Consider the following 68815-nt stretch of genomic DNA (forward strand, 5'->3'; position numbering starts at 1 on the left):
ATATTATAAGGATTGTGCACAACACAATAGACAATACAATAATGATAGAGGCCGGCAGTGCTAAGGCCTTTTAAAGTAACAGAAACCCCAACGGGCCAAAAAACCCTGTCCCCAAATGAATAGACGTAAGCCCAAACTTGGAAATAGTCCAACGGAACTTCACAAGGTGGGTGTTCCCGAGGAGTGTAGCTTCAACGCAGCCGCTTTCTTAAAAAAGATGCCTCTCTAGATTTTGGTGACATTTAAATTCTTTCTTCAGTTTAATGGCTCAGTTATTTAGGAACCCCGTTCTACATTCTCTGATCACAGCATTAAGCTTCTCATTTCAGTGTGAACATCGAGCCTGAATGTGGTTTCTGTTACTTTAAAAGGCCCTAGCACGCCAGCCTCTATCACTATTGTGTTGATGATTATGATGATGATACTGGATTTATATCCCACCCTCCACTCCGAATCTCAGAGAGTGGCTCACAATCTCCTTTATCTTCTTTCCACACAACAGACACCCTGTGAGGTGGGTGGGGCTGAGAGAGTTCTCACAGCAGCTGCCCTTTCAAGGACAACCTCTGCCAGAGCTATGGCTGACCCAAGGCCATTCCAGCAGCTGCAGGAGTAGAGAATCAAACCCAGTTCTCCCAGATAAGAGTCCGCACACTTAACCACTACACCAAGGCCCTTTCAAGGACATCTCCTGCCAGAGCTATGGCTGAGCCAAAGCCATTCCAGCAGCTGCAAGTGGAGGAGTGGGGAATCAAACCCGGTTCTCCCAGATGAGAGTCCGCACACTTAACCACTACACCAAACTGGTCTTGTTCATTATGTGTTGTACATAATCCTTATAATATATTTTTTGCAAACTGAAAGATGGTGTATTACTTGGTGGCTTTGATCAGTCTACTAATTACACGAAGCGCCCTTCAAGCAGCACATTTCCTCCAGGGGAACTGATCCCAGTGATAATGGCAGTTCTCCAGGCCCCACCAGGAGGTTGGCAGCACCCTTAACTGCACCTCCCACTCCCTGTGGCTCTGAGTCTCTTCTGCCTTTGGCTGGCACTTGGCCTTGGAGGGGAGGAGACCCCCTACTTGGCCTGCTCCCACACGCCAGCCCTGTCCCTACCTGGCAACAGGGACTCCCCAGAAGGTCAGCAGAGGGAGGAGAGCCTGCCTCACTCTCCCCCACCCTGGCCTGACGGTGGCTTGCGATGCGGGCTTCGGTTTTCCAGTGGGGTGTAGAAGCCTCCTGCAACCTCCCTCTGGCTCCCCCCCCCCCACAGCCCCCTGAATCTGTCTGCCCCCTGCTGCTGAAAATGGCCCCTCTGGGTCAGAGCCCTCACTGAAAAACAGCAGATAACCAAATGTGCTGTGTTCTCTGGGCTTCGGAAGGAAAAGGAAGTGTTCTTTCACACAACCCATCATTAGCCTGTAGAACTCACTGCCACAGGACGCTGTGAGAGACACTAGGCTTGGATGCCTTGGGAAGGGGGCTTGCTGCGGAGGAGTGTGTGGCTGTAGGAGAAGGCTGTGGACTACCCATCCTGCAGCGGGGTGTGTGTGTGTGTGTGCTTTCCAGAGGAACCTGGCTGTCCTGAGTGAGAAACAGGATGCTGGATGGGACAGAAGTTCGGTGGGTCCAGAAGGGCCTGTTTTACATTCCATGTCCCTTTCTGTTTAAAGGGTGCTGTGACTCTCTTATGCCCCCCCCCCAAAAAAAACCCCTGTTGCTCTCTAAGGTGCTCTTGGCCCTGTTCATCCGGTCCTTTTTGCCCCACTTTTCACATGTCAGCTTCACAACAACCTTACGAGGTGGGTGGGGCTGAGAGGGCTCTTCCAGAAGCTGCCCCTTCAAGGACAACTCCCGCGAGAGCTCTGGCTGATCCAAGCAGGCCATTCCAGCAGGTGCAAGGGGAGGAGCGGGGAATCCAACCCGGTTCTCCCAGACAAGAGCCTGCCCAAAGGGGCTCAAGGGAGGGAGGCGCTGGGAGGTGTGGGTCTGGGGGGGGGGGCTTGGCGCAGAGCTGCTCCTTCTTGGCGGGACCTTCCTTGGGGCAGAGGGGGGCCCGGGAGGGGAGGAGTGGGGGGGGAGGGTCTCATTTAGCCGCCAGCTCCAGGGCCATAAATTTGCCGGGTTTGCTCTCCTGCTTGACCCGCTTTCAGCTGCTCCGGCTGGGAGGCAGTTAAAGGATTGCTCCAATTAACCCAGGTGGGGGGGGTCGGGGGAGAAAAGCGCTCCCGGGGCTGATTTATTCGCGCACTAAAATGAAAAGACCCGGGGGGGGGGCAGAAGATTTGCTGGCGGTGTGACAAAGGAAGAGGGGGGGTGGAGTGGAGGGGGGGGCAGCCGGTCCTGCGTCCCGTGCCCCAAAGGCGAGCCGGGCAAGTTGCTGCTCAGCTCAACCCCCCCCCGCCCCTCCCCAGCCGCCGGTGTTCCCAGGTAGGCTGCCTCTGACCCTGGAGGCTCCACTGAGTGGGCACCAGACCCCCCTCCAGAGTCTGCTGGAGCTGTCCCGGGAGGGGCCATCTAGTCCGGCCTTTCGAAGCCCCCCTTCTCTCCCCCTCCAGGGCAGGCCGTCGACCGGGGAGGGGGGCGGGGGTCTCTGGGAAAGGGGGCGGCAGGCTAGGAGGGACCCGTCCGGGGGGGCAGGGCGGGGGGGGGCGGCGCTGTTGAATCCGCCTTCCCGTCCGGTACAGCGGGGGGAGGGCTGGTCAAGTGGAATGGGCCGGGGGTCGTGGGGCGCCCCCTTGCTCCTCCGAGGCCCAGAGGGGGCGCGCAGCTGGGGCGGGAGCAACGACTGGTGCTGATGGTGTGCAATAGAGGAGGGGGTGGACTAGATGACCCTGGAGATCCCTTCCAACTCGATGCTTCTAGGATTCTGTGATCCTTGCTGCCCGTGCCCCAGCGGCGCTCTGGAAGCCTACTGGCAGGGGGACCGTGTGCGGCGGGCGGGGGGAGACCCGTCGGTCCGCCCGGCTCTTCTTCGACGTCTCCCCCCCCCCCCCAACCCGCGGCGCCGGGACTCTGGAAGGAACGGCCGGGGGGAGGGAGGCGCTGGGGCCGCGGCTGTGCAGCGCTGAGGGCGCAACTTGGCGCGCAGAGGCCAGCAGGTGGCAGCAGAAGCCCGGCCGGGAGAGGCTGGCGGGTCCTGCCGTCCTGGAATCCCAAGAGCCGCAGCCTGGAGGGTGGGGGGGGGAGCAGGGAGGGCCCCCGGAGCATCTCGGTGGGAGGGGGCCCCTTTGGGGCGTGGGCGGGCGGGAAGAGTCTCCCCAGCAGGCCAGCGGCAGAGACCCTCAGGTGGTGGCCCCGCATGCGCGCTCCCTCGCTCCCTGGGGCAGGACCCAGCCTCAGCGGAGCCTTCGAAAGGCCGCACTCCTCTGTCCGGGCATCGCCTTTGGCTTGGTGGGCCCCACCGACAGGGGCCGGGGCCTGCCCCCCCCCCCCGCCTCTCAAAGGTCGGATGGAGCCTCCCCCTCCGGCAGCACTCAGGCAACCTGGGCGGGCTTCGAGACCAGGAGGGCGGTTCTGGCCCCCGCCTCTGGCCTGCCGGGGCGCTTCTCTGGTTTGCTCCCAGCCCAGCCCCCCCCCCCCCCGCCTCCACCTCTCTGCCAGTGCGGGGCTTCCGCTCTCCCTCCACCGAACCCCCGTTCCCTCTCACGCCCCCCCCCCCCCTGAGAGCTGGTCGGGTCGACAGAGGCAACAGCCCAGAGTTGCGCGAGTGGATCAGGCCCCTCCTTTGAGAGGGCAGAGAGGGCGGGGCACGGGGAGGGGGGGGCTCTCGGCAGGGCAGGCGCGGAGTTGAGGTGGAGGGGGGGGCAGCGTTCGCAGCAGAGAGAGCCAGTTTGGTGCAGCGGTTGAGTGCCTCGACTCTCATCTGGGAGACCCGGGTTGGATTCCCCACTCCTCCACTTGCACCTGCTGGAATGGCCTTGGGGCAGCCAGAGCTCTCGCAGGAGTTGTCCTTGAAAGGGCAGCTGCTGGGAGAGCTCTCTCAGCCCCACCCACCTCACAGGGTGTCTGTTGTGGGGGAGGAAGGGAAAGGAGATTGGGAGCCGCTCTGAGATCCAGAGTATAGGGAGAGAGATACCAAATCCAATATCATTAACAACAAACAACAACAAGAAGAACATCTTCATCATCATCTTCTTCTTCCCGCCCCGGAACGTGCCTTCACCCCCTTCACTCCCCCCAAGGACCCGACCAGCCTTTCTGGATGCCCCTTTGGGGGGACGGGACCTCTAGGCCCGAGGGCGGCGGCGCCCTCTCTTTGAGGGACCGAGTGAGGGGTGCGAGCGGAGCCGGGGCTCCAGGGCGGTTCCGACGGGCTCCTCCGTCTCTCCCCCCCACCCCAGTCAGCCAGCCAGCCAGGCCAGGGGCCGATCGGGGCTCCGGCGGGAGGAGCGCTTAGCTCGGGATCCGCCGCCCCTCCTGGGGCTGGCTGAGCCCTTCCTACTCGCAGGGCGGCTGAGGTCCAAGCGTGGGGGGGGGGGAGATGGGGGCCAGGGGGGGGCTCCGGGCGCCCCAGAGAGGCAGAAGGCCCCCACCCCGCCGACGCACCCGCGCGGTCCCTTCCTCTCCTCAGCTGCGCCCCTTCTTCTCCTGCGCCTCTCTGGGCTGCCCGGCCCAGTGAAAGGAGGGAGGCTTGGGGGGGTTTCCCAGCTCTGGGGTCGGCGGGTGGGGTCTCCCGGGCAGGCTCCCCGGGGGTGGGACGGGAGGGAGGAGCAAGGGGGGGCAGGATCCCGGAGTCCGGGCACCTCTTCACCCGGAGGAGCCCTCTTTTCTCCCTCCTCCCGCCTCTGTCCCCCAGTGTGGCCTGCGGGGAGAGTGGCGCAGAGGCTGGGGGGGGGGCGGCCGGAGGGGCGGGGGGCCTCGTCTCCAGCCCTCTCGGCGCGGCCAATGAGGAGCGCCCGCCCGGCCTTGACACCTGCCTATATACAGCGGGCGCCCGTCGGGGCTGCTGCGGCGCCGAGAAGGAGGAGGAGGAGGAGAAGGCGGGACAGCAGCAGCAGCAGCCCGACGGCAGGGCCCCAAAGCGCCCGCCAGCCCGCCCGCCGGCCCCAGCACCATGACTTCCAGCAAGATCGAGCTTCCCGGCGGGGTGAAGGCCGACCCGGCCGCCCTGATGGCTTCCCTGCAGCTGCTGCCCTCGCCCGCCCTCAGCCTGGAGCTGAAGCACACCAAGGTGGGTAGGGGGGGGTGAGCCCTCCAGCCCCTCCCCGCGCTCCGCTGCGCGCCATGCCAATCGCCGGGGCCTGGGGGCGGCCTTCGCCTCCGCCTGCAGTGCCCGGGAAGCGGGCGTCGGCCGGGGGGGAAAGAGGGTCCCACTTGGGCAGCCTTCGTTTTCAGTCGGTTGGCAACCTGGCAGCCTTTGCCTGGGCCACTCCCGCGGGCGCTGCGCTCCAGGCCCGGGCTGAGCAGGTGGGGAGCTTTGGGCCGGTTTCCGCTCAGCGCCACGTCCTTCCCCTTTGCAGTTAAGCCTGTCCCAGAGCTCCGGCTTCAGGGGCGTCGGTCCGGGGCGTCGGTACTAGAAGGGGCCGCTTGCGGACTTCCAAGCCGGTCTGCGAAGGTTCCAGGGCCGGCGTCTTGGGGTGCTGGAGCGCCTCCGGTCCTTGCCGTGCGCTGCCAAAACCGCGCCCAGGGAGACAAGCCGACGGGAGATGTTAGGAGATCCGAAGGGGGTTGCCCTGGTCGGTGGGCCCGCTGGAGGCCCCGAACCCCCGGGAGGGGAGGGGAGGGGAGGGGGCTGCTGCATTGCCCGGCCAGGCCAGAAGCGCGCCCAGGACAGCCTCCCAACCGTCTCCTATAATTGCACGTTTTAAGGGTTATTTAGGGGTTATTAGACGTGAGGGTTATTAAGGGGTAAGATGCGAGGATCATTCAAAGAAGAAGAAGAGGTGCGATTTTAGGAGACCCTTGGATTGCGCAGGTGGGTGGGCGCTCTGGAGGGCCTCTGGTCCAGGGGGGGGGGGACTACCTTTCCAGCCCATACCAAAAGCGCTCCAAGGGTCTCCTAAAAAAAATCTCACGTTTTAACGGTGAAGTAACCCTTGTATGACCACCGGCGGTACCAAAAGCGCGCCCAGGACACCAATCCAGCGGTCTCCTGAAATGAAAGGTTTAGGGGTTGCTTCCCCCTTTGGATTGCGGGGTCGGGGGGCGCGCCGGAGGGCCTCTGGGTCCCGGAGCGGGGGCCGCCTTTCCCAAAGGCTCTTCCTGAAGCAAGCCCCGGGATACAACGGGCTGCGCAAGAGATCGTGTTCCGCCCGGGACCGGAGGGGCTCCAGCCGCGCTCCACGCACGTCGGCCCTGGAGCAGAGGGCCCCTTGCGGACTTGCGGCGGCGGCGGCAGTGGGCCCGATCCAGCCAGCGTTTGGCGACTGGATCTCCCTTTGCCTCCTCTCCGGCTTGCAAGCGCCTGATGGGGACGGGTGGCGGTGAGTTGGGGGCGCCACGTCCTCTCTGTGCTGGAGAATCTTCCCCTGCGGCGCCCCCCCCCCCCCCAGCGGAAGGCGGCGAAGTCTCGCTGGACGGGGGTGGGAGGAGGTCTCAGGGGGATCCCCAGTGTGTGTGTGTGTGGCGCGGGGGGGGGGGGTGCTTTTCAGCGCCCAGGAAGTTTTTCCGACGGGGAAAAGGGTCTTAGTTGGCGCCGCCGAGACTGCGCCTGGATCCCCTGGCAGAATTTCGGAGGATCTGCGCAGTCCCGCCAAGGAGCCCCACGGAATAGCAGGTTACTTGGACCTCCGGAGGTTCTGTGGGCTTAGTCCCGGGAAAGTGTTGCGGGGAGGGGCGAGCCGGGTCCCTTCGTTGTCCCGCGCTCAGCGGTGCCTTCGAGGCCAGCCGCTGCTGTGGCGCCTCAGGCCGCTTTCCTGGGCTCCTCGGAACCGGCCTTTTGCAGCGCGACGGGCTCGGGGACCTCAGGACAGGAGACTCCGCGGCGCACAGCCGGGGCGCTTGTGGGGAAGGGTCGATCCCTTTCTCGCGCCCCCGCCGCCTTCCTCTCCCTCTGCGGCTGGAAATGGGCGGGCGGCTAAGGGAAGCCGGGGAGGGGGCGGGGGGCGGCCAGTGGCCCCGCGTTTCTCCAGGATCTGCCCAGGCTCGGGGCCGGATTCGCTCCTCCGCGGGCGCCTCGGGAGGGCCAGCCCTTGCGGGGAGAAGCGCAACGGGCGCCCCTTCGGAGCGCGCCGAAAGAAGAGCCTTCGGTGGGGGCGAAGCCGGTGAGTCCCTTGCGCAGCTGCCGGCCTCTTCCCGGCGGGGCCCCCGGCTGTCCCGGCGGGTCACTGCCCGCAGCTCGGCCTGGCTTCGGGCTTTGGCAGGGGGGAGCCTGCCCTCCCGCTCCCCCTCCCCTCCCCGCCCGCGCCTGCCCTCTCCATCCACCCCCCAGGGCCGTCCCGTGGGCACAGGGGTCCGTCCGGCGGCAGGCGCAGTTGGCGGGCGGAGGCTTCGGAGGAGCGGCTCCTGCCCTTTCCAGTGGCGGGGAGTTCCGCGCTTTCCTTCTGGAGCTGCTGCCGGTGAGCGGGGGAGTCGCCGGGGCCCAGTCCGGTGCACTAGGGAGTGTGGGATTGCGAGCAAGGCGGGGGGCGTGGAAAGGAAAGGCGGCGCGGGGCTCAGAGGGATCAGCCTGCAGCAGACCGGAGGGGGGGGGGGGACGGGGGGAGGCCTTCTGGCTCCCTTGGGAGCAGCCGCCGGGAACTCGCCTCCTCTCCTGCAGACCGGGCGCCGCTGGGTTAGCCTGTCCGTAGGCAGGGCCAAGAGGCCGAGTCCAGACGGGGCATCTGAAGGGTTCGGGGAGCAGCGCCTCCCCCCCCCCCTTCCGCCAGGCGCGCCTGGACTCGGGCTCTTTCCTCCTCCTCCCAAGGTCACGACGCTACCTGGGCAGTGGCCAGGTGAGGGCGGGGCGGATTCTGCTTGGACGCCCCCCTCAAGAGCAGGCAGGCAGGGAGGGGCTTCGGGCTGAGGCGCTGCTCTTCCTTCCCTGCGATGGAGCTTCAGCTGCGAGCGGGGGGGGGGCGGGGGGGCCGCTGAAAGGCCAGTCGGCGAGTCCCTTCGGAGGAGCGGGAGCCGCTTGCGGGGCCCCAGCGGTGCAAGCAAGGCTGAGCCTGGGCTTGGGGCGTCCCGGCGTCTCCTTCCAGAACAGGCGGGGCGGGGGGAGCTCTTTTGGCTGTTCTCCCCAATCGGGAGAGCCGGGCAGGGCCTGGCGGGATGCCTGGGGGGGGGGTCCTCCCCGGGGCCCATGAACGGTGAACTCCCCGCCCCCGCCTGCCCAGGGTCTTCCGCCTCACTCGGGGTCTTTGGCGCGGCGTCTCGGTGCCTCCGTGCTCTGCTGGGGAAGGGAAGGGAAGGGGGGGCGGGCCGGCGGGCCGGGCTGGGCTTTCCTCTCCCTCCTGTGAGGCTGAATCCCGGCCAGGTGCTGGAGCTTCGGCCCCTCGAACAGACCTCTGGCCCGGGAGGGGGGGCCAAACCAGCCCCCCTTGGAAGAGCAGAACCCCCAAAGCGGCCCCGGGAGAGGAACCCAGGCTGGCCCCCAGGAGTGCCCAACTGGTGCCTGGAGGGGGGCTCAGAGTCGGGCCCTGGGGGGGGGGGCGGGGGGCGGGCGGGGCGGGGTCCCTCTGTTGCCTGCGCTGCTGTTTGAGCGCTCCAGGACTGCCTTTGCTGCTGGTTTCAGGATGTTGTGGAACAAAAGGCGTTGAAAACCCCCCTTCTATGGAGAGATGCGCCGTGCGTAATTGGAAAGGGAGCGCGCCGGCCTTGGGGAGCCGGCGTGGAGTCGAGCGGAGAGGCAGACTAGGATCGGAGAGACCCGCATTCGTTCCCCCCCGCCCCCTCCCCCCTCTGCCCTGGCAGCTCGCTGGGTGACCTTGGGCCAGTCCCTTCTCAAGTTCGCGGGGGAAGAAAGGAACCTCCAACAGGCGGCAGCCGCTCTCCAGGGCTTCGGACGGCGAAAGGTCTTTCTGATCCCCTGTTGCTGCCGCGGCCGCCGGGGCGTTCTTACCTGGCGGTGTCGGGGACTGAACCTGGGGCCTTCCGCAAGCCAAGCAGAGGTTCTGTCCCCGGACTCAGCCAGCCCCCCTTCTGTCCTGGGGACAAGGGACGGAGGGGCTCCGGGGCATCTTTCCAGCTCCTCTCGCTCACCACCACTCCCTCTCCCCCCCAGACTCCCGGGGACCAGTTCGGGGGCTCTTTCAGGCTGCCTTCCGGCAGGTCTTGAACATATGAAGCTGCCTTCTACTGAATCAGACCCCCCTCGGTCCATCAAAGTCAGTATTTTCTTAACTCAGACTGGCAGCGGCTCTCCAGGGTCTCAAGCTGAGGTTTTTCACGCCTACTTGCCTGGACCCTTTTGAGTTGGAGATGCCTGGGATTGAACCTGGCACCTTCTGCTTCCCAAGCAGATGCTCTACCACTGAGCCACGGTCCCTCCCCTTAATGTCTTGCCCCGACATTGGAAGCCGCAGAGCTGCGCTTGAGCCCTGGTCCCAGCTGCTCTGGTGAGGACCTGCCCCCCCCCCTCTTTGGAAGGTGGCGCCAGGCCTTCCTTTCCATTTCCCAGCGCACCTGCGCCCCCCCACCTCGTCAGGTGTTCCTCTCCAGTCAGTAGGAAAAGCATCTTAAAGACATCCTTTTGTTAAAAGCCAAGAACCCCGTGGCGCAGAGTGTTAAAGCTGCAGTCCTGCAGTCCTAAGCTCTGCTCACGACCTGAGTTCGATCCCAGCGGAAGCTGGGTTCAGGTAGCCGGCTGGAGGTGACTCAGCCTTCCATCCTTCCGAGGTCGGTCAAAGGAGTCCCCAGCTTGCTGGGGGGGAAGTGTAGATGACTGGGGAAGGCAAGGGCAAACCACCCGCTAAAAGGAGAACGGGCCATGACTCCTTTTTCCTTTTGTGCTGATTCTATCAACCGTTTCTTAAGGCCAGTTTCCAATCGGCTTCCTCTTCTCCTTCAACCCCCCCCCCGTTGCATTTCCCCCAGGCCCCCCGGAGAGGGGCGAAGTCCTGCAAAATCGACCCCCTGTCAAGAGGCTGACATTTTTTAAACATGTCCGTAGTGAAGGTTTGAACATGCGGGAGGAGGGGCTTGGGGTCGCTGGCCCTTGAAGAAGAAGCCCCTCCCGGTCCTCCTTCCAGCTTGCAAAGAAACATGCAAATACTTCACAGACCCTCAAGTGATGACGGGGGGTGGGGGTGGCTTTCCCCCTGTCCAGTGAGCACCGGGACATTCTTTGTCATTGATTTCTGTGACCCCTCCCCCAGACACCTCTGCTTTCTCCAGTGGAGACTTCAAGCAGCTTCCATCAGTTCTCCTCCCCTCTGTTTTTTCCTCTTAACACCCCTGCAAGGTAGGCCAGGCTGAGAGGGTGTGCACTGGCCCCAGGTCACCCAGCAAACTTTCAGGAGAGAGTGGGGATTCGAACCTGGGCTTTACTCTGACCCTCTAACCCAGGGGTGTCAAACTTGCACTTTGGGGGCTGAATCAGGCCCCCAGAGGGCTCCTATCAGGCCCCCGAGCAACTGGCTGTCATCTGCTTCCTTCTCCCTCTCTCTTGCTTCCTTCTGCATCACAGCTTGCTTTGCCAGGCTTACTCAATGGCACAGGAGCCACAGAGCAAAACCTCTGTTTTCTCCATTGGCTGAGGCTCCTCCCTTGGGGAAGAAGGGGGGAGGGAGAGCTTGCTTTGCCAGGCTTTCTCAATTGCACAGGAGAGCTGATGAGCCTCTCTTCCTTCTATTGGCTGAGGGTCCTCCATCCCCTGGGGAAGGAAGGAAGGAAAGAGTCAGAGCTTCCTTTGCCCAGGTCCTTGGATTGCATGGGAGAGATACAAAGAAAGCACCTTTAAGACCAACAAGTGCTAATGTTTTAAGAATGTTCTATTTTAAGCTTTTTATTTAAATAATTTTTTTTGTCTGTATCCTTTATAAAGGTTATATCTCTGCTACCTGGCATTCCATTTTATAACACCCGTGGCCCAGCCCGACAAGGTCTCCTTTCGGTCAGATTCAGCCCTCATAACAAATGAGTTTGACACCCTGCACAGCCAGGAGATACCCAGGGCCCCCCTGGCATTGGCCCCCTTCCCAAGCAGGCTTCTCTCCTTCAGTGGCAAGGGTGGTTGGGGGGAGCTCTTTCTCCCTCCCTTCCGCAGCCATCCCAGATGTGCAAGAGGAGCTCCAGAGGGGACAGAGCAAAAGCCTCCCCCCCTCCCTGGATTCCAGATGCCACCCGGGAGAAGCGCCATGGCGCGTGGGACTCGTGTTTTACGACCTGAGGCTCTCCTGGGGTGCCTCCCCAGCAGCCTTTTCTGGGGGAAGGGACCCTTGGCCTCCCCCCCCCCCCTTTCCTGTCCTCCCTGCAGAATTTATAGCTGGGAGTTGGAGGCTGCCCTGGAAGGAATCCTTTCTGCCCGCAGGTCTCCGGCTCCCTCTCTGTTTTTTCTTGATGCTGAAACAATCCAGAAGCCTCCCCCACTTCCCTGGGCAGCTCCGCAGATGCTCCCTTGGCTTTCCGGGCTGCTTGTTGTCAGGAGGGCTGAAATCCGAATGGCGGAAGGGGCTACAGCGGCACTAGGCCTGCTGTGGAAAGATGGAGAACAGCAAAGACCCAGAAACTGATCAGTGGCTGATTTGTCCAGTTGGGCCGGCTCTGGGTGCGGGGCTGGTCGGGCCTCCTCTCTTGGAAAGGGCAGCCTCCAGCTAGGAAAGGTGGAGGAAAGGGTGACCCCAAAGGCTCAAGGATTGGGAGCACTTCTCCGCCCAAGAAAGGCCAAGGAAGGCTGTCTTTTCTGAGGACTGCGGGAGGACCCTCTAACAGGGGTGTCAAACTCATGAGGGCCAGATGTGACATAAATGAGACTTTGTCCGGCTGGACCATGTCGGCCCGGGCCATGTGTGTACATATTTAAGATCAGGTAGCAGAGATATAACCTTTATAAAGGACACAGACAAACACAAATATAAATATTTTTTAAAACTTAAAACATGCTTAAAATGTTAGCACTTACTGGTTTTAAAGGTTCTTTCTTTGTATTTCTCCCACGGGATCCAGGAAACTGGGCAAAGGAAGCTCTGGCTCTTTCCTTCCTTCCCCGGGGGACTGGAGAGAGCCTCAGCCAATAGAAGGAAGAGAGGCTTGGCTCAGTAGCTCTGCTGTACAATTGAGAGAGCCTGGCAAAGCAAGCTCTCCCTCCCTTCTTCCTCCCCAAGGGAGAAACCTCAGCCTCCCCGGGCACTACCATTTGACTGCCCCCTTTCCTGCTGCCTTTGAAGCCGCTGGGGGCTGCAAAGAAGAAACATGTCCTGCAAATGTTTGATCAAAAGGTCGATGATACCAGTGATGGGGCTGAGAGGCGCTTGACAATGTTTTTGTTTTGTTTGGAAGGAAAGACTGTTTTGGTCTTCGGACACACCAAAAGTGAAACAGCGTGAGGGACAGATCTTTGGGAAAACAGAATGAGGGTGAATCCCTAATCTGTATCTGTTGCCTAAAGCTGTTGGGAATTGACCGGAATGCCCTAGAACAGCGGTTCCCCAACCTTTTGGGCACCAGGGACCAGCTTTTCCACGGATTGGGGGTGGGTGGGGGGAGATAGTTTTGGGATGATACAATTGTGCACTTTATTTCTGCTAGTTTGGTGTGGTGGTTGAGTGTGCGGACTCTTATCTGGGAGAAGTGTTTGATTCCCCACTCCTCCACTTGCGGCTGCTGGAATGGCCTTGGGTTAGCCATAGCTCTGGCAGAGGTTGTCCTTGAAAGGGCAGCTGCTGTGAGAACCCTCTCCAGCCCCACCCACCTCACAGGGTGTCCGTGGTGGGGGAGAAAGGGAAAGGAGATTGTGAGCTGCTCTGAGACTCTGCAATTCGGAGTGGAGGGCAGGATATAAACCAATGTCTTCTCCTTATTAGTATTATTATTACTACATTGTAATATATAATGAAATAATTATACAACTCACGGCCCGGTTGCTAACAGACCGTGGACCAGTACCAGTCCATGGACCGGGGGGTTGGGGGCCACTGCCCTAGAAGGAGGCAGAATAGCGCAATGCTGCTGGAACTTGATCCGAATCCTGCTCTTTTTCCCTTTCAAGAAGCAGAAGGGAAGTGCGGTTTGGAGCGGCTTCTCCCCACAAGATGTGTGGAGAAAGCCTGCATCAGCCAAGATGGCAGGCATAGAAGGGGGGCTTCCTTGGCAAAGAGACCACCCCTCCCCCTCGGCAGAGGGCCCTTCTGCTCCTGGCTGCGATCCTGGGGTGGTAGGGACCGGATTCATCTGGCGCACGCCCCCGAGGAAAGTGGAGTCGCCCTCCTGACTTGCATGAATCCTGAATGAACTCCCCCCCCCCAGAGTCACTCCTGCCCGGAGGAGAGGGCCCCGTGCCAGCAAAAGTGGGGACCCCTGCCCTTGTGGGGGGCTTGACGGGCAATGCTGGCAGGAGGGCTCCCTCTTGCTCTTCTGGGGTCTTCCTGCGACCCTTTCCTGGCCGCCTGGTCCAGTTGCAGGCGTGGCTCTGGTAGTCTCAGCCCATCAGCCATGGTTTGGAGCCTTTCCAGGCTGCCTGGGGGTGCGTGGCTACTTTTGGGGAAGGCGTCTCCTCGCTACTCTCTGCCCTGGCGGCTGTTCTTGGGCTCTGCTCTCGCTGTGCAGCTGGGGGCCCTGGGGATGCTCCTTGCAGCGGAGACCAGCCCCGGCTCCAGCTCCGGCTCCGGCCAGGGAAAGGGGGCTGCCTCCTGCAGCCGCTTTCCAGGGCAGGCAGCTGTGCAGGATGGGAGGAGGAGCAGAGAGGGCTGTGGACCCCCAGAGCCCTCCCAGTGCTGGACATGCTCTCTACATTCTTTCTGGGGGAGGGGGAGGCCCGGCAGAGGCCCTCTGGGGCCCATCCTGAACTGGCAGCTGGGCTCGGTCCTCTCTGGGCCAGCCAGTGCTCTCGGCGTGCCTTGGAGCAATGCAGGCAGCTCTCCCAGGTTTGGGGCTGAAGCAAAGGGATTTGGGGTTTGAAGGATGCCCTCAGCAAGGCCAGGGATGAAGGATGCCCTCAGCAAGGCCATGGCTGGTCTGTGTCCCAGGGTGGCTGTGCCCAGCTCTTTGGCTCAGTCCTGGACCTGCCTGAGGGCGACTGGGACACGGTTGCATTACTGGCATGCCAAAAGGATCAGCACCAACCTTGGGAGGCCAGAGGGGCTGTGGAAATGGCAGGAAACGGGGCCCTTGGGTAGGAAAAGAGATGCTGGAGGAGCTCATTAGCACAACTCATTTGCATATGCCACACCCCCTGACATCACTGGGAGGGGGACTCAATTATAGCAGCTCAGCCCCTACCTTAATATGCTTCTGGAATTATCATTGTCATCATCAAACCTGACTCCCATCACACTTTCTCCTCTGTGGCCCCAGTGGCGTGAGGAAGGTTTCCATCTGTCTGCTTTGGATGTTTTGGCTCTTTCCCCATTTTTTGTGAGGGGAAATATTAGCAAGTTTGTTCGGCAAAATTCTCACAGGGGGTTTGAACAATGAAGCCCAGGGGCAAGTACTGAGGGTGGCGGGGGGTGGGGGGAGGTTAAGAAAGAAAGAGCACAAAAACATCGAGAGGTTCTGGAGCTCTGCTCCTGTGAGCTCCTGTGCCAAATGAGGCCTGGCAGGAAACATGCTTGGAGTTCAGGCGCTGCTCATGGGAGTCGGAGAGGCTGGATCAGGCCTCGTGTTTGGGGGCGGCAGCTGAGTTCACTGGAACGGACCTCCCTTTTCACTGCCTTGCGTCTTGGGCCTTCGCAGCTCACCCTTTCCGTTTCGATATTTTATTTAAACACATCCTGGTCCTGCTGTTCCAAGAAATTATTCTGTTATTGCAAAACCCCGGAAGCATAGACTTGTTCAAACAAATGTGTTTGTTTATTGAATTTATCCAGCTCCCTCACCCTACCCCTTTCTGGGTCTCAAAGTGGCCTGCATCATTCTCCCCCTCCGTCTCCCTCCAGCCCCTGTGGGGATTGGGAGTCCCAGGTTCGAATCTCCGCTCTGCCCTGGGAGCTCAGTGGGTGATTTTGGCCAGGCTCCCTCCTCAGTCTGACCGACCTCCCAGGGTGGCTTGGAAGGGGGCATTTGATGGGAGAGGCCCCTGGGAGTCCAGAGGGAGCAGAGCATCCTTTCAACGGTGGGAATCTTATTGCGGTTAGGGTTGCCAAGTCCAATTCAAGAAATATCTGTGGACTTTGGGGGTGGAGCCAGAAGACTTTGGGGGTGGAGCCAGGAGACATTAGGGGTGGAGCCAAGATCAAGGCTGTGACAGGCATAATTGAACTCCAAAGGGAGTTCTGGCCATCACATTTAAAGGGACGGCACACCTTTTCAATTCCTTCCTTCCATAGGAAATAATGAAGGATAGGGGCACCTTCTTTTGAGGCTCATAGAATTGGACCCCCTGGTCCAATCCTTTTGAAACTTGGGGGGGGGGGGTATTCTGGGGAGAGGCGCTAGATGCTGTACTGAAAATGTGGTGCCTCTACCCCCAAAAACAGCCCCCCCAGAGCCCCAGATACCCGCGGATCAATTCTCCATGATTTTCTATGGGAATAAATTTCCATAGGGAATAACAGAGTTCCCAGCAGACATTTCCCTCCCCTCCCCCCGCTTTCTGATGACCCTGCAGCGGGGGGAGGGCCTCCAAACCGGGGGATCCCCTGCCCCCACCTGGGGATTGGCAACCCTAATTGCGGTTCATCCTGTGGGGCAAGAGTCCAGGGTGGGGGCATTCCCTCCCCACAGCCTGGCCTGGCCAGGAAATCTGTCCCGGGCCCTGGGGGGCTCCAGCTGCATTGGCTCCCCCTGGACAGAAGCGGTTCTCTCACACAAGGATGATATGCAGGGCTCCCGAATGGCTTGAGGGGGTGGGAGACCCCTCAGGGGTTGCAGCTGGAAGTCCATCTCTGCCTCCACAAAGCCACACCCTGAAGGAGTGGGGTGGGGCACAGCTGCCCTGACACGAATGGGAGCTGCCTCTAGCAAAGGGACTTGGGCAGGAGACCTTTGGGGGGGGGGGTGGCCAGGCCTCTTCTCCACTCCCCCTGCTGGCACAGAGCAGGATCAAAAAGCGCCAAAGGATGTAGCACTGGCCACTGGAGCAAAGAGCTTTAAAAGGGGATTAGAGGGGTTCATGGAGGAGAGGCCTGTCAGTGGCTCCTCGCCATGGGGACTACAAGTAGCCTTCATGTTCAGAGGCACTAAACCTCTGAATCCCAGAGCCAGGAGGCACCATGGGGAAAGGCCTTGACCTCCCTGCCCTGTGGCTGGCCCTCCAGAGGAACTGATTGCCCACTGTGTGAGACAGGAGGCTGGATTGGATGGACCATCCCTGGTCTGATCCAGCGGGGCTCTTCTGAGGTTCTTCTCAGGGGAAGACCTCAGCCTCTCTGCCCTGTTGTTGGCCCTCCGGAGGAACTGGTTGGCCACTGTGTGAGACAGGAGGCTGGACTGGATGGACCCTTTCTGGTCTGATCCAGCAGGGCTCTTCTGAGGTTCTTCTCAGGGGAAGGCCTTGGTCTCTGCCCTCTTGTTGGCCCTCCAGAGGAGCTGGTTGGCCCCTGTGTGAGACAGGAGGCTGGACTAGATGGACTCTTCTTGTGTCTGTTTGCCCCACAAAAACTCATTAGCAGAGGGAAGAGAATGTCGATTGTGGGGAAGGAGAAAGCCTCTGATGTGGCGGGAATTGCTCATGCTTGTCCAAGGAAGGAGTTGCCTTGATGGAATCGGCAAACCTGGTACAGTTTTTTTAATTTTAATTTTTTGCATATTTGTCGTTTCTTCAGTTTACGTACTATTTACCCAAAGATATCTATACAGTTTTATTTTTAAGTCTGGTGTGCTTGGCAAAGAGTGGAAACTGTGCTTCTGATTGGCACCGGCTGCTCTGAGACACTCCTTGGAGGGCTCCGTCTGGTCTGGATCCAACTTCAGGTTGGCCTCGCTTTGTGTTGCGGTTCACTTGTTCAACTTGACCAGTCTGGTGTGGTGGCCTCTGGTCTGGAGAATCGGGTTTTGTTCCCTCTCCTCCTCCCAGCTCTCAGCTCTCTCTCCTCCCCACCTGCCTCACAGGGTGGGGAGAGGAAGGGAAGGCGATTGTCAGCCACTCCAAGCGAAGAGAGGGGTAGAGATCCAGTCTCCTCCTCTTCCTCTCCTCTTCCTCCTCCTCTTCTTCCTCTCCTCTGAGCCTCCGCAAGGCCTCCTTCGCACAACGGAGCACAACGGAGAAGTGGCGTTCCCACCGCAGCCTGGGGGGAGGCCTTCAAGCTCTGTCGAGGGCTGTATCTGACCCCCTGGCTGCAGGGAAGTCGGGGCCGTGGCCAGGTGTGGGGGCGCTGTTGCCAGCTTTCTGGGATTTCTGGCTGGCTGCTGGCGGAATTCCTGGGGCTGAGGCAGCAGGGCACCTGGGAGTAGAGGAGCACGGGCCCATTCCCCACGGGGCTGCCTCACAGAAGGACAGAGAGACCCTCCGTCCTCCAGTCCTGCACAACGTTTTTCGCCACCTTTGGTCAGTTTGCTTTCTGCCTGTCACCACCAATGTCAGCGGTGCTGAGAGCAGCTCTTGCGAGGAGGTAACCTGATGCGGATGGATCCCCAGCCAGGCGCCCTCTTTCTGAGCCCCCCGGGCCTGCCGCTCTCCCGCGGGGTGCTGGGGAGGGTGAGCGACTTGGGTGCAGCAGCTTCTGGGTCCCTCTTGGCTTGTGAACCGGGGAAGGAAGGCGGAAGACCCTTTTGGCAGGGGGTGGGTGGGTCGGCAGGGCTTAATTGAAGCCACATGTGTGGCGTGCACTTCAGAAGTGCCCCAAGGGCTGAGAAGAAGAGCCCCTCTTGTTTGTGCAGCAAGGCCAGGAGTCCTGGAGGCCGCTTCCACCTTCCCCCTCGGCTGTTTTTACTTGCTTGTAAAGCCTCAGGACACAAAGGCCTGCTCTGGCCCTCTGCCCGGCTGCCTTTGAAAGGCCCTCGAAGGCTGGCAGGAGGCGGCTCAGTGCAGCAAAGTCGCCCGGCCTAGAGGAGGCCCAGCCCTCGGCAGGTCAGAGCGTCGGCCGTTTGTCTCTGCCCAAACAGATCTGGAGTTCCTCACATCAGAACTGGGTCTTGCTGAGCTGAGATCAAACAGGCCGGAGTCAAGGATCGGGCCAGTGATTTATCATGCCAGGGCCGGCCAGCCATCCGAGGAGGGGCTCTTCACACAGCTGTCACCCTGCCCATTTCTCATCTCCGGCCCAGGAAAGGACTTCCAAGCCAAATGGGGAGGGGAGGGGGTTTCTCCCCTCCCCTGCAGGAATAAATATTGATAAAGCCGGGCCGCTGGAAAGCCTCTTTTGCTCCCCTCCCCAAGAAAAGGACAGAAATTGTGTAGGGAAAGGCAAAGAGGCTGCTTTTCCTAAAACCAGAAGGGGAGATAGAATCCTAGAGTTGGAAGACACCTCCAGGATCATCTAGTCCAACCCCCTGCACAATGCAGGAAACTCACAAATACCTCCCCCTAAATTCACAGGCCTGCCCCACGGCACAGAGTGGTGAAGCTGCAGGACTGCAGTCCTAAGCTCTGCTCACAACCTGAGTTCGATCCTGGCAGAAGCTGGGTTCAGGTAGCCAGCTCGAGGTTGACTCAGCCTTCCATCCTTCCGAGGTTGGTAAAATGAGTACCCAGCTTGCTGGGGGGGAAGTGTAGATGACTGGGGAAGGCCATGGCAAACCACCCCGTAAAAAGTCTGCCGTGAAAACGGTGTGAAAGCAACGTCACTCCAGAGTCGGAAACGACTGGTGCTTGCACAGGGGACTGCCTTCACCTTTTTAATTCACAGGATCTTTATTGCTGTCAGATGGCCATCCAGCCTCTGTTGAAAAACCTCCAAGGAAGGAGAGCCCACCACCTCCCGAGGAGGAAGCCTGTTCCACTGAGGAACCGCTCTAACGGTCAGGAAGTTCTTCCTAATATTGAGCCGGAAACTCTTTTGATTTAATTCCAACCCGTTGGTTCTGGTTCTACCTTCTGAGGCCACAGTTCAGATAGGTCCAGTTTAATGCAAGGACATTGCAAATGGTCACGATCCACTTAGAAATCCTGCTCCGCTGAGATCTGTGGGGGCTGGGCAAGATTCATCCCTGTGCTCAACTGAGGAGCTTTTCTTCAAATGCAAGAGAGGACGTCTCAGCCAGCCGTCCTTTTGAAAGGAATGCCACCTAGGGGTGGGGGCAGACGAATGGGCCCAGCGGACAAGGAAGGGCAATTCCCTCTGAACTGGCTGCTTCTCTTCCCTGGGGGTGCTCTGCCCCTCTGGGTCTCATGAAGCTGCCTTGTACCCAGTCAGAACCCCCTCAAGGTCAGCATTGCCCACTCAGGGTCTCAGGCTGAGAGAGACCTTTCCCCTCCCCTCCCCTCCTGCCGGGCCCTTCCTAGCTGGAGGTGTTGGGGATTGAACAGAAGCTCTTCTGCATGCCCAGCAGATGCTCTGCCACTCAGCCAGGTCTCCCTGGAGGGGTCTGCTTCACTGCCCTGCTCAGTGGCTTCCCAGCTCCTCCCTGTAGCCTCCCCTCCCTCTTCTGCGGCTCTTGCGCCGTGGTGGGGAGGGAGCACACCTGCCTACTGTACTTTGTGGGCTGTCCACTGTTGGAAGCAGGGCGCTGGGCCACGTAGCCCTTGCTCTGAGCCAGCAGAGCTCTTCCAATCAGCAATTAGACAAGCTCATGACAGACACTGGATCAGCAGCTATCCACCCTGACAACTGGGAGCAGAAGCAGTGCCGAATGGTCACTTGTGTGGCTACAGAAGAAAGGGGCATCGTCCTTCTGCCCTACCTCAGGGGGGGGGGCTTTGAGGGAGCCCCCCCTGCCAGTCAAGCCCCCCCCCCTTGTGCATGGTTCATGAGCAATGTTCCCTTGAAGCTGTGGAGTCTGGTGAGCAGAAATTCTACTTTGTAAGTTACTGGCATTAAAGTTGTGAGCTGTTGTATAAATTAGTTTGCTTTGGGGCCTCCTTCCTGAGCCAAAACAAAAATGTGTGTGAGCCGGAGGCTAAAAAACCGTGAGTTACCTCACACTAACTCCTCAGCCAAACCTCCTGATTGCACATTCTTGCCTTGGCCATCTTAAGTGGGGACTTCCTGCCCCCTTTGGCCTTGACCCGCCCCCCCCGAGGGCCACTCCCCTTCTGTCTGGCCTCTCCCCATGGCAATGCAGTTTGCCCCTCTTGGGGGTCTGGTTTTGCAGAGCACGTGGTGCCTTCTGGCACAACAATGGCTCCGTGGGCACCCACGGGCATCTGTGCTGCGTGCATGCCGAAGGTGCCAGGTTCAGTCCTGGGTCTGCCCATGGGGCAGGGGCACAGGGAAGCGTTCTGTCAGAGGCTTGAGGGGGGGGGTGTCAGGCCAACGGGTCGGGGGGGTAGTGGTCTGCCTGGCATTGGCAGAGCCTGGCATGTGTGATTGGGGAAACCTGGGTTAGAAAAAGAAGAAGACTGTCGATTTATACCCCACCATTCTCTCTGAATCAGAGTTTCAGAGCAGCTTACAATTTGGTGTAGTAGTTAAGTGCCCAGACTCTTATCTGGGAGAACCGGGTTTGATTCCCCACTCCTCCACTTGCAGCTGCAGGAATGGCCTTGGGTCAGCCAGAGCTCTCCCAGAGGTTGTCCTTGAAAGGGCAGCTTCTGTCAGAGCTCTCTCAGCCCTACCTACCTCACAGAGTGTCTGTTGTGGGGGAGGAAGATAATGGAGATTGTAAGCTGCTCTGAGGCTCTGATCCAGAGTGGAGGGTGGGGTATAAATCTGCAGTTGTCTTCTTCTTCTTCTTCTTCTTCTTCTTCTTCTTCTTCTTCTTCTTCTTCTTCTTCTTCTTCTTCTTCTTCTTCTTCTTCTTCTTCTTCTTCTTCTCCTTCACCCCCCCCCCCCACAACAGGACCCCTGTGAGGTAGGTGGGGCTGAGAGAGCTCTGACAGAAGTTGCCCTTTCAAGGAGAGCTCTGGTTGACCCAAGATGGCCATTCCAGCAGCTGCAAGTGGAAGAGTGGGGAATCAAACCCGGTTCTCCCAGATAAGAGTCCTCACACTTAATGACTACACCAAACTGGCTTTTTCAGACAGGGCAAGATCCACCCTCCCCCCGCCCCCCCCCCCATGGGCTCCTGGTCTGTGACTTTGGGCCAGTCCCTCTCCTTGGCCCTCCCTGCCTGCCGGGGGTGCTGGGAGGGTAACCCCGAATGCCCCCCTTCCTCCGTGGCAGAGGCCATCCCCAGAGCCCTGCTCCTTCCACCCGGTGGTGGGGAGGCGAAGGAAGCATCCTCTTGGAAGGACTCCACCACCAGCTGTTGAGCCTGGCAGGCCGCCTCCTTCCCTGGCCAGGAGTGTTTGGGTTTGTGTTGGAGTGGGACCACAAAGTAGAGAAAAGGCTGCGCCTTGGAGGGGTCTAGCCTCTCCTTCCCTCCCCCCCCCCCGCCCTTCTCCTCCGCTCCAGAGCTCTTGACAAGCGTCCAAGGCAGAGGAAATGAAGTTCCTGAGATGCGAGAGGAGAGGACATTTCCGGAGGGAGGCACAGGTGCCCTGTCTCGGCTGCGCTGTTATGAAATATTTACCCGGGGCAACGGCACTCTGGGATGCTTCGCGTGCCTGCAGAATTGTCCCCCAAAGTGCCATTCTGGACGAGGCTCTGAGATGGGCGCTGGGGACCAAACAGCTGGGATTCTTTCTGCCGCTCTGGCATCCAGCGTGCCCCCCTCCCCTCTTGCGAGAGATCTCGCCCCGGATGAGAAAGGAGTCCCTGGGACAGGGCTGTAGCCAGAAGCAGCTCCTAAATCAGTGGGGCTGGGAAAAGGCAGCAGCAAGCCTCTCTCCTCCTCCTCCTCCTCCTGGGGAAGCTGTTATGATGTGGAAGTTAAAATCCTTTTCCTGTGCAGGGGAGGAGAAAGAGGAGAGCAGAAACCTGGAGCAGCCGGAGGACAAACACGCCGTTTATTAAATCTGAGGGAGAAGAATTCCCTCTCGGAGGAGTTCTCTGTCCAGTGGCCAAAGTTCTCCCTGGCCCGCCTGGGAGCTCAGGGAAGGGCTTGCTCCCATGGAGCCCCTTCCCCCAGGTTCTGACCCCCGGACTGCCCAGGCCATGGCCAGCTCTTGCCTCTCCTGTTCCGTGCATTGCGGAGGAGATTTGCAAGAGGTGTTGGCACCTGGAGGAAGGCCTGCCCCCCAACCTCCGTGGGGAGTGTCCTTCCCCCCCCCTCCAACACTAAGAGAGTTTCAGAAGCAATTTGGACCCAAACAGAAACGGGTCAGTCCCTGCTAAGCACAGCAGACACAGAGCACATGTGGCACTCTGCATGTGTTTGCGTGTGAGTGTGGGGGGGGGGCCTAATATTTTATCATGGCAGGCGTTCAAAGGAAGTTTGGACCGCAGTCTGCGTTGGGCTCCTGTGTTCAGTTCTGTGGGGCCAGGCTGGTCACCGAATCGTGCCTCAACGCCTGCCTGGGAGACTGGCCTGGAGACCGTGGCTGCACCACGCTGGGCCAAGTCTCAAGTTGTGCATTCTGCCATACATGCCGAGCACTGGTTCTGTCACTCTGCGATGCCTTTGTGGGGGTCAGGTGGCCTGTACCTCTGCTCTGGCTCAATGTCAGGATGGGCAAGGAAGCCAAAGGGGCCACATCCAACCCACAGAGCCCACCCGGTGCAATTTCCAGCAGGCCCCAGAGAGCAGCGGGGAAGAGATCTGCCTTTCTTATCTCCCCTGTGACTGGCAGACTTGCAATGTTAGGAAGCCAGTCTGAGGCACACAGCAGTGAGGCCCCGTCTACTCCTCTGCAGGCAATGAGGCAGCCCCCTCCCCATTTGTTTCACCTTCAGCCTGCAAATATTCGTAGGGTCCTAACGTTGGAATGCATCCTGAGGCCATCTAGTCCAACCCCCTGTTCAGTGCAGGATCAAAGCAGGGGGGTGGTGGTGGCCAAACTTGCTTAACATAAGCGCCACATAGAATAAATGTCAGATGTTTGAGAGCTGCAAGACAGCGAGGGAGGGAGAAATAGATGGGGAGGTGGAAAGAAAGCAACTTTAATTTTAAATGCATTCTCCAAGCTGCCGGCTGACTTGGCTCGGAGAAGTGATTTAAAGAGACAGTGCCTTCTCCAAGCCAGCCAATGGGGCAGTGGGAGCTTCAAGAGCCACACAAAGCATGTGAAAGAGCCACATGTGGCTCCTGAGCCACAGTTTGGCCACCCCTGCCTTAGAGTCTCCCTGAGCAGTGTTTGTCCAGCCGCTGCTTGAAGCCTTGCTAGGGAGGGAACGGAAGCTGGGGGGGGGGGGGGCTGCTGTCCAATAATTCTTCTGGCATTTTCTAGAGCCTTGGGTTTTCTCCACACCCCCCCCCCCCCCGTAAATAAGGAACTGCATTTGTTAGGGAAATAGAAGCTCTCCTGTTCTGAGATCCAGCCCCGTGTCCCTTGAGGGAGGGTGATGCTCTCCTCTTGCCCACATCGGCTTTCAAGAAATGTTTTTGTGCTCCCCAAATTTAGGGAATGTTCCCCCCCAACCCATTTTGCCCCCCCCCCCAGCAAAATGACTTGAACTGCTCATAGTGCCACATAGCTGAGGCATGACGCAGAGAGATCTCTCCCCCCCACCCTAAAAAAAAACCTCTTCTCCTCCTCCTCTTCCTTGTGAGCCACGAAAAGCCCCCCCCCCCCCCTAAGCGAAACAAATGACCTCAGCACCTCTTGGGAAACTGGATTGGTTAATCAGTTACCTCCTTTGGAAAAAAAAACACACTTAAAGCTGAATTAAGTTGTAAAAACTCGGGGTCTGATTTACAGCCGCAGTCAGCCTTAATTAACATTGATTCCTGGGGCCAGTAAATGTGGAATGCCCTTCTCCCTGGAAGGCGGGGGCGGGGGGGGGGACACAATGCCCTCTGGGGGGGGGGGGTTGTCCAATTTGCAGCTTCATTTACCCTGAAGCCCCCCAGGCCCCCTCCCCTCCCGGGGCGATCCCTTTTTTCATCTGGCCCCAGGGATGAATTATCTGCCCTCCAGGGCTTGCAACTTTGGCTGTCCAATATTCCCCTTGATTTAAAGTCACTGGTGAGGAGGGTGGCTATAAATAAGGGGGGGGGGAGAAAAGCGGGGCTGAAACCCTGGTCTGAGGCTCTGCAGGCCTGCCTGGCCCCCAGCCCTGTGCCCCCCTCCTCCCTCCGCCGGGCCCACGGCCTGGCATTTTTACGAACCAGCCAGTAACACAAGCTGGCCTGGGCCTTCTGCCCTCCTCCCTCTGGGCGGGGAAGGGACGACCTGACACCAGCCTTCCAGGAGGGAGCAGATTTCCACAAGAGCTTTTGGCTTGGGCAGAAGCCACCAGCTGCTGGGCCTCAAGATTTGAACCCGTGCCAGAAGTTCTGGAGGAGGCGCGTAAATACGCCACTTTTACTGCCAATTTGAAGGCGCTCGGTTTACAGTAATGAGCTCGCTTTAGGCCCTGCCTTGTTTATAGAAAGTGGAACAGGAAGAAATGAACATTAACCATTCACAGTAGCAGTTCCTGCCGTTACCACCTTGATGCTCGCTCACACGGCTCTCCCAAAAGACTGTCCCCAGCGGTGGCAGCTGCTGCAGCCCTGATGGAGGCAACCCAAGCAAGGGAGACAGCGGCCGGGAGCAGGGCTTGGGAAGGGCGACAGCGTCCATGGAACTCCCTGCCACCAGATGCCGTCGTGGCTATGAGCATCGGCACCTTGTGAAAACGATGCGCCAACCCAGGTGCTGGGTCCAGCTAATCACAAGGCCCCTGACTGCACACTATGACATGGGAGCCCCACGGCTTTGGTCCCGGGTTGCGGGGATTGCCTCGCCTGCACATCTGGCTGGGGCCAGGAAGCCTCCTCCCTGGCAGGGCGGGCTGCCCTTCCCCCCTGTCTTGGTGCCATGGGCCACTTCTCTGCCGGTTCGACTCACAGTGCCCATAGGCAGGCATTGGGGAGTCTCGCCGAGAGACACAGGGCGAGAGGCACAGCTCCCGTTCCTTTCAACCCAGCTTATGCTGGGGCTGGATCATGCTCAAGTCTCAGAAGCGAAGCAGGCTCGGCCCTGGTTAGTTCTTGGAGGGGAGAGCACCAAGGGAGTCCAGGGCAGGGCCGGATCTGGGGGGGGGGCAGAGGGGGGGCTTGCCCCGGGCGCCGACGGAGGGGGGGGGGCGCCAAATTGGGTATGGAGTCCACTGTATTCTATGAGACCATAAGATAGAATGGCCCATAAGGGGGTGTCATGTTTTAATTTTGCCCCCCCCCCTCAAAAATATGTGGATCCTGTCCTGGTCCAGGGTCGCTATGCAGAGGCAGGCAATGGCAACACACCTCTGAATGTCTCTTGCCTCGACCTGATTGGCCCAGGCTAGCCTGATCTCATCAGCTCTTGGAAGCCAAACAGAGTCCGCCCTGCCTTAGTGCTCAGATGGGAGACCACCGAGGAAGTCCAGGGGTTCTGTGCAGAGGCAGGCAAAGGCAAACCACCTCCATTCATCTGTTGCCTGAAAACCCTACAGGGTTATCGTAAGTCAGTTGCACCTGGATGGTACTTTCCAGCACCTCCTTTTATGCCCCTGTATAAATCGATGGTGCGGTCTCATTTGGAGTACTGTGTGCAGTTCTGGTTGCCGCACCTCAAAAAGGATATTATAGCATTGGAGAAAGTCCAGAAAAGGGCAACTAGAATGATTAAAGGGCTGGAGCACTTTCCCTATGAAGAAAGGTTGAAACACTTGGGACTCTTTAGCTTGGAGAAACGTCGACTACGGGGTGACATGATAGAGGTTTACAAGATTATGCATGGGATGGAGAAAGTAGAGAAAGAAGGACTTTTCTCCCTTTCTCACAATACAAGAATTCGTGGGCATTCAATGAAATTGCTGAGTAGACAGGTTAAAACCAATAAAAGGAAGTCCTTCACTCAAAGGGTGATTAACATGTGGAATTCACTGCCACAGGAGGTGGTGGCGGCCACAAGCATAGCCACCTTCAAGAGGGGGTTAGATAAAAATATGGAGCACAGGTCCATCAGTGGCTATTAGCCACAGTGTGTGTGTGTGTATATATATATATATATTTGGCCACTGTGTGACACAGAGTGTTGGACTGGATGGGCCATTGGCCTGATCTAACATGGCTTCTCTTATGTTCTTATGTTCCCCCGAGGTTCTCCCTCTCCATAATTGCCAGCGCTATACTTCACCTCCCCCCCCCCCCACTTCTGTCAAAAGTTCTGAGGTTTTGATTTCCGGTGAGAAGGGAGCCTTTGTGTGCTGCTCTGCGCATCACTGTAAACTTCTATTGTCGAGAAGCGTTTTTTAGGCCCTAGGGTGGGGTTGAGATGTCTTCTTAGAGTGTGGTGGTGCCCTTCAAGAGGGCCGGCTGGGAGACAGAGGGAGCTGGCTTCTGGGGCACAGTCTCCCTGGCATTGGTTTCCATGAGGTTCGTGCCAGCGCATCTCCCACGGTAAGAAGTGTGTGGGGCTGGCTGGAGCACGTGCTGCTGCTCCGATTTTCTGCTGCAGACGGCGTGGGGGATAAACGCCATCCCGGATTCCACGCCGGGCCCTTCCATCTCAATCAACTCGCGGGCTCTGGGAAGAAGAGCTGCGTCGGAGATGATTCCGCATTGTCTGGGTGATTCCCATGACAAACCGGTTTATGCTGGGAGATTGAGGGGTGGGGGCGTCTCTGGGTGCCAGTCCTGGCTCCTCTGCCTCCATCCCGCAGAGGTGGGCGGTTTTTAGCGGGTTTTGCAATTTCCCTTGTGCGGCTGAGGATCCCCGTCTCAATTCCTGACAATCCACTTAAAGCTTCCAATCCCTTTTCTGCTGCAAAAGGGCTGTGGATTTGGAGTGACAGACGCAGGGAGAGGTTTGCATGGGAAACCGCTGGGGGGGAGGGAAGGTGGGGGGGGGAGGGTGAAATCCTGCCCCAGGGCCTCTCCTTGGAAGTCAGCCACCTTCTCTGGGTGCTCACAGAGGCTTTTGAAACTGAAGCCTTCCAATAACCCACCAATAATAATATACAGGATACAAAGTGGTGGGTCGCACGCCTTTTTAATTCCACTCATTTTAAGGACCTGCTTCCGCAAAACCAGCGGAAGAGCTGAGGTTCTTTGTTTCTAAGGCTTGGTTTTTAGCATTTATTTATTCAGTCAATTTGTATTCCGCCCTTTCCCAAGAATGGGCTCAGGGCAGATAACCTCATTTTAAAATAACAATTTAAATTATACAGTTAAAAACAAATAAAGTAGCAGTATATCAAGCAATAAAAGGTAAAGGCAGTCCCCTGTGCAAGCACCAGTCATTTTCGACTCTGGGGTGACGTTGCTTTCACAACGTTTTCACGACAGACTTTTAATGGGGTGGTTTGCCATTGCCTACCCCAGTCATCTCCGCTTTCCCCCCAGTAAGCTGGGGACTCATTTTACTGACCTCGGAAGGATGGAAGGCTGAGTCAACCTGGAGCCGGCTACCTAAACCAGCTTCCGCTGGGATCAAACTCAGGTTGTGAGCAGGGAGCCCAGACAGCAGTACTGCAGCTTTACCACTCTGCGCCACGGGGCGCTTATATACAAAAGTTAGGTATAAACCAAATTGTAGATGGTGGCATAGTTAATACATTTGCAACATACTAAGGTCTGTGACTATAGTTAAATAAACGATGGTAACGCAGCAGAGATGGTGTCATAGCAGAGTGGCCAGTCGATGGAGCAGGACGCCCGCTGTCTTAACCAAAGGCCTGGTGGAATAGCTCTGTTTTGCAGGCCCTGCAAAAAGGTAATAATTCAGTGAGGGCCCAGATTCCACATGGCCAGGGCCAAAGCCAAAAAGGCCCCGACCCTGGTTGAGGCGTTCTTGGGGCCAGGGACAGTCAGTAGGTCTTAGTGATCTTTAGGGCGTATGTGACATTCCCTCCCCTCTCACTACCAAAGCGAGACACCAGACAGGAGGAAGACCCCGCTTGTTTCAAAACCCTCTGACAGCATCAAGGACGGACTGGCAGCAGCCGCCTCCCCGGCTACTTGAGGGCTGCCTTTGTCTGTAAGCTTGGAGGAGCTGAGCCTGCCTTGGATGCCTAGTCAGATGCTTTCCCCATCGGGGACCCTCTCTGGAGATGCCTGGATTCGAACCCAGGACCCTGAGCATGCCAGGCAGGGGCTCAGCCACTGCAAACTGAAAATCTTCCCCAAACATTTTTTGGCATGGCAGAGCTGGTGCTTGGCCTTGGAAAGGGATGAGTGAGAAAGCCAAACTCATCCCCCCAAAGAAGGGCTCCCGGGGGGGGGGCCCTCCTCATCCAACCAGCTCTGCTCTGGGGTCTTCCAGAGTGAGGAGGCACAGAAGGGCTGGGACTTGCTTCTTTGGACAAACCCCTGGAGAGGAACCCCTTCGGTGTAGTGGTTAGGTTTGGTGTCGTGGTGAAGTGCGCGGACTCTTATCTGGGAGAACCAGGTTGGATTCCCCACTCCTCCACTTGCACCTGCTGGAATGGCCTTGGGTCAGCCATAGCTCTCTTATCTGGGAGAACCGGGTTTGATTCTCCACTCCTCCACTTGCAGCTGCTGGAATGGCCTTGGATCCGCCAGAGCTCTCTTATCTGGGAGAACCGGGTTTGATTCTCCACTCCTCCACTTGCACCTGCTGGAATGGCCTTGGGTCAGCCATAGCTCTCTTATCTGGGAGAACCGGGTTTGATTCTCCACTCCTCCACTTGCACCTGCTGGAATGGCCTTGGGTCAGCCATGGCTCTCTTATCTGGGAGAACCGGGTTGGATTCCCCACTCCTCCACTTGCACCTGCTGGAATGGCCTTGGGTCAGCCATGGCTCTCTTATCTGGGAGAACCGGGTTCGATTCCCCCCTCCTCCACTTGCAGCTGCTGGAATGGCCTTGGGTCAGCCATAGCTCTCTTATCTGGGAGAACCGGGTTTGATTCCCCACTCCTCCACTTGCACCTGCTGGAATGGCCTTGGGTCAGCCAGAGCTCTCTTATCTGGGAGAACCGGGTTTGATTCCTCACTCCTCCACTCGCAGCTGCTGGAATGGTCTTGGGTCAGCCATGGCTCTCTTATCTGGGAGAACCGGGTTTGATTCTCCACTCCTCCACTTGCACCTGCTGGAATGGCCTTGGGTCAGCCATGGCTCTCTTATCTGGGAGAACCGGGTTTGATTCCCCACTCCTCCGCTTGCAGCTGCTGGAATGGCCTTGGGTCAGCCATGGCTCTCTTATCTGGGAGAACTGGGTTTGATTCTCCACTCCTCCACTTGCACCTGCTGGAATGGCCTTGGGTCAGCCATGGCTCTCCTATCTGGGAGAACCGGGTTGGATTCCCCACTCCTCCACTTGCACCTGCTGGAATGGCCTTGGGTCAGCCATAGCTCCAGTAGGAGTTGTCCTTGAAAGGGCAGCTGTCGTGAGAGCTCTCTCAGCCCCACCCACCTCACAGGGTGTCTGTTGTGGGGGGAGAAGATATAGGAAATTGTAAGCCGCTCTGAGCCTCTGATTCAGGGAGAAGGGTGGGGTATAAATCTGCTATTCTTCTAAACCTGCAATTCTTCTTTTCCAGATTTTTATCAATAACGAGTGGCAAAATTCTGAGAGTGGGGAAGTCTTTCCTGTGTACAACCCAGCGACTGGAGAACAGATCTGTGAGGTTCAGGAGGCTGGCAAGGTAAAGATGCTGTGGCCAGAGGGACCGCAGGGACAGGGAGCGGCTTTGCTTATGCTGAGGGAATCATAGAGTTGGAAGGGACCTCCAGGGTCATCTAAACCAACCCCCTGCACAAAGCAGGGCATTCACAAGCAGCCCCCACGCCCCCCGGTGACCCCTGCTGGCTCCATGCCCAATAGACAGCAAAATCCTCCAGGATCCCTGGCCAGACTGGCCTGGAGGAAAATGGCTGCCTGACCCCAGAGGCATTGCCCTGGGCATGTAAGAAGGACCCCTGATGCAGCCCTTCCTGCCCTCCTTCTCATGAGCTGCCTCTAGCCTCTGCTTAAAAACCCCCAAGGAAGGAGAGCCCAGCACCTCCCGAGGAGGAAGCCTGTTCCACTGAGGAACTGCTCTCACGGTCAAGGAGTTCTTCCTCATGTTGAGCCGGGAGCTCTTCTGATTTACTTTCAACCCACTGGCTCTGGTCAAAGGAGACATTTGCTCAGCTTGTGATGCACCTGAGGACTGTAAGCCCACCTCTCAAGTGCATCTTGGCCATCATCACGGAAATGTCTGTTTGGTTTTTAAGTCTGTCATGGCCCCGAGCAGAGCAGTGGGCTCAGTCGTTCTGCAAACCCTGTGCAGAGGCGACAACCGCACATTTGCCCCTGGGCTGCTCCCCCTGTTCCTTCTGGCCTCCCTAGGGAGAAAAAGAGGGCCCATTTAGGGGCTCCAGCCCTGATTTCCAGACCCCCCTCCCTCCCTTGATAGCACTTTCTCCCTCAGGAGAGCTCCTGATTCCCCTTCCCGCCTCCTGCGATTCTCTTGCTGCTGCTGCTGCTGCAGCCGGGTTGTTTGTGTGCTTCCTTCCCCCTCGGCAGCCGGATACGGACAAAGCGGTGCAGGCTGCCCGCCTGGCCTTCTCCCTGGGCTCGGTGTGGAGAAGGATGGATGCTTCGGAGAGAGGTCGCCTCCTGGACCGGCTGGCAGATCTGGTGGAGAGAGACAGAACACTCCTAGCCGTGAGTTGCTGTCTGTGGGGTCTGCTCTTCTTGCTGAAGAAGAAGATATTGGACTTATATTCCGCCCTCCACTCAGAGTGGTTCACAATCTCCTTTCCCTTCCTCCCCCACAACAGACACCCTGTGAGGTGGGTGGGCCTGAGAGAGCTCGGACAGAAGCTGCCCTTTCAAGGACAACTCCTGCATGAGCTCTGGCTAACCCAAGGCCATCCCAGCAGTTGCATGTGAAAGAGTGGGGAACCAAACCCTGTTCTCCCAGATAAGAGACAACACACTTAACCACTACATCAGACTTGCTGGACATGAGACCACTTGGCCCTTTGGGTCCACACCTGTGTCTCCGGAGCTTTCTATGCGGGTAGTTTTCTGACTGTGCTCTGGGGAGCCAGAGTGGTTCCATGGGCACCTCCCTCCGTGACTAGACCCTCAATGGCCAGGGCAGAGCTGCAGGTGGGCCACGCAGGGCACGGGGAAGTCCAGCAAACCCGGCCAAGTGGACTTCCTCCCCACAGCACTCCCCCCTTGCCTAGCTGAGCAATGCTGAGGGGGGCGACATGGTCTGAAGGGGCTGTGGGAGGGGGAGGGGCAAATGGCGACTGATGGCCCAGAAGGGGAGGGAGGGAGGGAGGAGGTCTCTGCATCACCTGCAGGTCCCGAGGGAACTGGGAAGGTGGCCGTGGATGAGATGCTGGGAGCAGGCTTTGAGACAGGCCTGTTGCTCTAAAGATGTTTACCTTGCTTTTGTTTGGGGGAACCCATGCTGTTTTGGTGCATGCTCAACTGTGTTGCCTGCCATGAGCGAGGGGCATGTGCCACAGGGTGAGAGATACAATTCTGGTCATCACACCTCAAAAAAGTGCAGAAAAGGGCAACTAGAATGATTCAAGGATTGGAACACTTTCCCTATGAAGAAAGGTTAAAACGCTTGGGGCTCTTTAGCTTGGAGAAGCAGAGAAAGAAGTCCTTTTCTCCCTTTCTCACAATATAAGAACTCGTGGGCACTCAATGAAATTGCTGAGCAGTCGGGTTAGAACGGATAAAAGGAGGTACTTCTTCACCCAAAGAGTGATTAACGCGTGGAATTCACTGCCACAGGAGGTGGTGGCAGTTACATGCATAGATGGCTTCAAGAGAGATTGGATAAGCATATGGACAGAGGTCCATCAGAAGCTATTAACCACAGCATATTGTTGGAACTCTCTGTCTGGGGCAGGGATGCTCTGTACTCTTGGTGCTTGTGGGAGGGGCACAGTGGAAGAGCTTCTAGCCCCACTGGTGGGCCTCCTGATGGTGCCTGGTTTTTTTGGCCACCGTGTGACCCAGAGTGTTGGACTGGATGGGCCACTGGCCAGATCCAACATGGCTTCTCTTATGTTCTTCTGTGACCCAGAGTGTTGGACTGGAAGGGCCACTGGCCTGATCCAACATGGCTTCTCTTCTGTGACCCAGAGTGTTGGACTGGATGGGCCACTGGCCTGATCCAACATGGCTTCTCTTATGTTCTTATGTGACACAGAGTGGCCTGATCCAACAGGGCTTCTCTTCTGTTCTTCTGTGACCCAGAGTGTTGGACTGGATGGGCCACTGGCCTGATCCAACATGGCTTCTCTTATGTTCTTATGTGACACAGAGTGGCCTGATCCAACAGGGCTTCTCTTATGTTCTTATGTGACACAGAGTGTTTGACTGGATGGGCCATTGGCCTGATCCAACATGGCTTCTCTTATGTTCTTATGTGACACAGAGTATTGGACTGGATGGGCCACTGGCCTGCTCCAACATGGCTTCTCTTATGTTCTTATGTGACAGAGTGTTGGACTGGATGGGCCACTGGCCTGATCCAACATGGCTTCTCTTATGTTCTTATGTGACACAGAGTGTTTGACTGGATGGGCCATTGGCCTGATCCAACATGGCTTCTCTTATGTTCTTATGTGACACAGAGTGGCCTGATCCAACAGGGCTTCTCTTATGTGACACAGAGTATTGGACTGGATGGGCCACTGGCCTGCTCCAACATGGCTTCTCTTATGTTCTTATGTGACAGAGTGTTGGACTGGATGGGCCACTGGCCTGATCCAACATGGCTTCTCTTATGTTCTTATGTGACACAGAGTGTTGGACTGGAGGGGCCACTGGCCTGATCCAACCTGGCTTCTCTTATGTTCTTATGTGACACAGAGTGTTGGACTGGAGGGGCCACTGGCCTGATCCAACATGGCTTCTCTTCTGTTGTTATGAGATCAGCTGCTGTATGTGCCATTGCCTGTCAAGGTGTGTGCAGGATTTCACTGCAACAGAAGCAGCACCCAGCTCCAGTACGTAGAGGCCCTCAGTTTGGGTAGGGCAGTCTTTGGGTTCCTGCCTTCGTCCAGTGTGAGAGGACTGTGGTGGGTCACCTGCCGGTCTAGGGCAGAAGAGCGCGGCACACTCCCTAGTGCAAGGCGATTCCTCCCCCCCTCCCGCTGTGCAGTCTGGGCAAGATGCGCCTCAGCTCACGTGGCCAGCAGGGACACGGCAGCCCCGTTAATGTTATTTTCCACATGTCAAGTGCTTTGAACTAAGCCGGCAAACATCTTAATTCCTGCTTTGTCAACACTTAAATCATCTTGCCACCAGCGAATGCTGTAAAATCTCCATGGGGAGAAGGGAAGGGAAGGGCAGAGCCAGCAGGACTGTGCCCATTGCCGGATTCCGGATTCAGGAGCCAAGTTCTTTTCAGAACAGGCCCTGCCGCTGCTGCGCCCAAAGCCGCTGGCTTCAGTGGCAGGATGGGGGCCCAGGGGATTTATGGCTCACATCCATTATGCCGGTGATACCTGCTTGCCGAAATGCATTTCCCCCTGGCTCGGAGGAGATAATAATGCCTCTTAAAAGTGATTTAAGCGATTGGTGGAAATTTTATGGGGCCCCTTAAGAGGATCTTTAAGACTCTTCCCTCCCCCACTTCCCGAGAAGGGAATAGGCCTGCGAAGGAGGAGGAAGGGCCAGGGACGCGCTCTGAGCCTCTCCGGAGAAGAAGGGTGTGTTTATTGGATGGCCGTAAATAAGAGGCTGGGAGCGGCAGATAGGCCACCTCTCAGCAGGGGTCTTGGCAGCCGCTGGGGAGCCCTTTTGAAGACTCCAGTCTGGGAGGGGCCCCCTCCTGCCTCCCTCCCCCCGCCCTTCTCTCTGGGCTCTGAGTCCAAAGAGCGGATCCTGACAGCAGCTGGGCCTGCAGGGGGAAGGAGTTGGGCAAACATCTCTACCACCAGCAGACCCAAAGGGACCCCTTCTAGGCGTGCTGGGCAACCCAGTGGTGGCAGAGCAGGGGAGAAAGGGAATCCATGGGCTGAGCCACACTTGCTTCACCCCAATGATTTTGTGGGGTCTGTGTGGGTGAATGTCCAGGGGTGTCTCACTTTGGTGCAGTGGTTAAGTGTGCAGACTCTTATCTGGGAGAACTGGGTTTGATCCTCCTCTCCTCCACTTGCAGCTGCTGGAACGGCCTTGGGTCAGCCAGAGCTCTTATAGGAGTTGTCCTTGAAAGGGCAGCTGCTGTGAGAGCCCTCTCAGCCCCACCCACCTCGCAGGGTGTCTGTTGTGGGGGGAAAAGATCTAGGAGATTGTGAGCCGCTCTGAGACTCTTCGGAGTGGAGGGCGGGATATAAATCTGAAGTCTTCTTCTTCGTCGTTGTCATCATCAGAATCTTCAGAGAGCCGGTTTGGTGTCGTGGTGAAGTGTGCAGACTCTTATCTGGGAGAACCGGGCTTGATTTCCCCCTCCTCCACTTGCAGCTGCTGGCATGGCCTTCTTGGGTCAGCTATAGCTCTGGCAGAGTTGTCCTTGAAAGGGCAGCTTCTGGGAGAGCCCTCTCAGCCCCACCCACCTCACAGGGTCTCTGTTGTGGGGAGAGAAGATACAGAAGACTGCCGCTCTGAGTCTCTGCTTCAGAGAGAAGGGTGGGGGATAAATCTGCAGTCATCATCTCTTCTTCCTCCTCCTCTTTTCCTCACTGGCTCCTGCTGGCAGTTCTCCCTGGATGAGCAGGCAGGGGGCATCAGAAGTAGGCTTAAGGAAGCTCAGCAGCTCTAGGTCTGGCTGCCCTCCTGGGACCCCTCCCCCGCATGGGCCACCGAATATAGTGAATTAGAAGGGCCCATCCTGTCCCTTGCTGCTCCCCCCCCCTCAAGACCAGAACCTTGAGAGCTGCTTTCTGGGCAAGCTGTTCACCTCCCCAAAGGCCAGCAGAGTGCTGGAGTCGCACCCAGGAGCATCTCAGAGACGAGCCAGATTTCCAGGTTGCCAGAGCTCTCCAGAATCCAGTCCCCTCCCCACCTCGGTCCTGTAGAAGTTCCTCCCAGTGTCTGATGAAGGGAGGCTGGACTTTCGAAAGCTCTGACCCCCAAGATCTGGCTGGCCTCTCCAGTGCTGCTCTTCTACGACAGACTCGAATCCAGCTCTTCTACAGCAAACCAACATGGCGACCTTCAGAAACTGTCTTCCAAGGCGCAAGGAGGTTTTTATGCCCTCCGCAGGGCTTCTCAGGAGTGTGGCGGGGGCAGGGCCGGCGTGTGGGAGTTGGGAAACTAGGTGGTTGCCTAGGGCGCCATCTCCCGGCAGGGGTCCTCCTCAAGATGAGCCCTCCATGCAAACGAGGCCCCGTTTGGGCCAGAGCTGGGGGGTGGGGCGTGGAACCTTGCCTGGGGCACCAAACCCCCAATGCCGGCCTTGGGTGGGGGACAGTGAAGGACCAGTGTGAGATTCCCCAGGATTGGGGGGGCATCCTCAACCTCCCTCCAGCCCTGTGGCTCGGGCTGCTTGTGCAGCTGGCTGGGCCTGTAGCTTACAGACCCGGGGGGGGGGGTCCTTCTGCTCATGCCAGGAGAGGCCCCCAAAGTGGCTTTTCACTGGCCAGGATGTGCTCTGTGGATTTGAGTGGCTCAGGTAGGAGGTCCGTGGTGGAGGCCTGTCCTGGCTTGTGGCAACCCCAGCTGAGGCAGGTCTTCTTGGGCAGTGTCCGGAGTGCAGTGAGCTGCCCGTGGGGTGCCCTCACTCCAGAAGGGCTTTGCTCCCAGCATTCCCTTCTGCTCTTCTCCCCTGCCTCCCCAGACCATGGAGTCTCTCAACAGCGGCAAGCCCTTCCTTCAGGCTTTCTACGTGGACCTCCAGGGCGTCATCAAGACCCTGCGGTATTATGCTGGATGGGCGGACAAGATCCATGGGACCACCATTCCTGTGGGTGAGTTGGATCCTCGGATGTGAGTAGGGTGGCCTGGTCTGACTCAGGAAATATCTGGGGGCTTTAGGGGTGGAGCTGGGAGCAAGGTTGTGGCAAGCATGACTGAACTCCAAAGGGAGTTCTGGTCATATTTTTAAAGGGTCTGTACTAATTTTAAATGTCTGCCTTCCATTGGAAATAATGGAGGATTGGGGCAACTTCTTTTGGCACTCATAGAATTGGACCCCCTGGTCCAATCTTTTTGAAACCTGGGGGGGCTTTTTGAGGAGAAGCTCTAGATGCTACGCTGAAAATGTGGTGCCTCTGCTTCAAACAAGAGTCGTTCTAGAACCCCAGATACCCATGGATTGATTCTTCATTATACCCCATAGAGATTGGTCTCCCTAGGGAATAATGCTGTGGCCAGCTGACATTTCCATCCCCACCCCCCTCTTTCTGAGAAACCTGAAGCAGGGGAAGGGGCTCCAAACCAGGGGATCCTCTGCCCTCAACTGGGGATTGGCAACTGTAGAAGGGAGGGAATCCCTCTTGCTCCAGTGAAGTGTGCAGGGAACCCGGTTTGATTCCCCACTTACAGCTGTTGAATTGGCCTTGGGTCAGCCATGTCTTTTGCAGACTTGTCCCTGAACAGGCAGCTTGTGGAGAGCTCTCTCTTCCCCATCCACCTCACAGGGTGTCTGTTGTGGGGGAAGAAGGTAGAGGAGATTGTAAGCCGCTCAGATTCAGAGTAGAGGGTGGGATATGTATAAGAGAGCCAGTTTGGTGTAGTGATTAGAGGACTCTTCTCTGGGAGAACCAGGTTGGATTCCCCACTCCTCCACTTGCACCTGCTGGAATGACCTTGGCTCAGCCACAGCTGAGTTGTCCTTGAAAGGGCAGCTGCTGGGAGAGCCCTCTCAGCCCCACCCACCTCACAGGGTGTCTGTTGTGGGGGGAGAAGATATAGGAGATTGTAAGCCGCTCTGAGTCTCTGATTCAGAAAGAAGGGCGGGGTATAAATCTGCAGTCTTCTTCCCTGCATTTTTACCCCCTCTTTCCCCCAAGGAGACAGCTTCCTGCCCACCCCGCCGCCCTCTGAGAAGTAGGTGGACTGTTGAACATATACATGAAGCTGCCTTATACAGAATCAGACCTTCAGTCCATCAAAGACAGCCTTGTCTACTCAGACTGGCAGCGGATCTCCAGGATCCCAAGCTGAGGTTTTTCACAACTACTTGCCTGGACCCTTTTTAGCTGGAGATGCTGGGGATTGAACCTGGGACCTTCTGCTTACCAAGCAGATGCTCTACCACTGAGCCACCGTCCCTCCCCTAAATGTTGTCCTGATTCATCCTTCATGGAGTTGTCCCCAGGGAGGGGCGGAGGAGTGGCACCTGATTCCAAGGGGATCTCCCTCTCTCTGTCCTGGTGCTGTTTTCTTGGCCTGCCACATCCAGGGTGTGATTTGGCTTCTTGGGAAGGCAGTTTCGCAGACTGGAAAGTGCTTTGGCGGAGAAAGGGTGGCTGTTGTGCTCTAGAGGGGAGAGAGGGGGCAAGAAGCAAAAGGGGCAGCCCCAGGAAATGAAGAGAAGGACCCCAAATCACACCCAGGCCCTTTTCTGCCCTTCCTGGAGAACACTTGTCTCCACTAGAGGCTCTCCACATTTACAGGAGGGCTGCTCAGTTTCAGAGTCGGGGGTGGGGGTGGGGGGTGTCTCCCAGCTTCTTCGCAGAGCTTCCTCCTGAGGCCCCAAGCTCAGCTCTTTGGGTCTCCCCAGTGCCTCTTTTATAAGGGAGCATCGGGCAGCAGGGCAGCAGATGGACGTGGCGCTCGGCATCCTGACTTTAATCTCCGTCCCCCATGAAAGGAGAAGCTGAAACTCTTTGCCAGGAAGGAAGTCTAATAAACGTCTCTATAAAAAAGAACCCACCTTAATTGCAAATGCCCATGTCGAAGGAAGGAAGGAAGGTGTCGAGAGAGAAAGGGGGGCCGTTCTTTGGGACTGCGGAGCTGGAAATTGGGGGGGGGGGGGGGCTGGAGGGATGTTCTCTTGAGCACAAGTCAACTGTCAGCTGCAGCCCTTTCACACTCTCTGGATTTGGGAATGGGGCTCACATCTGTCTTCCTGGGACAACTCCAGAACTGCCCCCCCCCCCAGAGGGTGGCAACCCTCTCCCCAAATTGCCTTGAAGCTTCCCCCAAAAGGAGACTGGCCCGCTGCACAGATTCTGGTGCCAGGGACCACATCTGTTGCTGGGTTTCCAGCCTCTAGGTGGGGCCTCTCTACCCCCCCCCCCAAGGATCCAGCCCCAAAGTCTCCAGCTAGTTTCCAAGACAGACCTGGCAACCGATTCTCCCTCTAAGCCGTGGAGCCTTGTGAGCAAAAATTCTACTTCGTGAGCCACTGGCATTATAGTTGTGAGCTACTGCAGACATCAGTGTCCTCTGGGGCGCAAAAAAAAACGGTGAGCTAGCTCACACTAACTCAGCTTAGAGGGAACACTGCTGGCAGCCCTCCTCAAGTGGCAGCTGGCGCCTGGCTGACCCCGCCTACCTCTGCCTCCCAGCCCTAAGCTTCCTCCACAGCCTCCCAGCCAGGCTCCAAAGGGCTGCCTGAGAGTTTCCCCCTCTGCAAGGAGCAAAGGCAGGAGGGGAGAGATCCAGGTTGCTGGAGGAGGTTTCTCTCTGCTGGTGTGTATGTGTGTGTGTGGGGGGGTGCTTTGGCTGGCCTGACCCAGATGACCTCCACATAGGGTAGCCAACTCCAGGCTCAGAAGTACCTGGAGATTTGAGGGTGCAGCCCGGGGAGGGCGGGGCTTAGGGAGGGGAGGGACCTCAATCGAGTCTAATGCCAGGCAGCCCACCTTCCCAAGCAGCCCTTTCCCCAGGAGAAGTGGAAGAAAGGCTTTCAATGGATAAATAATAAACCTGCGAAGAGCAGTCGTAATTCCAGGAGATCTCCCAGTATATCCCAACACCAGAGGGTTGCCAGGTCTGTGTCGGGAAAGTCCTGGAGACTTTGGGGGCGGATCCAGGAGAGGGCAGGGTTCGGAGAGGGGAGCAGAGTCCAGTGCTCTAGTCCACCCTTCAAGGCAGCCATTTTCTCCAGGGGAGCTTTTCTCTGCCAGCTGGAGATCAGTTGTAAAAGCAGATCTCCAGGCCCCACCTGGAGGCTGGCAACCTTACAACACCACTGCCTCAGGAGCTCCCCAATCCGCCGCCTGCAGCGCACAGAGGTGATGCAACATGCAGGGGTGCGGTTTCTCCCAGCAGGAGTCCTCCGAAGCCACCAGACATCTGCCAGCAAAGTGGGAGGAAATCATTAAAGGCTCCCCTGAGACTCTCTGTGGTTTTCCTGGCCCGGCCAGGGCTGTGTCCAATCAACATCCTGCCCAGCTCTGCCCCAGGAGGGGTGGGATCAGCTCCCTTCCTGCAAAGAGAGCAAGCAAGATTATCTGCTCTCCCGTGGGGGGTTGTCTGTCTTGCCTCTGCATGCTGCTCTCCTGGCGATTGTTTATTCCATGGGGCGGGGGTGATTGGGTTGCTCAGGGACTCCTAATGCAGGGCTGTGCAGTTCAGTGATCAGAAGAGGAGTCTGCCCAGGGTACCTCTGCATGTGTTGTGGCTTCCAGGCATGCACGGAGAAGCACAGCAGGGAGACAGTGAGTTTGCAGAAGGGAGAGCTCTCCAGCATATGACAAGGGTGGCCCTCAGAGAGGGTGGAATGACAGCCCCTGAGGGGCTAGGCCTGGTCCGCTCTGGAGAGACGCTGGGCTGCCTTTGGATTCCCTGGCAGAATCCACACTCCTTCCAGACGGGTCTTTGGGCTGTGACCAAGTGGGCTCTCATTTCGACTGCTGGAAGAACTGCCGGAGTGGGGTGGTGGTGGTGGTGGTGGCGTTTGTGCTCACAGAGGCCCAGAAAACTCCTTGCGTCTGAAGAGCACTTTGGAAACCAATGCTGGCGAGGCTGAGACCTCCACCTGGGGAAGGGGAGAAGAAGGCAGACACTGCCTTGTTTGCTGGGGGTGGGGGGCAGGTCATGGACAGAATCATCTGTGATCACCTGTGAATTTGGGGTAGGTATTTGTGAGTTTCCTGCATTGTGCAGGGGGTTGATGACCCTGGAGGTCCCTTCCAACTCTAGGATTCCATGATTCTATCTCCCATTGTTCACGGGGTGGAGGGGGAGAAATTCCCAGAAAGAAAGAGGCAGGAAGCCCCACCCAAGTGATCCCCAGAGGCTTACAGCTCTTTGCCTGGTGAATTCTGGGGGGTTGCAGCTGAGAAGGAGGGCTGAGAAGGGGAGAAGAGAGAATTTCTCTCCCTCCCCCCCCCCAATAATGCTGGCCATCAAAGCTGCTCAAAGAAGCTGCTAGGGAAGAGGTCCAGGAGAGGGGAAGAGGAAGCCCTTGGGACCTTCACCCCCTCCGGTGGGGGTGGGCTTCAGGGGGATTGGGGAGGGGTGTTTGCAGAAGGCAGCCTGTTCATGTCCGGAGGTAGGATCTTTCTCGGTTTCCACAATGGGGCTCAAAGAAGCCACCTGTGCTGTGAAAGACCCTCTTCTGCTCTTTGGCTGTGGGAGGCGCTGGGGAAAAGGCCTCTCTGGGAAGAGGGAAAGGCCAACGCTGGAGAAGTATAGGGGCTTCATGCTCCCTAGAGATGTTTTTTGGGGGGCTTCCTGGCTTTCCTTCTCAGCCTCCCCCGCCCAAGTGCCTCGGGGAGTCAGCAGCAGTCTTCCTTCTCTCTTTCAGATGGGGACTATTTCACCTTCACCAGACATGAGCCAGTTGGGGTTTGTGGACAGATCATCCCGGTGAGTTGCTCTTCTGGCACCCGGCCTCTGTTCCCACAGGAGCCACGCCTTTTCGTGTCTGAGGCTGCCCTAGCAGGATGTGGTGGCTAGAAGGTCAGACTAGGGCCCTGGGAGACTAGGTCAGACTAGGGCCCTTCGAATCCTGCCTTGGGCTTGGAAGGTCATTGGTTGGCCTTGGACCAGTGATCCCCTCTCTTGGCTTTGCCAGCCTCAAGGAGCAGTTGTTGAAAGGACAAAACAGAGGAGAGAAACTGAAGGTGTTTTGGGTCCCCACTGAAAAGACAGGCCAGGGAGGAAGGAAAGGAATATTTTAAAGAGCCAGAGTCTGGGAGCACCTCAGGGGGTGAAAGCTCTTCAGAAACTCCTCAGACTCACAACAGCTCTGTGCGGAGCAGTGACTCCCCCCTTGTGCATCTGGAAGGTGCTCGTGGGGCCTGGCTCTTTCCCACAGCTACAGACAGACTGACGCGTCTCCTCATCTGGATCTGTAAGCAGTTTAGAAATGTTTGAAGGCAGGTTAGCCTCCATGTTGTCAGCCTGCTGTTATCGTCATACGGCCCGCTTCCAGGCTCCTGTTTCGGAGCTGGGATTAAATGGCAGGCACACTCCTGTCTGCTGACTTGTAAACATCCCCCAGAGAAGAGGGATGGAGCCATCGGGGGAAGAAAAGCTGTTTCCTGTGGCTCCCCCCCACCCACCCCCCCTCGCAGCAACTGGTCGGCCGGCCAAGAGCTCCCTTCAAGGTGCTTTTCCTTCGGGCTGAAGGCTCTTGGGCATCTCTGTGGAGGATGCTGCAGGGAATTCTGTGGCCAGCTCTCTCCAGCTTGCTTGATTGCTGGTGTGGGGCACCCCTTCCCAGACAGAACGGCCCCCCCCGCCCCTCGCCCCAAAGGGGCAGCCATTGTCCAAGCTGCCCCTTCCCCATGGGGACCTGGAGGAAGAAGTCGGGTGACCCTCGCAGAAGAGGCCTCTCCTGATGTGGGGGGTAGGACCCTGAACCTCCCCACCCTCCCCAGGCATGCAGCCCTCCCTGAGAGTTCTGCCTGCTTCAGACAAGCCAGAGAGAGGCTGGCCAAATAAGAGGGCCACGCTTGATGACTCTGCCCCTCGCCCGAGCCCTGCTGTGCCACTCTCAGGGTTGCCTGGCCTGTGCCTGTGCCATCGCAGCTCAGTTGGAAGCTGCTTGTTGTGCCTGCCTGAAGGCTGAGCGCAGTCCCTGGCTCAGGTGGTGGGAACTGGAGAAGACCTTTGGGGTCCTTTCGGCCAGGAGGCATCATATTTATGGCTCCATGGGCGATGCCCCCTTCTCCCCTGGGGAATGGAGGGGTGGGGTGGGCATGACAACCCTTCCTCTCCCCAGAATAAGGGTGGGTGGGAGGTGATGCCCTCTGCCCATGAGGACCCCCATCAAGACAAAGGAAGTCAGGGGCACCTCAGAGAAAACAGCCTCTTGAAACCAGCCACGCGAGGTAGAATGCTCCCAACCCACATGGAAAGAGAGGGAGGGGGTGTGTTTTAACTGCTACAAAGAGGGACACATGAAAGCCCATGCTCCAAAATTAGACGACGGAAGAGAGCAAACCTCAGCCAAGATTGTTAGTTTAGTTAGAAGGACAGAAGCAGTTCCAGAACTCCCCCCAGACCCTGTACCAGGAGATACCTATTCAAAGAGAACAGCTACATTTATGGGGAAAAGTTGGAGTCCAGCCAGACACCTTTAAGACCAACAATAAGGTATAAGCTTTTGTGTGTACACCCACTTCTTCAGATACACTGAAATGGAAATTACCGATCCATACATATAGATAGAAGACTGGTAATTTTAATTTCAATGCATCTGAGGAACTGTGTGCCTGCACACGAAAGCTTATACCCTGAATAAAACTTTTGTTGGTCTTCAAGGTGCCGCTCGACTCCAACTTTGTTCTGCTGCTCACTTGGATCTGTCTGCATGTCTGGAAAGCACAGGAAGACTTAAAGAGGGAACATAAGAAATCTGTAGACAGAAACAAAGAAGAAGAAATAGGCTAGAGACCTCCACAGGCAGAAGTCCATTCAATAAAGCCTAACTTTGTAAAGAAAGAACAATACTTACCAGCAACACTCCCTCTAAGCCGTGGAGTCTTGAGAGCAAAAATTCTACTTTGTGAGCTACCGACATTAAAGTTGTGAGCTGCTGCATAAATTAGTTTGCTCTGTGTGAGCCGCAGGCTGGAAAATTCTGAGCTAGCTCACGCTAACTCAGCTTAGAGGGAACACTGCTTACCAGGTAGCTCATCCAGGATTGTGGGAAGCGGTGGGCCAGAATTTGAAGTGAATTTGGCAGAACTCCCGATTAGATGCAGAGGATTCCTGGGAGTGTGGGGAGAACTGGACGTTCCAATTCTATTGGGGAATGACTCAGCCTCACGAGCAAACGTAGTTAATGTAATCTAGGCCTCAGAATCAGGCTAGGCCTGAAACCTCAGTGGTTGCTCTGGAAACAATGCCCATGATGACGGCCACCTCTCTCCCCACTGCAGTGGAACTTTCCCCTCCTGATGTTTGCGTGGAAGATCGCCCCAGCCCTCTGCTGCGGCAACACCGTGGTCATCAAGCCGGCTGAGCAGACCCCACTCACGGCCCTCTACATGGGGGCTCTCATCAAGGAGGTGAGCCACGAGCAGGAGGCATGTCCCCTTGCCCTTCCTGAATGTGGCCCGAGAGCTGTCCGGCCTTGTGGTGCGGCCCTTTCTTGCCGAGTGACCCTGCCTCTCCCCCTCTCTGTTTGACAGGCTGGGTTTCCGCCAGGAGTGGTCAACATTTTGCCAGGATTTGGGCCAACCGCGGGCGCAGCCATCGCTTCTCACCCGGGGATCGATAAGATTGCCTTCACAGGGTCCACTGAGGTAAGCCGGTTTACAAAACAAAAACTTTGGCCTGTGAGAGGATCTTTGACTTGGGAGAAAAGGGTGGTGCTCAGAGAAGAAGAAGAAGATATTGGGTTTATATCCCGCCTCCACTCAGAGTCTCGGACTGATTCCCCACTAGCCTCACCCTGCTTTCATTCTCCTCTTCTCCACAGGCTTCCATCGGATTTCGCAAAAAATGCCCCAGGGCTGTAACTCACTTTGCTTCTTTCATGGGGCAAACAGAAACCAATTTTTAGAGGATCTTGTTTGCTGCGCGAAAGAGGCAGAACGAGAGGCAGCTGGTGCGAAATCCGATGGAAGCCCTGCGGAGAAGAGGCATGAGAGCAGCAGGGTAAGGCTAGCGGGGAATCAGTCTCAGAGCGGCTCACAATCTCCTTTATCTCCCACAACAGACACCCTGTGAGGTGGGTGGGGCTGGAGAGGGCTCTCACAGCAGCTGCCCTTTCAAGGACAACTCTGCCAGAGCTATGGCTGACCCAAGGCCGTTCTAGCAGCTCAAGTGAAGGAGTGGGGAATCGTATCCGGTGCCAGAGTTGGGAAAGGTTATCCAGACAGCATCTTTCCATTGTCTCCTCTGGGGAGCTGCAGTTCCACCAGGCAGACCGGAGGATTGCATGCAAAGGGCAGGACTTGTCTGTTTTTGCCTCTGGTGTCCTTGAGGTACACCTCACCAGTGTTCCCTCTAAGCTGAGTTAGCGTGAGCTGGCTCACAGATTTTTAGCCTCCAGCTCACACATTTTTGTCTTAGCTCAGGAAAAAAGGCCCCAGAGCACAATAATGTAGGCAGCAGCTCACAGCTTTAATACCAGTAGCTCACAAAGTAGAATTTTTGCTCATAAGACTCTGCAGCTTAGAGGGAACTTTGCACCCCACAGCTGCCCCACTGGCTCGTGCATAGGCTAGTGGCAGCAGTACCTCGGGGTGATCCATCAGGGGGGAGTCCCCCTGGACAGATCTCCAGGATGTAGGTGGGCTTGGTTTGGATCGATCCCTTTCCCCGCGCAAGAGGCTGCAGACGCCAGGCAGATGGCCTGAGTTTTGGAATTATCTCTCGTAGCCAAAATAAATGCTTAGCCTCTTTCCAGAGAGCTTTTGTTGTAAGAGGCATTTAAATTCAAACGCTGCATATTTCCCCCCTGACTCCATACCTGCCTCCAAGAGCCTCACTAATAGGAAGTGAAAAGCATTGCTGAGATGAAGGGGAGGGCGGAGGGAAGGCAATTCTCTAAGAACCAGAAGTGGGAACAGCTGGAAGGCTTTAGTGCAACGTGAGTGTAAACTGTTCCGTCTTGGTTTTGATTTCCTGTGCTGCGGAATTCCTTCTAGCAGCAACTCAGCAGAGCAATGCTTCCAAAACAGTTCCGTAAGATCAGCTGGACCTGAGAAGGCAGCCAGGTTTGGCCTCCTCAGGATTGTATGCAGGCTTGAAGAGAACAAGTGTGGAACTGGGCCAGAACTAGTTGCACCCCGGAGTCAATCCCACTAGAACCAACCCCCCCCCCCCCGCAATGTCTAGGTGCCAAGACAAGCCTACCACAAGTTCTCAGATTGGAAGAGATGTGGCAGGGGTGGGGGGGCAGTCCAAGGGATTAAAGAACTTTGCTTTTATTTAGCTGAGGGCTAAAGGGCTAAATGGGAGAGGAGGAAACTTGTGGAGGGCCAAAGGGCCCACCCCTCATCGCAGTGACTTCAGCTAAAGCTGGTCTCTCCCAGTCAGCTCAGACCAATTTGCATGTGTCAAAGAAAGAAGTAGCCTTTGTCATTCCAGAACCACCACCCCCCTTTCTGGTGTAGCATCCATGGGTCTCATTTGGTGTGCGAGCCACCAGATCCAGATGGCTTCTGGGCAAATTCTTACAGGGAATCTGTCCTCCAGTTTGATGTAGTGGTTACAATCGCAGGCTCTTATCTGGGAAAGCCGGGTTTGATTCCTCATGCCTCCACTTCCAGCTGCTGGAATGGCCTAGGGTCAGCCAGAGCTCTCGTAGGAATTGTCCTTGAAAGGGCAGCTTCTGGGAGAGCTCTCTCAGCCCTGCCTACCTCACAGGGTGTCTGTTGTGGGGGAGGAAGGTAAAGGAGATTGTGAACCACTCTGAGACTCTGAATCAGAGAGAAGGACGGGGTATAAATCTACGGTCTTCTTCTTCCTCCTCCTCGGCTGTTAGATCCGATTATTATGTTTATTCTTTGATTGTGTTCACTTACACCTTTTCTGATTAAGAGTCTAGGCAGATCGCACATTGCAAATTGGTGCAATCCATAGAATAAGATGCTTGATAAAGGCAGTGATAGGATTACAGGTACAGAAATCAGAAAACAAAGTGTTGTTATTAAACATGTTAGCAAAGCTAAAAATTGGAGTGATATAGTTTGGTAACGACACTGTGAGAGCAAAATAAGATAATCTGAAGAAGGTGAGTGCAGTGATTCCCGACAGCCTCTCCGCTGAGGCCACAAATGCTGTTAGTCTTTCAGGTGCTCCTGGATTCTGGCTCTTTTTTACAGCAAGAGGATACAGATTGCAGGCAGATAATGTCAAGAGCATAAAAAAAAGGGTAAAAGTAGTCCCCTCTGCAAGCACCAGTCGTTTCCGACTCTGGGGTGACGTTGCATCATGATGTTTTCAAGGCAGACTTTTTATGGGGTGGTTTGCCATTGCCTTCCCGAGTCATCTACACTTTCCCCCCAGCAAGCTGGGGACTCATTTCACTGACCTCAGGAGGCTGGAAGGCTGAGTCAACCTTGAGCCAGCTACCTGAACCAGCTTCCGCCGGGATTGAACTCAGGTCATGAGCAGAGAGTTCAGACTGCAGCACTGCAGCTTTACCACTCTGCGCCATGGGGCTGTTGCATAAATAGCATAAAAAGTTAAAGGAAAGGTCCCCTGCGCAAGCACCAGTCGTTTCCGACTCTGGGGTGACGTTTTCACGGCAGACTTTTTACAGGGTGGTTTGCCATTGCCTTCCCCAGTCATCAATAGCATAGCCCTTTATTCATGTAGATGACTGGGGAAAGCAACAAAAAGTCTGCAGTGAAAACATCGTGATGCGACGTCACCCCAGAGTTGGAAAGGACTGGTGCCTGCACGGAGGACTACCTTGACCTTTTTTTCTTGTTAAATCACCTTCTTGAACCGTTGCATCACAGGTTGTGGGTGAAGAAGGGCAGATTGCGGCCCCCGATTGCTGCTGGCAGCGGGCTGGACTTTGCAAGAATGCAGGGTGCCCGGGCTGCTTTTGTTTCCACCTTGCGGGGGGGGCATGTCTCCTCCCAGCCCCTGAGGGTTCTGCAGGTGGGAAGCACAGGATGCTCTTGGCAGGCCTGGAAGCTGCCACTGACCATCACTGCTGGCTGCAGAAGCTCGGCTCGGTTCCATCTGGAGGCAGCAACTTGGCCCCGGAAGGCAGCTCGGCTCCCCGGAGGCCGCGGGTGGGGCTTGGTGCTGGCCAGCCTGGGTGAGGCTTCCTCCACTGCCCCCCCCCCCAAGGCGAGAGCTGGGGCGGGTGTTTTCTTTCTGCGCTTAGAGTAACAAAGCCGGAGCCTGGGCCAGAGCATCAAAGCAAACGGCGGGAGGAGGAGAGGCCCCCTTGATGCCGGCCAAGCAAATATTTGGAGCAAACAGCTGCCGGCGGGCCAGGGTGCCGTGGGGATCCAGGCCACCTCCTCGCTGGCTTGGGTCAGCCGGGGAGTGGCCAAACCCAGTCCCTAAGAGAGCGGAAGTCCTTGGGCTTCATTCCACAGTTCCCCAAAGAGGGTCTCTCTCCCCTCTCCTCTTCTGGGGAGGTCTCAGAGAGGTCCCTTCTTCACTAGGGCTTTGGGAGCAGATGGGGGTAACCAGGAAGGTCTGCCCAGGGCCAGCCCAGCCAGCTCTTCTCCTTGGAGACATGCCCCACTGAAGGGGGCTGCGGGGCACTCGGGGTTCACCCTTCCAGAAGGACCACTTGGGGAGCCATGCCCATGTGCAACCTCAAGCTTAGAAGGGGAGTGGGGTGATGGTGCCAGACGAATCCTTCACCTCAGGCACTAAACACCACAGAGCGGTCTGGGCCTTCCTGGGGAGGGGGTGGGCAGAGGCTAGAGGGCCCCCTGATAGCAATGAGGGTCCTGTGAGAGGGACGGCACGAAGGGCTGCATCAGGGCTTAGTTCTCGTGGCCCCTTCTGACACACCCAAAGAAATCCTGATTGGGATCAGTCAGTAATTCTCCCCAGGCCCATTTAGCCAGGCATCCGGAGGAGCCACTGGGTGTTTGTGTGGGGGGTGGGGGGGAGGTGTTTGTGAGTTTCCCGCAGTGGGCAGGGGGTTGGACTAGATGACCCTGGAGGTCCCTCCCAACTCTATGGTTCTGTGATTCAGTGAGCCGTTCTGTGGACGTTGTGGAGGGGGCGCGGCTTCCCAGAGGCCTGGGCCGGAGGAGGAGAGTTCCCTTTTGGCCAGCTGTGCTTGAGCGGCTGCTGGGGTCTTCTGAGGGTGTTTCAGGCTAGCCCCCGTTCTGGTCTTCAGGGGCACCAGCTCTGGGTGGGGATTTGTGGGGGTGGAGCCTGTCAAGGGCGGGGTTTGGGAGGGGAGGGGCCCTTCCCAAGAAGTGCTTTTCTCCAGGGGAAGGGGTCCCTGCAGTCCGAAGAGCCTTTGCAATCGCAGGGGCCTGGCACGCAAACATCCAAATAAACCCTCCAAGCAGTGAGTCGGGCAGGGGCTCCCTGCAACGCCATGATGTGGTGAAGCCTCGGGGGCTCCCCTGAGCTTCTCTCCAAGGGGGATGCTAAGGGAGGTACAGCCCCCCCCCCCCGTCAGTCATTTGCAAGAGGGGGAAAGGGGGCTCGTGTGGGTGAACCAGAGTCAGGTGCCAAACACAACTCAGGCTCTGTCTCCTGCTTCTCACAGTGGGGGTCGGGATCAGGACTCCTCACTCCTCTTTGCAAGCTGTGGGGCAGCTCCTAACATCTCAGCCTGCAGCACACGCTTCCCTGGTGGATCAGGCCCCACGGAGCAGCCCCAGCAAGCTTCTGGGCTGGCCTGTCTCAGCAGGGCCTGGACTTCCTCTCTCTCTTGGGGGGGGGGGCGGGGGGTGCTGCTGTAAGGATTGACAAGGGCTGTGATCTTCTCTCTGGGTCAAGCTGTGTTTGGATAACAAACAAGCCGCCCCCCCTGCCCTCCCGGAGTCTTGTCCAACCACCACTGGGAGGAGACAGAGCGGGATGGCAGCCTTGCGGAAAGGCCCCCCCCCCCCATACCTGCCGCAAGCTGGCCAGCGGTTTAGATTTCATTCTGACCCTCTTCCTCTCAGCTGCAAAGGGGGCCCCAAAGTCTCTGCAGTAATTTAAAACAGGCCAGAGAGAGAGAGAGAGCCCCTTCTGCCGGGGGCTTTTTTTTTTTTTTAAGCTGGAACGCGCAGGAATGCAGTTCCAGCTGGCTTGGCATCAGATGGCTGTGGCCCAATATGCAAATGAGTTCCGGCTGGGCTTTTCCTGCAAAAAAAGCCCTGCGTGAAACAAAGGTGATGCCAGGGGTGTGTGGCCTAATATACAAATGAGTTCCTGCTGGCCTTTTCTACAAAAAAAGAGGCATGTTTCTGCCTTCTGCTGAGGCAGGCAGATCGCTGGCCGCTGATAGACCAGTGCGTGTCTTCTCCAGCCCCCCCCCCCAAAGGGGAGGGGCTGATCTAGGGATGTCTTGGATGATCTAGGCTTGTCAACTTCCAGGCCGGGGCTGGAGACCTCCTGAATGACGGCTGATCTCCAGGTCAGCTCCTCTGGAGAGAACAGAGTGGGGGAGGGGGGAGTTGCAACATCACTTTTGCCTGTGAAGAGAAACCCCTGATCCCAGAGGAGCCCTGGGTGGGATTCGAGCCCGGCCTCACCTGAGAGACCCCCCAGGTTTTCCAGGTGTGAACTCTTGAGAGTCCCAGCCTCTTCCTGAGCCAGTACCCCCAAGGGCTCCCCCAACTCCTCCCTGGCTCCCCCTCTATGGGTCCCTGCCCAAACATAATGCCCCCAGGAAGGCTGGCAAGGGGTCCTTCCCAAGAGGTGCTCTGAAGGAGGGGGCCCCACTGCAGGACCACCGATGGCGCCCCCCGCCCTACCCTCCTGGGCCTCTCTTGGCGTTTCCCCAGGGCCCTCCGGAGCCGCCTTCTCCCCACAGCTGGTGCCAACATTCCTGCCTCCCTTATCTTCGGGGGAGGCTGCTGCTCTCTCTCGAGCCAGGCTGTGCCTGGGCCGCCTCTCTCTCCCTGGGCACAGCCAAGCACACCTCTGGAAGGGGGCGGAGAGGCCGACACTGCTGGTGCAGAGCCAGGCCTCCAGCTGCTGCCTCCTTCCTGCTTTCTAGGCGCCACCCAAGGCTAGCCCTCCCCCCCCCCCCCCCCAGCCCACTGCTTCAGGGTTGGTCGAGGAGGCCCATCTTGACTGGGGTTCCAAGGAAGGGGGCAGGGCAGGGTCGCTGGGGATGTTGGGAGAGGGGCAGAGCCTCTGCTTGGCATGCAGGAGGTCCTTGGTTCAACCCCTGGAATCTCCAGCTGAAGGCAGCAGGCAGCAGGAGGTGAAGGGGAAGATCCTGGCGAGCCACTGCCAGTTGGACCAAGAGGCTGACAGGAGATCAGGAGCTGCTCTTTTGTCTTTTAGAGAGCCAGTCTGGTGTCGTGGTGAAGTGTGCAGAGGACTCTTATCTGGGGGACCTGAGTTGGATTCCCCACTCCTCCACTTGCAGCTGCTGGAATGGCCTTGGGTCAGCCAGAGCTCTCTTATCTGGGAGAACCGGGTTTGATTCCCCACTCCTCCACTTGCAGCTGCTGGAATGGCCTTGGGTCAGCCAGAGCTCTCTTATCTGGGAGAACCGGGTTGGATTCCCCACTCCTCCACTTGCAGCTGCTGGAATGGCCTTGGGTCAGCCAGAGCTCTCTTATCTGGGAGAACCGGGTTGGATTCCCCACTCCTTCACATGCAGCTGCTGGAATGGCCTTGAGTCAGCCAGAGCTCTCTTATCTGGGAGAACCGGGTTGGATTCCCCACTCCTCCACTTGCACCTGCTGGAATGGCCTTGGGTCACCCAGAGCTCTCTCATCTGGGAGAACTGGGTTTGATTCCCCCCTCCTCCACTTGCAGCTGCTGGAATGGCCTTGGGTCAGCCATAGCTCTCTTATCTGGGAGAACCAGGTTGGATTCCCCACTCCTCCACTTGCACCTGCTGGAATGGCCTTGGGTGAACCATAGCTCTCTTATCTGGGAGAACCGGGTGTGATTCCCCACTCCTCCACTTGCACCTGCTGGAATGGCCTTGGGTGAACCATAGCTCTCTTATCTGGGAGAACTGGGTTTGATTCCCCCCTCCTCCACTTGCACCTGCTGGAATGGCCTTGGGTCAGCCATAGCTCTAAGTGAGCAGACTCTTATCTGGGAGAACCGGGTTTGGTTCCCCACTCCTCCACTTGCAGCTGCTGGAATGGCCTTGGGTCAGCCATAGCTTTCGTAGGAGTTGTCCTTGAAAGGGCAGCTGCTGTGAGAGCCCTCTCCGCCCCACCCACCTCACAGGGTGTCTGTTGTGGGGGAGGAAGGGAAAGGAGACTGTGAGCCGCTCTGAGACTCTGATTCAGAGGGAAGGGCAGGGTATAGATCTGCAGTCTTCTTCTTCTTCCGTGGGATATTGGTTTCTTTGCTCCTCGGTTACCCCCGTGCAAACAATCGCTTCCTCCGGTGCTCCTTATAGACTAACACAATTGGTGGAGCTTTCCGGAGTCTCTGCTCACTTCTGATGCACTTTAAAGACTAACTACATTTGTGGCAGGGGATGAACTTCCGGAAGTCACTGCCCACTGAAGGGGTCACTGCTGAAAACTTCTCCCTGCCACTACTTTGGTTAGTCTTGAAGGTGTTCCTGGGCTCTTTCTTCGGCTGCAGACAGAGAGGGATTCCCCACTAGCCTCAGGTGCCTCTTCTCCGCGGGGCTTCACATTATCTGCCCCAGGGCTGCAAACAGGAACCAGTTTTTAAAGAAGAAGAAGAAGAAGATATTGGATTTATATCCCGCCCTCCACTCCGAAGAGTCTCAGAGCAGCTCACAATCTCCTTTACCTTCCTCCCCCACAACAGACACCCTGTGAGGTAGATGAAGATATTGGATTTATATCCCGCCCTCCACTCCGAAGAGTCTCAGAGCGGCTCACAATCTCCTTTCCCTTCCTCCCCCACAACAGACACCCTGTGAGGTTGATGAAGATATTGGATTTATATCCCGCCCTCCACTCCGAAGAGTCTCAGAGCGGCTCACAATCTCCTTTCCCTTCCTCCCCCACAACAGACACCCTGTGAGGTTGATGAAGATATTGGATTTATATCCCGCCCTCCACTCCGAAGAGTCTCAGAGCGGCTCACAATCTCCTTTCCCTTCCTCCCCCACAACAGACACCCTGTGAGGTGGGAGGGGCTGAGAGGGCTCTCACAGCAGCTGCCCTTTCAAGGACAACCTCTGCCAGAGCTACGGCTGACCCAAGGCCATTCCAGCAGGTGCAAGTGGAGGAGTGGGGAATCAAACCCGGTTCTCCCAGATAAGAGTCCACACACTTAACCACTACACCAAACTGGCTTTCCAGAGTCTTGTTTGCTGGGCAAAAGAGGCAAAGTGAGTCGCAGCCCCGGGGCAGACAGTGTGAAATCCAACGGAAGCCCTGCAGGGACGAGGAGAGTGAGGCCGGCATAAGGCTAGTGGGGAATCGGTCACACTGTCCATCTCGCGCTTCCTCTCTCCTTGGGCTGCTGCAGGAAACCTCCCGGTCCCCATGGCCTCCTCTGATGTCTTTCTCTCTGCTCCCTGCTGCCGGCTGATGCTGCGTGTGGCAACGGCGGCATCTCTGTTTCCTTTCAGGTGGGGAAGCTGATCCAGGAAGCAGCAGGAAGGAGTAACTTGAAGAGGGTGACGCTGGAGCTGGGGGGGAAGAGCCCCAACATTATTTTTGCAGATGCAGATTGTGAGTCAGCCGCGGCACTCCTCTTGCCTTCCGTGTGTGCTCTCTGTGTGCATGTTTGTGTGTGCTTTACAAAGCATCTTTTGCTGATTCAATGGTACCGTCCTGAGCATTCTCAGCTGTACGGCCCGAGGAGGCTGCTAACAATAACACCAAGCCCTGAAGAAGCAGGTGTGAGGATCCAGGAGAGTCAGTCTCTGCAAGGTCAGTCTTGCCCTCCCCTTGCCCATGGGGATGGAGGCTGCCCACTGAGGTCTTGGCTAAGGCCAGCCATGCAGAACAGAGGACGCAGCCCTGCCACTGGCTTCTCCTCTGTCTGCTGCTGCGGGTGTCAGCTCCAGGCCAGGACATTCCTGGAGATTTGGAGGGTGGGGCAAGAGCCTGTGGAGGGGCAGGAACTCAGCAGGAATATGATGCCATAGAGCCCACCCTCTTGAAGCCCCTCCCATTTTCTCTCCGGGGGGTCGGGGGACTGGTCCCTGCAGTCTGGAGACCGGTTGCAATTCCAGGGCATCTCCAGGCCCCACCAGGAGATTGGCAGCCCTGCCTGCTGCTTGCATGAGGCTGCGAGAAGCACAGCTGAGTTGTGTGTTTTTGTGAGTCTGGATTCCTCTGGAGGAGCTGGGGGGGGGGAGTGGGGAGGAGGCAAGCAGAGGTGTGTTCTGGGGGTGCAGCTCTCCAGCTGCCAGACTCCCTGGAGGGGGGGGGGGGGACTGTGGCCAGAAAGGGCCCTCGCTTGGGCACCCGTTTCCTGTCTGGGAGGGGAGAAGGGATAGCTCTACGCCCTTCCAGCCCCTTCTGGGGAGCCACACCTTGCGGGAAGTGCAGCTTTGCTTTCCCAGATGCTGAGCTGTCTGATCTCATGATGCTCCCCCCTTTTCCTCCCCCACCGAGTTCCTCAAATGTTTGGCTTCTGGCCACGCAGTGGGGGAGGGTTGCAGATTTCTGGCGCGTGGGATGACATGTCACCCCGGGGGAAGGTCGACTCAGGGAACGGTTGAGAAGTTAGCACTTGGTTCTGATGAGTGAAGGAACTCACCCCTTGCCTGGCGACTTCCCACAAGTCATTTCCAGTCTTTCTCCGGGGGTTTCCTTGTCATACGTGTGTGTGCACGTGAGTGCATGCCTGGAAGCCATGGCAACTTCAGGTGACCCCTCCTGGAGCATGGTGTCAAGGGCACTCAGAGAGTGGCTTGATACAGCCTGCCCCTGCCTCCCAGCTCTGGTATTCCATGGAGGTCTCCCCTCCAAGTTCTTGCCAGGGTCAGCCCTGCTGAGCTTCCAAGATCTGATGAGATCCGGCTTGCCTGGGCTCTCCTGGGGGGTTCTGAGAGTCATGCAGGATCCTGCTTGGCCACAGGCAGGGGTAGCTGACTACTTGTCCTTTCCATGGAAGCATCTCTCTTGAAGACGGGAGACTCTGTCCTGCAGACCCAGATCAGCTCACTCAGCTGGCAGGCCCATAGCTATGGGGGGCCCTGGGGGGCCAGGCTCCACAAATCATCCCCCTGTTTTATCTTTTCGGTTCTTCCACCGTCACTTGCTGCCATCACTCTCCTGCTGGCTTCTCGCTCTCCTGCTGCTTTCTCACTCTCCTGCCGCCTTCCCCGCTCTCGTGCCTCCTTCCCCACTCTCATGATGCCTTCCCCACTCTCCTGCCGCCTTCCCCGCTCACAAGCTGCCTTCCCTGCTCTCGTGCCTCCTTCCCCGCTCTCATGCCTCCTTCCCCGCTCTCATGCTGCCTTCCCCACTCTCCTGCCACCTTCCCCGCTCACATGCTGCCTTCCCTGCTCTCGTGCCTCCTTCCCTGCTCTCGTGCCATCATCCCCGCTCTCATACTGCCTTCCCCGCACTCATGTCACCTTCCCCACTCTCGTGCCTCCTTCCCCGCTCTCGTGCCTCCTTCCCCGCTCTCATGCTGCCTTCCCCGCTCTCCTGCCTCCTTCCCCGCTCTCGTGCCACCTTCCCCGCTCTCGTGCCACCTTCTCCGCTCTCATGCCACCTTCCCTGCTCTCATGCCTCCTTCCCCGCTCTCATGCTGCCTTTCCCACTCTTGTGCCACCTTTCCCGCTCTCATGCTTCCTTCCCCACTCTCCTGCCACCTTCCCTGCTCTCGTGCTGCCTTCCCTGCTCTTGTGCCACCTTCCCTGCTCTTGTGCCATCCTTTCCACTCTCGTGCCGCCTTCCCCGCTCTCGTGCTGCCTTCCCCGCTCTCGTGCTGCCTTCTCTGCTCTCGTGTCACCTTCCCTGCTCTCATGCCACCTTCCCCACTCTTGTGCCGTCTTTTCCACTCTCGTGCCGCCTTCCCTGCTCTCCTGTGCTTTCTCACTCATAAACACACTGCTGCTCACACTCTTGGAGTGCCACCGTGATGGCTCAACAGGGGAGCAGGCTGCCCAGGTTTCTTGTAAGTGTGTGATATCATTTTGTGCCCTGTGATCCCCCCACCTAAAATTTTATCCCCTCCTTCTCCTGGTCTTAAATTTTCTGGCTGCGGGCCTGTCAGCTGGGCAGTTGCCTTCTGGCTTTGTCTGGACTTGGTTTTCTTGGTGTTGCAACCTGAACGGGCCTTTGCCAAGGTTGCCCCTCTCCCCTCTGTGCTGCTGGGGCCCAAGTCACGGGTCACATAGCAGTGTCCAGGACCTGTCTGCAAGGAGCGGCAGCCACCCCAGCTCTCTGCAAAGGAGCCAGGGCTTTCTGGCACCTGCTTCCCGTCGTTTCAGAGGGCAGCCGGCTTGTCCTGCAGCAGATTCGAGTCCAGGAACCCAGAGAGACCCACAAGAGTTTCAGGATATAAACTTGACACCCTGAAGTTCTTGTTGGCTCCTCAGGTGCTCCTTGACTCTCTGTTTGGCCTTGCCCTTCCTCCCTTTTTGAAGCAGGGCGAGCAGCAAAGAAGCACCTCCAAGTGGTCCTGCGTGAGCAGCCCCCCAGACAGTCCTAGGACCAGATTGCTCACATAATATCGCAAACAGAGTCAGCTTTTCATGGCACTCGGTGGCCCGTCTGTGCGTTCTGACTCTGACAGTCTTACGTAGGAGCCTTCCCTCTGGAGAAGAGTTCTCCGCCCCTCCGTTTGTAGTCTCCACCACGGGCCTGGCCGAGGCCTGAGTTGCTCCTGTGGTTTTACCATCGTGAGCTGGGCAGGGGGAGCATTAATTACTCCATTGTTGGCTCTAATGTGACTCACCTCCTGCCGGGTATCTTCAAGCTCTCCTCGGCCTCAGAATCCTTTTGATCTCAGCCCCCTTCTTCCAGGAATCCTGACGCAAAAGGCATGAATCATCCTCGGCCACGGCAGGGTCCTCTCCGCACATGTGGGGGGATGTTTTGATGTCGGAGCCCCCTCCCCTCACATGTCCACAGTCCACACACACCCACAAGGCTCCTCTCCTCGGCTTTGAAGTCGCACAGCGTCCTTTGCAGGCGGTGCAGGGGGGACACGTCCGCCATGGGCACAAGCCTGTGACAGATGTGGGACAAGGCAGCTCAGCGTGTGGCCTCCTGTTTCTTGCAGTGGACTACGCCGTGGAACAGGCCCACCAAGGGGTCTTCTTCAACCAAGGGCAGTGCTGCACAGCTGGTTCGCGGATCTACGTGGAGGAGTCCATCTACGAGGAGTTCGTCCGGAGGAGCGTTGAACGGGCCAAGAGGAGAGCTGTGGGGAGCCCTTTCGACCCAGCTACGGAACAGGGACCACAGGTATACAAGGAGCCGGAGAGGGCCGGCCCTTTCACTGCCTGGAGGAAGCCTACTGCTCTGGAGGGGCCATAGCTCAGTGGTAGAGCATCTGCTTGGCATGCAGAAGGTCCCGGGTTCAATCCCCGACATCTCCAGTTAAAACAAGCAGGCAGGAGGTGATGGGGAAGACCTTCCTCTGCCTGAGAGCTTGGAGAGAAGCTGCCAGTCTGAGTAGACAAGACTGACCTGGATGGTCTGATTCAGTCGAAGGCAGCTTTGTGTATCATAGGGGAGGGGCTGCGGCTCAGTGGCAGAGCATCTGCTCAGCATGCAGAAGGTCCCAGGTTCAATCCCCAGCATCTCCAATTGAGAGGACCAGGGAGTAGGCGATGTGATGAGGAAGACCTCTGCCTGAGACCGTGGAGCGCCACTCGTTTTTGCCATCTTCTGGGTTACTGGAGATGTATGTGAGGGGGAGGTATTTATGAGTTTCCTGCATTGTGCAGGGGGTTGGACTAGATGACCCTGGGGGTCCCTTCCAGCTCCAGGATTCTAGGCCAGTCTGAGCAGACCATACTGGCCTGGGTGGACTGAAGGCAGCCTTGCGTGTTCCTGTGTGCTGTGGGGGGGAGGGGGTGTGCAGCATTCTGCAAATCAGCTTCCACAGGTTGTTGACCGGGCAGACTGTGGAGAGCTGGGAGCAAAGATTCCTCCAGAAGAGCTTCAACCAGCACATTTCTTTGGTGCTTCCCCACTGACGTGGGGTTCCCCAAGGAGCTGCCAGAGGAGCCTGAAGCCGCTTCTTTCTCTCCCTCTCCCTCAGATCGACAAGAAGCAGTACAACAAGATCCTGGAGCTGATCCAAAGCGGGATCACCGAGGGGGCCCGGTTGGAGTGTGGCGGCAAAGGCCTGGGCCGGAAGGGCTTCTTCATCGAGCCCACCGTCTTCTCCAACGTGACCGACGACATGCGCATTGCCAAGGAAGAGGTAGCCGCTGGCCCCTTTGCTCCCCCCTCCCCCCAGGGCATGGGCCGCTCTCTCATTCCCAGCAAAACTGTGGCTCAGATCCACACGCTGGTCTCTCTCTCTGTCCTCACCGGAAGCTAAGTAGGGTCAGGCTTCTGCTGAAATCCCAGGAAAACGTCCCACCTTTTTGTCAGGCAACGCTTCCGTTTCTGTTGCAGATCTTTGGGCCTGTCCAAGAAATCCTGCGGTTCAAGACCATGGAGGAAGTGATCGAGCGGGCCAACAACTCCGACTTTGGGCTGGTGGCCGCCGTCTTCACCAATGACCTCAACAAGGCCCTGACTGTCTCTGCGGCCATGCAAGCGGGGACCGTCTGGTAAGGCTGCCCTCCCAAAACTCTCCTCTTCTGACGCTGTGGTCCTACGCAGGCCTATGCCCTTCGAAGCCCGGTGTCTACAGGGGCTGTAGAAGGTTCAACTCTGGCTAGGATTAGTGCCTAGATTTTGGAGTCCCAGGTCTTGCTCGAGAAGCAGTGATGCAGAAGGGCAGGGTTCAGATCCTTTTTGTGTGGCGTCTTCCTGAAGCACACCTCAGTAACATTCCCTGGTGCAAGGAGACACACAATCCCCACAGTTTGCTTCTTTGCACTGCTAGAATTCCTGTGGATACCTGGTAATGTGGAGGGCAGAAGCTGATGTTTGCAAGCTGTTGTGGGCATCACATGCCCTGCTGGAACTGCTTTTTGGAAGCTTCCTAATGCAGGAGGGGGAAGCCCAGCCCCAAGAGAAACTCCAGGGCATCAGCCAGCCCTCCCTCCATCACTCCCAGGGGCGAAGGGATTCGGGTCGCCTGACCGCTGTGAGTGGGACTACAAGGCTCTGACCGCTGCGTTCTCTTTTTCTCGGACAGGATCAACTGCTACAATGCTTTAAACGCCCAGAGTCCTTTCGGAGGGTTCAAAATGTCTGGGAACGGGAGAGAAATGTAAGCAGGCTTTTCTGGTGGGCTGCTGCTGGGCTCCCCCCACCCCACCCCGAGGGGAATAGCTGTGGGGTGGGAACTGGGCAATATACCAGGTGTGGGTCTCTGCAGAGTGGCTGATCAGAGAGCCTGGAGCCGGGCTGGGGCTGGGTGGAAAGGACACACTGGCCAGGGTGGGTGCTTCTGCCAGGCTCTGAGGGGCTTGGGGTGGGGAAGCCACAAGGAAGTTCTACCCAAGACACCCCTCCTCTTTCTTTCCATGGGGCGTGTTCTCTATGGGTCAGAGCTCTCCCTCCTGGGATGACGCCTTGCCCCTGCCCCTTCCGCGTTTCTGCCATCCCACCTGGGCTGTGCTTCCTCTCCAGGGGCGAGTGCGGATTGCGGGAATATTCGGAGGTGAAGACGGTGACGATAAAGATCCCTCAGAAGAACTCGTAAGAAGACAGGCGAGGAGTCCCAGGGGGCCCCGCGAGCGACCCTCCTTGGGGTTCCATGGGGACGTGCACTCAGGAATTGTAAAGAGAATTTTTTGTAGACCCTCGAATTGCAACCTGGCTCAGAATTCAAGAGTACTCTGGGTTCCCTGCAGTCCAGACCCGCCCCCCCCCAACTTTGTAGAGGCTTCATCCCAGCCCTGCCTGGACTGGCTGACCCACCCCTCACCTTGGCCGGAGGAGGAAGGAGGACCCGATCCACCCACCAGGAGGGCTGCCGTTTGCTCTGCAGGGGGACTTACTGGGGAGGGCAGGGGGGGGAGGGCAAGCCGCTGCTGTCCCCAAGAGAAGGCTCAGCCCACGGCAGGGGGTCGGGTGGGAAGAAGGAGACAGGGATGATTCCCATCAAAGCTCTAACAAGGACTCCCCAGGCATAAAAGCATCTGGAGACTCTCTTCTTTCTTGCCTTCTGAAAACATGTTTTTGTGTCCTCTTTGTTGTGTTCCAAATGTGCAAAGTTGATGCTTCAGCAGTGGGGCAGCCCCAGCTTCTCTCTGGGGCTGCAGCTGGAAGAGGTTTGCATTCCCACCGCTTGGGATCTGCCCCCACTCCCAGGCTGCCTTCTCCCCAAAAGAGCTGCCTTCCTAGGGAGCCCGTGCCCTGCCAGAGCACCCTCTGATCCTGCTGCCTGGAGCTGGCCGCTCTGCTCTCAGCCACCACTGAGTCTCGGCAGGGAGGGAAATGCTGCAGCCCTGCCCCCCCCCCCCGGGGCACCAAGAGTGTTGCAGCTGGAGAGGAGCTGGGGGCTGGCCTTGTCCTCGGGAAGTCAGGCTGTGGTTTTAGAAATGAAAATGTCCTGGCTCATTTTGGAGCTTTGTTTCTGATGGGCACCCCTGGCGGTGCCCAGGGTCTCTCTTCCTCTGAAGGATGTGCATGCCCCCCCCCCTCGCTTGCTGCTGCGGGTTGTGAGTGGAAGCAACTCCTGCCAGCCCCCCCCCACCACCATGTGGAGGAGGCAGGTGGCTGATGTGGTTAAGTCCCTCGTGGCATCTGACTCCACACCCAGCCTGGATGTAACGGTTGGGTTTCTCTTATGCATCCGATCCTGGCGACCTTGGCTTTTCCTTCCACATTTCATCCCCCCCAACAACTTGGCAAGGGAGGTGAGGCTGAGAGGCCACGCCGCGGTTTTCATGGCAGAGTGGGAGATTTGAACCCAGGTCCTGATTGGGCACTCTGACCTCTCCTCCATGCAGGGTGAGCAAGACTTGGTGTGTTGCTCGTGGTTCTCTCTCGGGCTGGCTCTGGAGAAGCTGCTGTTCGTTTCACTTCAGAAAGTCTGTCCTTCGTGAGACGGGAGCCTCCTTCTCCCTGCAGCTGGTATCTACCTGCCCTCAGCAAGCTCCTCCGTTTGGACTGGCTTTCACTTGTGAAAGTGCCATGGGAGAGAGGGACGTGGTAATAGTGCCGGTACTGGCACAGGCCCAGATGGTGGGGGGAGCGCACGCTTTCACACACACTAAATAATGCCCTTGCAATCCACTTTTGATGCCCTTTGCCACAGGATTTTATTGTGTGAAAACATAGAATCATAGTACCATAGAGCTGGAAGGGACCTCTAGGGTCATCCAGTCCAACCCCTGCACAATGCAGGAAACCCACAAATACCTCCCCCTAAATTCACAGGATCTTCATTGCTGTCAGATGGACATCTAGCCTCTGTTGAAAAACCTCCAAGGAAGGAGAGCCCACCACCTCCCAAGGAGGAAGCCTGTTCCACTGAGGAATCGCTCTAATGGTCAGGACGTTCTTAGAGCAGGAAGGGACCCCAGGGTCATCTAGTCCAACCCTCTGGACAATGCAGGAAACTCACAAAGACCTCCCCCTAAATTCACAGGATCTGCATTGCTGTCAGATGGCCATCTAGCCTCTGCTGAAAAAGCTCCAAGGAAGGAGAGCCCACCACCTCCCAAGGAGGAAGCCTGTTCCACTGAGGAATCGGTCTAACAGTCAGGAAGTGCTTCCTAATGTTGAGCCGGAAACTCTTTTGATTTAATTTCAACCCCTTGGTTCTGGTCCTTCCTTCGGGTGGAAGTGGCGGGATCCACTTGCAAATGGTTGCTGAAGTGGGTTGGAGCTGCATTATTTCACAAGTGTGAAAGGGGGCCCCTCACTTTGAAGCCACCCCCTCATTTGCCTTTAGCCTCTTCCAGCTGGCACTTTTGAACCCAGGACTCTCCTCCCTCTTGCTAAAGCCCTGCCCGTCCCTTCTTAGCCAAAGCCTTCCTGGGCTTGTGGGGGACTGGCAGAGCTTCCACCAAGGGCCACCTTCTCCCTCCCCTTCTGGGGCCGTCCTGTTTAGGTTCATGCCCATGGATTGCCCCTCAGCCAGTCTCGAGGAGGAAGATTTGAGGTCTTTGCCCGCTGTTGCTGCTGCTGCCACCTTGTCTTTTCTTCCTTCTCTGTGCCTGGAGTGCCCGGCCACAGGGGCTGAGTCAATCAATCAATCAATCAATGAGTCAAGGGCCTGTTGCCAACCTGAACGCTCCAGCCTCCAGGCATCGGGCCCAAGCTCACAACTCCCCAGGCTCTGGTGTCTAGAATTCAACTGACTGCAAACGTTGAGCTCTTGAGGGATCTGTGGCATTTCTGGGAAGGGACAGACTGTTGTGGGCGTGCTCAGCTGTGAGCCTGCTTGTGAACACGCACACAGGACCACTGCACACAATGAAACAGCCGCACAGGATTTAACTAAAGCGAGTTACAATGAAGGAGGATGCTGGCGAGTCCTGGGAGAGGAGGCAGGAGAGCTCTCAGGAATCCAGGGCCAAGACCGGCCGAGGGGCTGTCTCTCCCCTCTTGTTCAGGTAGCAGAATGCAGCATTGACTGGCTGGCCCGAGACTATTGGGTGCTCAGCCTAGACCCTAAGGCCGAATGGCACCTGTCCCCACACCCAGCCTACTAACTGCCACTAGGCAGAGCCAATCAAGAAGTCCTCCTGCCCCGGGACAGTGGCAGGGACGTCCCTCCCACTAGACAAATTAGACATTTACCTAGGGCGCTGGGCTAGGGAGGGCATCAGGTTGGGCCCTTCTGGCCCAGCACTGGAGGTGGCAAGCCTGCCTGGGGTGCCCCACACCCTAGGGCCAGCCCTGGCCAGTGGAGGTCTTCCCATGGATTGCCCCCCCAGGGGTCTCCTCTTCGCGACACTCCCTCCTAAAACAGCCCAGGCTCACCCTTCCTGGGGCCTCCCTTTCTCTCCTGGGTCACTGAACTAAAGGCACCCCAGCGGCTTGTTTGCAAGCAAAAGAATTCCTGAGCTTTCCGCGACGTGAATGTCATGTATTCCTACTGTAGTGTTAATGCAGAGGGGTTTTTGTTTTGTTTTTTTAAAAAAGAAATGTGCTAAGAAATTAGTTTTCTTACTCTCTCCAATATTCATTTTGAAAGGAGACCTTTCTGTCTTTCTTTTGGTTGTGTACTTTTTAAGGAAACTGGTGCTACCACAAAGCTTTTACCTTGAGTAGTCCTCTGTATGTATCGTATGTGCATTGTCTCTCTTTATGTGTTGATCCCAAGACACCCCGGTAACAATTAAAGTTGCTGTCCCCCCTCCCCCCCCCCCACTTTGGCGCACACGGTGGTGCGATTCACCCTTTAAAAAAAAAAGTTGCCAAATGCATGCCACTGACTATCTTTTCAGTCTGGGAAGTTTGTTGTTACTGTTTGAATCATGTATATAGCTATAAAAATAGTGGCGAAAAAGATCTGGAGTATTTTCTATGGAGCTTTCCATTAAAAAAAAACTTTCCAAGCTGGCTGTGGGGGGTCCCTTGTGGTTTTGGGGCTCAGAATGGCGCATGTCCGACCAGAGGCAAAGCCCTCGCGGTAGCTGTGTTTTCGTTTGCAAAATGAAAGAGAGAAAGAAGGGCTTTTTTCCTTTCTTTTTTGGGTATTATTTCAGCTGTATTTTCCTTCTCTAAAAACCAACAAACCCAACCCAACCTCTGGATTGTGGATGGGTGTCAAAGGCAAGGCCTGCCCCGGCCCATCGTGGCCGCCGACTTCAGCGATCAGCGAGAGCCCAAAATCCCCGGCCTCAGCAGCCTCTCGCTGGCTTCTTGGATCGAGTATTAAGGAGGGATGTTTTTTATTTCCTCTCCAGATGAATCACAGATAGGATGAAGCTCACGCCCAGATTGCTTGCAAAAGAGGCCGCAATGGCCCTCCTGAGCAGGACTTGGAAGCATCCATAAAATTAACTGGCCCTTTTCCCTCCCTCCCTCCCCCCACAGTAAAGTGACCTGAGAATTGGGCTGCTGGACCTGACTCCCTTGGTGCCCTTTCCCACTTCTCTGACCAGCATCCCTTCTCCCACCCCCCATTTATGTAGTCCCGGTATTTTCTCCAGCGTTACTTGCTTACGGGAACCTGTGATTGTGTCTCACTTGGCATCCTGAAGTGGCCGGTCAATGCCCCAAGCAGCACTGATCCTGGTGAGTCACCTTTCATGCCATGGTGGGACTGGTGCTTGCATAGGGGACTACCTTTACTTTTGGGGATGGACTGTGGCTCAGTGGTAGAGCCTCTGCTTGGTAAGCAGAAGGTCCCGGGTTCAATCCCCGGCATCTCCAACTACAAAGGGTCCAGGCAAATTGGTGTGAAAAACCTCTGCTTAAGACCCTGGATAGCTGCTGCCAGTCTGAGGAGACAAGACTGATTTTGATGGACCGAGGGGGGTCTGATTCAGTTGAAGGCAGCTTCATAGGTTCATATATTCACAAACAGAGCCTCCTCCATATCCTTGAGCCCCTGTGGAAGAGGACCAATATTCCTAGTGGAGCTGTGGCTCAGGGGAAGAGCCTCTGCAGGGTGTGCTGAAGGTCCCAGGTTCAGTTCCTGACATCTCAAGTTAAAAGACTCAGGTAGGAAGTGATTTGAAAGAAAGAACTCTGTCTGAGACCCTGGAGAGCCTCTTCCAGTCTGAGGAGACAAGGCTATATATTGATGGTGAATGGCTGCGGCTCAGTGGCAGAGCCTCTGCTTGGCATGCAGAAGGCCCCAGGTTCGATCCCCAACATCTCCAGTTGAAAAGGACCATTTTAATTTTCTTCTTTATGGGATTCATTTCTACCCTCATTAAGAGAAATCAAGCCAGATTCCGATACAGTCGTCTTTGGGCGTCAACGCCTGTTGGAGGGACCCCTTCTTTCTTTTGCAGTTGTGCCTCCGCAGAAGAGCACATTAAAGGCCCTGTTTTCTTCTATTTTGCCCCAAGGAGTTTATAATTGATCTGCAGCCTTTGATGGGAGAGAGGAGTGACCCCAGGCGAGGCCAGAGTCTAGCAACGGTTTGTGTGGGCCAAGGGAGGTGCAGCCATTTGTCTCCTCTTGCCTACGGCTACGTGGGATGCATCTTCTCAGGCTGTCCAGCTTGACATGGGCTCTGAGAGATGCCTCCCAGGTCTTGGCTGGAAACCGTCCAGTGCCTTTCCTTTGGACTCTCCTGCCCTCTGGTTCTCCGCCTGGATCCTCCTTTGCCGCCAAGCGGTGTGAGGGAGGCAGGCTGGAGCTCAAGCGCGGAGAGAGGTTTCTGGGATGCCGTGGGAGCCGTCCAGGCTGTAGGGGCTGCCTCTGAAGCCCCGGGGAAGGAGGCAGGCAGGCGGGCCTGGGGTGTTTGGAAAGGCACACCCAGCTACGTTGGAGGGGCCATCCGTCTTCCCGAAGCGGAGGCTGCAAAAACAAAGCTCATCGGGGCCCTTTGTTGTGAGCTGCAGCTGAGCGACCCAGAAGACTCCTGAGGAAAGCTGGGCTGTGTTTGGAGAGCGGAGCCCGCCCGGGTGTGATCATCCTCGCTGGGCCTGAGCCAGCCTGTCTCCAAACAACAACAAGAGCCGGGAAGGCAGCAGAAAGGGCCAGAGGCCTGGACTAGCGCAGGGCAAGGGTTGGGCTACATTCCCACCCTGCCCTTCATCCCCATTGGGGCCCTGAAGTGGCTCCCACCCGCCTCCTCTCCTCCCTTTCCCCCTCCCAACAGCTCTGCGTGGTAGAAGAGGCCCAGAGGGTATGGCTGCTGGCCCACATCACTCTGGGAACATCCATGGCAGACAGGGGCTTCATCCCAGGGTCTTCCAGAGCATTGTCTGGCATTCTAACTGCTGTCAGGATGTTCCCAGCCTGGGTGCAAAAGAGTAGAAGAAAGGGGCCATGCTAGCCCTACAGAAAGAGAGCAGATCCCGCGGGGTGTGGATGTCCTCAGGCAGAGAAGAGAGTTCCACCGGGTGGGCGGGGGCCAGGGACGAGAAGGCCATAGCCCTAGTTGAGGACAGCCAGATTTCTCTTGGGCCACCACAGGTTCTTATAACTCAAGCTCTTCCAGGAGCACACTGAGAGAGGGATGGGACTGGAACCAAGTTTAAGGCCGGTGGCACCTCTAAGACCAACAAAGGTTAAGCTTTTGTGTGCGCACACCCACTTGTTCTGGGTATCAGTTTTGTGTGATGCACATGAAAGGAATAAGTGTGTGTGGACCCAAAAGCTGATTCCTATGGAAGCTTATCCCCAGTCCCCACCCCCACCCCCAGGCACAATTCTGGTCACCGCACCTCAAAAAATATATTCTAACATTGGAAAAAGTCCAGAAAAGGGCAACTAGAATGATTACAGGTTTGGAACACTTTCCCTATGAAGAAAGGTTGAAATGCTTGGGGCTCTTTAGCTTGGAGAAACGTCGACTGTGGGGTGACATGAGAGAGGTTTACAAGATTATGCATGGGACGGAGAAGGTAGAAAAAGGACTTTTCTCCCTTTCTCACAATACAAGAACTTGTGGGCACTCAATGAAATTGCTGAGTAGTCAGGTTAGAACAGATAAAAGGAAGTCCTTCACCCAAAGGGTGATTAACATGTGGAATTCACTGCCGCAGGAGGAGGTGGTGGCAGCTACAAGCATAGCCAGCTTCAAGAGGGGATTGGATAAGCATCTGGAGCAGAGGTCCATCAGTGGCTACTAGCCACAGCTTATTGTTGGAACTCTTTGTCTGGGGCAGTGATGCTCTGTATTCTTGATGCTTGTGGGGGAGGCACAGTGGAAGAGCTTCTAGCCCCACTGGTGGACCTCCTGATGGCACCCAGTTTTTTGGCCCGTGTGTGACACAGAGTGTTGGACTGGATGGGCCATTGGCCTGATCCAACATGGCTTCTCTTCTGTTCTTATGAACTGCTCTTCTCTCTGGAGTGTCCCTGGGAGCCCCCCTCCCTCCCCACACAGTTCCCCAGAAACCCCCCTCTCTTGCCGGACTGGCAACCATCTTCTGCCTGGGGCAGGCAGAGGGTCAGAGAGTCCTTTGCAGGGCAGCTGCCCCCGTGGGCCCCGCTTGGGACGCAGGAGCTCCTCCGTGCAAACTGGGCTCATCAGGAGAGGAGAAGCCTCTTTGAACTGACGGGTGGACTCTCCCCCCGCAGGACCCAGAAGACCCACCAGCAGGCCTCTTTCTTTTCTTGCAAGCCTGACGTTCCCCTCCAGGAAGGCAGAGTCATAAATCTCCTGGCCTCCTTGGCATGAGAGAGAGAGCAAGAAGTTAAAAGGCAAGGGGGGGATTCCAGCTGGGTCTGGCATGAGACACCCCCTCTCCCCCCCTTCCAGGATGGAGGAGGCCTCCCCTGCCCTTCAACGCCACAGAGAAAGATGGACGCCTGCCTCGTCTTGGCTAGCCGGACAATGGCAGCCTGGCTGCTCCAGCTCAGAACAGACAGGCCCCCCAGGATAATTTGGGAAGCCCCCCTTCCCCCTCCAATCAGACTCTGAGGAAGTGCCCCCCCCCCGTTGAAACCTCCAGAGATCTGGGGGGTGGGACCTGAGGAGGGCGGGGTTTGGGAAGGGGCGGGACCTCAGACTCCACCCTCCAAAGCGGCCATTTTCTCCAGGGGAGCTGAGCTCGGCCACCTGGGTGGGGCTCAGTTGTAATCCCAGGAGATCTCCTGTTGCCACCTGGAGGCTGGCAACCCAGTCTGCCCGTGAGGGTGCTGATTTTGGCGGCGCTTGTGTTGGAGGATGGCCTGGGGCTTGTGCCCAATTATTCTGATTGGCTTGATGCCCACTCTGCTCTGAGGGGGAAGGAAGCGTGTGGGGAAGGCAGGGCCAGCCAGGAGACCATGGCAGGCAAGGCAGGGTGGTTCCTCCCCACCCCCACTCTTCCGGCAGGTGCACCAGGTGAAGGTAGTCCCTCCGGACAAGCCACCTGCCCTCCCCCTCACTCTTCCAGCGGTGGGGGGGCGGGCTTTGCATCAGCCATCTCCTTGGAGGCGTCTGGCCAAAGGAGCCTCATCACCCCCTGGCAGGATGTCAGCTGGGGCTTGGAAGGCAAGCGAGCAGGGTGCTGTGAGGCCTCCTGGGCCCAACTGGAGAGAACTGCCAGCAAGGCCACCTGCTGCTTTGGGCTGATGCTGCAGCGGACACTGAAGGTTGCCCTTCCATGCCTCTCCATCAACCGACTTGCAGCAGGGAACACCATCAAGGGAGCGGGGGAAGAGCAGCAGAGCCAACTAGAAGAAGAAGAAGAAGAAGAAGACATTGGATTTATATCCCGCCCTTCACTCCGAAGAGTCTCAGAGCGGCTCACAATCTCCTTTCCCTTCCTCCCCCACAACAGACACCCTGTGAGGTGGGTGGGGCTGAGAGGGCTCTCACAGCAGCTGCCCTTTCAAGGACAACCTCTGCCAGAGCTCTGGCTGACCCAAGGCCATTCCAGCAGGTGCAAGTGGAGGAGTGGGGAATCAAACCCGGTTCTCCCAAATAAGAGTCCACACACTTAACCACTACACCAAACTGGCTCTCCACTACACCAAACTAGCCAGCCTGGGCCAGGAAGCCCCTCTCCTGGGGCCGGCTGGGTGGAGGAGGCCAAGCTGAATTCCGCCTCTTGGTCAAGGGCAAGGTCTCAGAGGAGCCCATGGGGGGGGGGAAGCCCCGTGGAGGAGGAGGAGGCCAATGAATCCTCAGCTGAGCCACAGCCGCAGTTGCTGCACCAGGGCCCCAGCAAGCAGACGTGTGCTGGAGGGGCTTCCTGCAGACACCAGCGCAGAGTTCTTTGGGCACAGCACACTTGCGACTCTGCCGCCTCTCCACTCCCAAGATCTTCTGTCCTAGCATCAGCCCCTCCCCCAACCTCTCCAACAGGGAAGGTGAGACAGGTTGTGCCTTTTGTGACTGTTGGTTCAAGAAAGCCGCTTCGCCAGTCCCCACATTCGACAACTCTAAGTGGAGGCCTCTTCTGCTCCAGGCGGTGTCTCAACCAAGCAGGAAAACCACAGCAACAAGTTTCCAAGTGTTCCTCACCCCACTTTCGGGACGCTTACCAGAATGCCAGGGAAACCTGGGGCAAAGCAGCCTGTCACCTGCATGTGCCTTTGTGCTTTGATGGCAGCGTGACGGACTCCGGTGGTAGAATCTGCCCCACTTTCAGGCCCTCCTTGGTGTAGGGTTGCCAATCCCCAGGTGGGGGCAGGGGATCCCCAGGTTTGGAGGCCCTCCCCCCGCTTCAGGGTCATCAGAAAGCGGGGGGAGGGGAGGGAAATGTCTGCTGGGAACTCTGTTATTCCCTATGGAGATTTATTCCCATAGAAAATCATGGAGAATTGATCTGTGGGTATCTGGGGCTCTGGGGGGGCTGTTTTTTGGAGTAGAGGCACCAAATTTTCAGTATAGCATCTAGTGTCTCTCCCCAAGTTTCAAAAAGATTGGACCAGAGGGTCCAATTCTATGAGCCCCCCCAAAAGGTGCCCCTATCCTTCATTATTTCCTACGGAAGGAAGGAATTGAAAAGGTGTGCTGTCCCTTTAAATGTGATGGCCAGAACTCCCTTTGGAGTTCAATTATGCTTGTCACAGCCTTGATCTTGGCTCCACCCCTAATGTCTCCTGGCTCCACCCCCAAAGTCCCCAGATATTTCTTGAATTGGACTTGGCAACCCTACCTTGGTGATGGTTTCATCCAAAGGCTAAAGGAGGAGCTGGGCTCCAAAGGGAAGTTCTTGACATCAGGCGAAGACTTTTAACAAATCATAATTCTCACAGGCATGGGCTCACTTGTGAGAGATTTGCACCCACCCCGCCCCCCCAAAAAACCCACCCTGCTACTAAAAACTGTTTCAAAAGAAATGCTGAAGGGTGTGGGAAGTCCAGTACCTCCTTT

General features: G+C 57.1%; 1 protein-coding gene across 1 annotated transcript; it reads left to right on the forward strand.

Moving 5' to 3' along the window:
• Positions 1-5034: 5034 nt before the first annotated feature.
• On the forward strand, positions 5035-58783 carry ALDH1A2 (aldehyde dehydrogenase 1 family member A2). The gene is made up of 13 exons (XM_060259819.1): positions 5035-5176; positions 29568-29672; positions 30536-30676; positions 35769-35898; positions 40632-40693; positions 43216-43344; positions 43468-43581; positions 52461-52563; positions 56078-56262; positions 57065-57229; positions 57427-57584; positions 58118-58192; positions 58555-58783. The coding sequence occupies exons 1-13, from the start codon at positions 5060-5062 to the stop codon at positions 58625-58627; spliced, it is 1557 nt and encodes a 518-aa protein (XP_060115802.1). The 5' UTR covers positions 5035-5059; the 3' UTR covers positions 58628-58783.
• Positions 58784-68815: the final 10032 nt, after the last annotated feature.

Source organism: Heteronotia binoei, chromosome 19 (assembly GCF_032191835.1).
Source record: "Heteronotia binoei isolate CCM8104 ecotype False Entrance Well chromosome 19, APGP_CSIRO_Hbin_v1, whole genome shotgun sequence".
In the NCBI taxonomy this organism is placed as follows: Eukaryota; Metazoa; Chordata; class Lepidosauria; order Squamata; family Gekkonidae; genus Heteronotia; species Heteronotia binoei.

Bases quoted from the DNA above. Each gene is read 5' to 3' on its own strand.
- ALDH1A2 (XM_060259819.1), top strand. From the start codon at position 5,060: ATGACTTCCAGCAAGATCGAGCTTCCCGGCGGGGTGAAGGCCGACCCG. The intron at 43,345-43,467 runs GTGAGCCACGAG...TCTGTTTGACAG, and splicing joins TGGGGGCTCTCATCAAGGAG to GCTGGGTTTCCGCCAGGAGT. The intron at 43,582-52,460 runs GTAAGCCGGTTT...GTTTCCTTTCAG, and splicing joins CCTTCACAGGGTCCACTGAG to GTGGGGAAGCTGATCCAGGA.